Source organism: Antechinus flavipes, chromosome 4 (genome assembly GCF_016432865.1).
Source record: "Antechinus flavipes isolate AdamAnt ecotype Samford, QLD, Australia chromosome 4, AdamAnt_v2, whole genome shotgun sequence".
NCBI lineage: Eukaryota > Metazoa > Chordata > Mammalia > Dasyuromorphia > Dasyuridae > Antechinus > Antechinus flavipes.
In genome coordinates, this window is record NC_067401.1 from 428,390,999 (window position 1) to 428,451,946 (window position 60,948).

Consider the following 60,948-nt stretch of genomic DNA (forward strand, 5'->3'; position numbering starts at 1 on the left):
TCAAGAGAAATAATGAAAAGGAGGACCAAAAAAGGCCTTGTAGTACCAGATCTCCAATTATACTGTTTTCCAGTCATGTCCTATTTTTCATGACCCCATTTGGGGTTTTCTTGGTAGAGATACTGGAGTATTTATTATTTCCTTCTCTGACTCATTTTTTAGATGAGGAAACTGAGGCAAATAGAGTGAAGTGAGTTGCCAGGATCACATAGCTAGTAAGTGTTTGACAGTGAATTTGAACTCACAAATAGCAAACAGGGAAAAAAAAAACTATTTACCCAAATTAATAGCAAAATAGAAATCAGAAAAAGCATATGGTAATCTATCCCAGACAACATGCAGAGAAAGGTTTTTCTTTTGGGAGTGAGGTATTTCAGCTCAACCAATAGAGAGAGAGTCTAAATCCAGCCAAAGGGGAAATATCTCTAATGTCCCTAATATAGCAAGCTGATGATGGGGACATGATGAGATTGCTGACTCTTCTCATGTTAACTTCTTAACAATCTTTCTTCATAACCCTGAAGAGAGGTTAGAACCTCACAGCTTTTCTCTTGATACTAAGGCCAAAAGCCCCTGAAAAGATAAAAGAGATTGAATTTGTCTTCTTTCCCTCTCTGCCTCTCACACAGCTACATGGCATTGATCTCAACCAACAAGTAGACAGTTTCATATCAATGGACTTTGGGGCCTGAATTACACTTACAAGATTCCCATGGTCTAGTCAAGAGAAATGACCTCAAAAATACAACGTAATATAAATATGACAAAGGATCTTTAATGTTGCAGAATACTCTGGTTCCGAGTCCCTCATGGCTTTTCAGCGTGGGATGCAAATCTTGACCTCATCAGTGCAATATTCTCTATTTTTAGGTCATGCAAGAGTGATAAATTAAATGGTGAAGCCATTTAATTAGTGCATAAAAGCAAGATAAGTAACAAAGGAGAACCTAATAATAGTATCATTCTCTATTCCTATACAAGTGTACAATTTCCCATAATTTCTGAAGTAGATAGAAAAGGAACCTCCTAGAAAAAACTTAGGTAATATCCCTCACCACGGTAGCAAAAATAAGGAGGGGGGAGAAATTTTGGGCAAGGGTGGAGCTGTTGCTGATTCTGAGGAAATATCTTAGGTGAAGGACAGCATGGATGCCAGTGTCATTGGATCACAGGGGATATTGAAAGAATAAGGTGTTAGAAGATTAGAAATGTAAGAAGGAGCAGGATAAAAGATAGTTGATTGTTCCCTCACCCCTAATTCCTTCAATATTTCCTCAGTAGCCAGAATAAAGATCTTTTGAAGCTCCATGGTTCATGTTCTGGATTGCTAGCTCTCTTTATGTGGAATTGATTTCCTGAGTTCTTGTTTGCCAAGTAAATCTTTATGATTGAAATGTCCCATTCAGTAGATTGTAGCTCAAGATATCTATTGGACTTTCTGGTAATAGCTGCTTTAGTATCCCAAGACTCCCCTTTCCACGCGGATCTCCATTTCTTATTTCATTTCTTTCCCAAATGATTCTCCCTTCTTTTTCCTATTTTACCAAATCCATATCTCATCTTAACACAAGTATCATAGGAATCTGATGTCTAAGAATTTTCTGCAGTGGACAACAATTCCTTTGCCTTGTCCTTGTGGGCACTTGCAGACTGAATTTGAGAACTCAGTTATTGTCCATTATATTTTTTAAAGATCAATATCATTATCTCACAAATTTTGAGGAAATTGACCTAAGATATTTGGAATAAAAGATTGTAATATAAGCCTGCTTATATTTGCCCTTATCTTATCTTTATCTTAGATAAAGCCCAGACAAGAAATTCTTCATCTTTGATACAGAGTGACAACAGCCCACAAATATGTCTAAATAAAAAATTATTTTATTTCATCTGAAGTTAAATAAAACAAAGAAAATTACATATTTTATGCATTAGTTTGCTCATTATAAATTAATGTCAATGAATCACAAATTTAGGATGGTGCTCTTTTTTTGAGTAAAAACTTTTTATTTATTTATATTTTTGTAATGGGCTCGAGTTGATGCACTGAGGTCCCAAGCACGTGAGGCTAAATAGCAATTGGACAATACTCTATTAATATGTGCTTGGAAAAAGAATGGCCCCGGCCACTCTCTGCAAGTTTTGATGTGTTGTATAAGAAACTACGTAGAGACAATCTTGGTGGGTGGAGAGAGAGAGGCAGAAAGGCTGCTGGTCGGGTTTGTGTCACAACAGCACTCATTTCCTATCACCATCCCCCTTTACCTCTGCAAAGATTGAGGATTTTCCCTTAACCTGAATTCCTGACTCCAGCTGATTCTAAAATATGTGGTCATCACATATTTTTATAATAATTTTTTTTATTTTTCTAACTACATGCAAAGATAGTTTTCAAAATTCACCTTTACAAAACCTTGTATTTTTCTCCCTTTCTGCCCCCCTCCCTTGGGATGGCTCTTAATAAGGATAACAGTAAATGCAGAGTACAGGTTATTTATAAATTGATTTATTCTTTTGATTTGACTGCCAACTCTAACTTAAATGGTTCTAAAAGTATGGCAGGCCTATGAATGGAGATGTTAGATATTGCATAATATTCATTTATTCAACAAATGTTTATTATGCACTTGCCATATCCTAGGACAGCGCTTCTTAAACTTTTCCCACTCATAATCTCTTTTTTACCTGAGAATTTTTTATGTAACTCCAGGTATATAGGTGTATAAAATAGGCATACAAACCCCACATTTACTGAAAATAAATCATAATTTTGTCACACACACAGGTTTGTCTTAGGTGGTATGGTAAATAAAGAACTGGACCTGGAGTCTAGAACATCTGAGTTCAAATTTGACCTCAGACACTGTGTGACCTTGAACAAATCATTTAATTTCGAATTGCTTCATTTCCTCATCAGTAAAATGGGCATACACTAGAGAAGAAAATGGCAAATTACTCCAGAAAATTCCAAGGACAAAGTCAGACACAATTGAATGACTAAGCAATAACAACAATTTCCTAGATGTTGCTCTTTGTGCTTAGGATACACTTGTCCTCATAAAGCTTATATTCTATTGGAGAAAAAGTATATGAACATAAGTAAATGAAAATATATGGCAGGTAAATGTGGGGAAATTCACTCAAATAATACTCAAATAAGAGCAGAATTCCTGCTGATCCCATATTGACTTAAAAAAACACAAATTAATGTTGTTGAGTCACTGGACTCTTCATGACCTCACATGGGATTTTCTTGACAAAGATACTAAAATGGTTTGCCTTTTTTTTTTTTCCCTCTACCTCATTTTACATATGAGGGAAGTGAGTCAAATAGAGTTAAGTATCTTGTCCAGGGTCACATAACTAGCCTCAGACTAGATTTGAACCTGGGAAGACAAGGCTCTCTGATCTAAGGCACTCTATCCACTGCACCATCCAGCTACTACTAAGACTTTTAAATTTCAAGGCAGGTTCAAGTTTATATTAGTAGAGGAAATTCCTTACCATGGGCTTCCTGCTCCCATACTTTTTGATTAGGAAGGAGGGAAAGAAAGAAGGAGGGAAATTATTAGCAACTGAAGTCATCAAAATAGGTGTTGGGTAGGAGGCAATTAGGAATGGTGAGGCAGAAATGAGAAAGAGGTATATGCAAGACAGGGTGAACAACCCGTGTAAAGGCAAGCAATTGGGGGACAGGATGTTGTATAGGAGAAAAGCAGGGTAGTTTAGCTGAGAGGAAGGATATGTGAAAGATAGTCATGTGCAAAAAGGTTGGAAAGGTAGCTGTAGGTGTTTAGGAAAAGTTTTAAATACCAAAGGGAGGAGTTTGTATTTCATCTAAGAAACAATTGAGAATCACTGAAGTTTTATAAGCAGAGAAGAGACATGGTCAGACCTGCCCTTTTGGTATATTACTTTGGCAGCTTACATGGAGGATGGATTGGAGGGGGAGAATAATTAGACATGATTGTAATAGTACAGAAAAGAAGTGAACTAGATTGGCCACAACTAGGTGGTGCCATGGAAATAGTGCTGGGCCCAGAGTTAGAAAAACCTGACTTCAAATTTGACCTTAGATACTTACTAGCTATGTGATCCTGGATAAGTCACTTAACCATTATCTGCCTCAGATTTCTCATTTGTAAAATAAAGTTAATAATAGCATCTACTTCCCAGGGTAGGTGAGGACTAAATGAGATGTTTGTTTAACAAAAAAAAAAAAAGAAAAAAGAAAGAAAGAAAGAAAGAAGGAAGGAAGAAAAGAAGGAAGGAAGGAAGAAAAAAGAAGGAAAGAAAGAAAGAAGGAAGGAAGAACAAGGAAGGAAGGAAGGAAGGAAGGTAAGTAGGAAGAGAGAAAAAGAAAGAAAGAAACAAACAAAGAAAGAAACAAAGAAAGAAAAAAGAAAGGAAGAAAGGAAGGAAGGAAAAGAAAGGAAGAAAGGAAGGAAGGAAGAAAAAAGAAGAAAGGAAGGAAGGAAGAAAAGAAGGAAGAAAGAAAGAAGAAAAAAGAAAGAAACAAACAAACAAAGAAAAAAAGAAAAGAGGAAGGAAGGAAGGAAGAAAAAAGAAAGAAAGGAAAAAAGAAAGGAAGGAAAGAAGGAAGGAAGGAAGGAAGGAAGGAAGGAAGGAAGGAAGGAAGGAAGGAAGGAAGGAAGGAAGGAAGGAAGGAAGGAACCCAAGCATTTAGCAGTGTCTGGCCTTTAGTAGGTATTATTTTAATGCTTATTCCCTTCCCCTACTCCTCCTTTCCCTTTCCCCTCTGTGAAAATGTGAGAGATTTTATAAAGCCAACATTTACAGTAGTTGGAAACTGATTGGATATGGGGGCTGAGGAGATTAGAGAATGAAGAAGAAAGAAAAGAGAGGGTGGCCTGAGATGTTACCCTGAGAGGGTGACAATGGTGATGAGAAAGATAGTAATGACTTTAATAGCAATAAAGAAATTAGAAAAGGGAAGAATCTGAGGGGAAAGATAATGAATGTCTCAATGGACACATATAATTTTATGTTCCCACAAGAGATCTGATTAGAAATGTCCAGTAAGTAGTTGATGATGAAGGAATAAAGATCAAGAGAAAAAAAATTGAGCTAGATCAAAACTGATTAGATTTTGGAGAGAGAAAATAAAGAGAGAAGAGAAGAAAGCCCAAGATGGAAGTCTTGGGTACATCCATATGTTGGGAGTTGGACATGAAGATAATTTAGCAAATAACTGGAGTAAGAGGAAAACCAAGTGGGAACAATGCCACTAAAAATCCAAAGAAGGAAGAATATCCAGGAGGCAGGGATGGCCATCAGTGTCAACTGTGTAAAGGAGGATGAAAGCTGAGACAAGACCATTAGATCTGGCAATTAAACGATCACAGTTAAGAAATCATTGCTAACTTTGGATAGAGCAGATTCAGGTGAAACTGACTTCAGAAGTCAGACTTCAAGAGATTGAGAAATGCTGAGAAGAAAGTGGAGGCAAAGCTTTTTCTGAAAATTTGGTTGTAAAAGAGAGGAGATTTATAGGATGGTAGTGTCAAATGGAGTTTGTATAAAGGTGGGGAAGATCTGGGCACGTTTTAAGGCAACAGGGAAGGAGTTAGTAGATAGGAAAAGATTTAAAAAATTAGAGAAAAAGAGGAAACGATTGTGAGACAAGCTACTGAAAGTAATGGGGAGATCTAAGGCACAAATAGAAAGATTGGCCTTGGCAAGGAAAAGGGACATCTCTTCTTCCAAGACTCAAGGAAAGGAGAAGAGAGTGGAAGGTGATATTGAGGTGATTCAAAATGTACAATTTGAAACCATTTATTAAGTTAAAAAAGAGATTGCAATATGTCATGTGGAAGAAGTACTCAGATATGCAGAGTCAAATTACAGCTCCTTGAAGTATTCAAGTCAATGTCCCAAGGAACCCAATTAGTAGCTGGGGAGTAACTAATGAACCTAGAGAAGAAGCTTAATTTCAAAGGTTTTATCTATTTTACTAATGGCAATCGGTAAAATACAGCTATCTTCAAGGTTTGAAAAATATTTTCTTGTGAAGTAGGAAATAAAGAAGTTATCTTGGTTTTACAGAAAAGGAAACTGAGGCTCGGAGATATTAAGTGGTTTTCCATGGTCACAGAGCTTGTAGGTTTCATGACTTCAAGTCTAGAGTGCTTGGTATTCAAAGTATTCTAAAGAGGGGTCTCTGGTCTTTTGGGTTTGCTTATTTTTTATGAAGTTTGAAAAAATCTTGGGTTTAATTTTCACCATCCTCCTGTGTTAGTTCTTTCTTTGTAAGGCACTTTATATTTTGCTTTACGTTTTCCCCTAATTAAGACTGGTGTATGGAGAAAGATGGAAATGGGAGAGGAGGTGAAAATGATGAAGTGGAGAGAGGAACTGACTGGAGCGATGGAGGAGGTTGAAGAGACTGAAAGATTTTAGAGTAGTCCATAAAGCAGAAAAAATATATTTAACTTTTTAAAAAGACAGAAATAAGTAAGTGAAATATATCTAAGTGGCCAAAAAAGAGAACTGGAGATAGGGAGGCTCAGAAGAAACTGGAGGATGAAAGGAGAATGGGAAAGGGGGAGTGTGAAGAGGCAGATTCCGGAAATGAGGACTAGGGATGGGAAAAGGGAAAGTACAAAGCTGAAGACAGAAGGGTTTCGGGAAAAGGCAAGATTGGAACGAGAGAAGAAGCTAAAATATCGGACCCGGGGAGGCAAAGGGCAAAGGAGGCAAGTCAGTGACACAGGTAGGAGGGGTTGCAAAGATAGTCAAGAGCGCAGACCTGAGGAAAGGAAAACTGGGACCCCGGGATAGAAAAGGGGAGGGGGGCGTCAAAGAGCGCGGGGAGCATACCCAAGGGATTGGATGGGTACAAAAAATGGATAAAGGACAGATGGAGGAATGGACACTGAGAAGGACAAGAGCTGGAGGATGGGGTGGGAATGTAGGAGAGGAAGTGCAGAAAAGGTGAGTGGGGGCGCAGGGAGGCGGGAGGACGAGGCTGAGGAAGGCGGGCCTGGGGCCGCGTAGGCTAGGCGGGCGGGAGGAGGAGAGAGAGGCCCGGAGGAGGGGTGGGAGGTGCAGAGTAGAGCGCAGCGCAGCAGCTCGGCCCGCTCGGCGCTGCGCGGCGCGTTGTAACAGATCCCGGCGCGGCGCGGCGCGGCACAGCCTAGCAAAGTTTCTTGCCTGTTCGCGGCCCCTTCGGCCCTTGTTCGAGTGTTTGCTGTAGGAGCCGGCAGCGGCGGAGCGGACTCGGGAGGAGCTGGTGGGGGCTTCGGGGGGCTGCAACACGAAACCTCCCATCCCTGGAGCGGCGGCGGCCGAGAGGGCGGCGGGCAGGCAAGGCAGCTGCGGCCGTGGCGCTGCCGGTGGCCGCAGAGAGGGGAGGTGGAGGTGGAAGCGGAGGTGGAGGTGGGATGGCCCAGCCCTGAGCAGCAGTGGCGGCGGCGGCTCCTCGGCGGTGAGCTCCCAGCACCGGGCTGGACAGGAGGACGGGAAGGCTGTGGGGCGAGAGCTGCGGAGTCCCAGGCCCGGAGGGGAGGAGTTTGGGGGAGATGGAGCGGGTCTGAGCTTCATTGTGCAGAGGAGAGGGAGGAGGAGGTGGCGGCGGCGGCGCGAGGCCTTGGCGAAGGCGGGGGGAGCACGGTGGGCGGCGGCAACGATTTGGGACCCAACCCCTAAATCCCCTTCCACCTGGGCCCTCGGAGACCCTCTACCTAATCGCTCATACACTCGCACTCCATCAGCTGCCCCTTTCTCATTGTATTTCCTTCATTAAGCCCCTCTTTTATCGCTAGTCACCTCTCCCCTCAATCCCCTTCCCCGGTCCCCCCTTTTCTTGTGGACTTTAAGGAGAAGCCAATCCTCCATCTCCTCTTTCTCCTCGATTTTGGGCTTGGGGAATGGAAGCTATTTGTGACACCATGTTCTTGGAGAAGCCCCCCATCTCTGTACCCCAGAAAACAATAAAGATTTGGGGACAATCTCGAAAGGGCCGGTTCCTTTCTGTCTCCAATTCTCCCCTCCCTCTCTCCCCTCTAGGAGCCTCCTCCCCATTCTTAGGAAGGGTGGTCATGGATGCTGTTGAACTGGCTTCAAGGGGATTGATTTCTGCCCCCGAGCATCCTTCAGTCCCTTTCGTTTCTCTCGGCTTGGCTCAGTGCCACCCCGGGAGAGGGGTGTGGAAAGAAGAAGCCACAGATCCCATGGATCTCAGAACATCGAGGACAAGGTGAGCAGCATTGTCGCTGGGCATCTAGGTAAACACATGACATCTGCAACCTTTGGAGGATCCTAGACTCAGAGCTGAAAGAGACTTCCAGGAGCTACAATCACATCACCGTCAAGGAGAAAGCTGCATTATTCTCTGGCTTAGAGAAGAACCTTCCTGGGTGAGTTGCTCCTCTTGACCTTTCAGATACTGCTACTTAGACTACCCTTATTTAACCTTTTGGACAAGGCAATATGTGAAATGAGAGAAATTTGGATAACCTGAAGCTATTTCAAGGCATTCAGAGAATTCAGGCCAATCTTTCAAAAAATACCAGCCAAGGAATAGATTATTGCCACTGTGTATTAGGTCTTTAGTGGCATTTGATTTTTTTTTCTTTTTTCTAATAGCTATGAACATGCTATCTCATTTCCACATTGCCCAAGAGTACAATTCACTGTTCTATGGACCAACTAAACCCAAAGATTCTGCTTAGTGAATCATGGTGTTTACAGCTGGAAGGAAGTTTAGAGGCAATCTAGTTCAAATTTCCCTCTATACGCTAATTTTACAGATGGAAAAAAAAGATAACAGCCTAGAGAAAAGTAGCTTACCTAGTGATAAACAGAGAGGGTTTAAACCCAGGGTTTCCTGAGCTCATATCTCCTCTTCTTTCACTGCACCACCAAATATTCCTCTCTGATTGAAATAGCTTTCATTTGTAATTCATTTTGTTTTGAAGCATAATAGGAAGAGGTCAGTTTCTTTACCTACAGCCATATCAGACAGGACATTTCTGAAAGGAACTGTTGGATCACCCACAGAAGCTCATCTAGCGTTCATTCTCCAGTGAAGCTCTGGGCTTTGAGGGTCCTTGATTTCCAGGGACCTTTCCTATAACTTCCCTTTTTCCAACTCTTTTTTCATACTGTGTAACACTTGTACTTCAAGAGCTCAGTTATTTTTCCTTTCCCTCCAGATACAGCTACATGCACAGTTTCATCAACTTAGTTCCATTTGCTATCATTTGAGGGTTATCTCCTTCAGCTTTTGATTTTGTTGTTGTTATTTTTCCCCAGCCTAGCATCACTATAGTGATATCATAGGAAGACCACTTCTCTCTCTGGTCACTAGGATCCATTCTCGATAATGTTATGATCCCTCCTAAGGTATCTTATAGATCGGGCTGACTGATAAGAGTTTTTTTGTGGCATTTCAAAAATATTCTTTATATCTAGTTCTCTAATTTGATGATTTATCTAATGGGCTTTAATAGATTAAACCTCTTGTGTTATTCAGTCATTTTCAGTTTCTTATCTGGAAGATAGGGGTGCATTGGGGGGAAAAATGGCAAACCACTCTAGTGTCTTTGCCAAGAAAAGTCCGTGAACAAACCCACTGGGTCACATAGAGTTGGACATAACTGAAGAACTCAACAAAAACAAAGCAGAATTGGAGTGGAACCCAGGTCCCCTGCCTCCAAATTCAGTATTCTCTACATACTACAGTCAGTCAATCTGCCTAGTCACTTTCAGAGACTTCCACCTTCATTTTCCTCAATCACATGATTTTGGCTTTAGAAGGCAATCTGAATTTTTGAAGGAAGGGGCTAATGAATTAATCAAAGAATGGAGTTTCAGTTCCCACAGAATAGAAATCAGTTAAAGTTGAACTTGTTTTCTTTGAGTGTCCATCAAGTGACTGATAGTTTTAGTAAGTGAGATTTCATTCAGTCAACTAGCATTTGTTGTTGTTAATGTTGTTCATTTCTAGTGTGTCTGATTCATCATGATCTCATCTGGGGCCTTCTTGGCAAAGATACTAAAGTGGCTTGCCATTTTCTTCTCCAGCTCATTTTACAGTTGAGGAAACTGAGGCAAATAGGCTTAAGTGACTTGTCCATGGTCACATAACTAGTAAGTGTCTGAGGCCAGATTTGAACTCTGAAAGAGGAGTTTTTCTGACTTTGGGCCATGCACCCTCTCCACTGCACCACCTAGCTGCCCTCATAAATGCACCTGACATTTAATAACCACCTACTATATGCTAGGCACTGTGTTCAGCTGGGGATACACTAGTATTTTTGAAAGTTTCCAAATATTATCTCCTTTGATTCCCCACAACAAACCTGGGGAAGTAGTTGTTATTTTATCGCCATTTTTAAAGGGAGGAATTTGAGGCAGACAGAAATTAAGTAATTGCCCAGGGTTGCACAGCTATTAAGTTTCTTGGGCAAGATTTGTCTCCAGATCCAGTGCTTTATCTCCTGCACTGCCTAGTTGCCTACTATATAGAAAAGCAAAATATAGTCTCTTTTCTTAAGGAGCTCATAGTCCAAGGGAGAGAAGGGGGAAACACTTTTATTTTTTGCTGAGGCATTTGGGGTTAAGTGACTTACCTAGAGTCACATAGCTAGGAAGTATTAAGTGTCCGAGGCCGGATTTGAACTCAGATCTTCCTGACTCCAGAGCCAGTGCTCTGTCTACTCTGCCATCTAGATGCCCCAACACATTTATTTTTAAGATCATTTTCTTTTTTAATAATAGTTTTTTTATTTTCAAAATACATGCAAAGATAATTTTCAACATTCACCTTTTCTAAACCTTAGGTTTCAAAGTTTTTCTCCCTCCCTTCTCTCTCCCCTAGACAGCAAATAATCCAATACAAGTTAAACATGTGCAATTCTTCTATGCATATTTCCATATTTATCATGCTGCACAAGAAAAATCAGATTTAAGATCATTTTCCCTGAGGAGAAAACTTTTCTGAAGTTTCTGGGACCTGTCCTACCTCTCATGGGATATCAGACAGTGGTCTACCAAATGACTTTCCAGAGCTTTTGTCAGCTGTAGGAGCTGGAGTCGTTGCTCTCTTTTTGTATCCTCTGTAGAGCACAGAAAGCAAAGGAAGTGCCTTTAGTTTCCAATTTCAGTCTAAAGAAAAGTGCTGGGTTTTCATTTGATAGTGGGGATAAGAAACCTGGCTTGAGGCTTCTGATCTGATTGGACAAGGATTCAAAGAATTCTCTCTCCTCTAGCCTCATCAGTTGCCAGATCCTATCTTTTTCATCTCTGCAATATCATTTGCATCTATTTTCTCCTTTCCCACTCTTACTGCAACCATTCCTGTTTAGACTTTCATCTCTTCTCATCTAGACCTCCTACCTATTCTTCTTGCCAACAGTCTAGTCTTCCTCCAATCTGTGCTTTGCCTCGATGTCTGAGTAATCTTCCTAATGTGCTGCTTTGATTATGTTCTTCATAAACACAGAAACCTTTAGTGACTTCCACTACCACCAGAATGAAATGTCAGCTCCTCACCCATGTATTCAAGGGCTTTTGTGGCCTGGCTCTAATTAACTTTTCCCAACTGATTTCATACTCCTCTCACATATTCTGTGTCCAAGCCAACCCAACCTACTTTTTGTCTGTGTCTTTGAGTACTGTATGTGAAAGAAACTCATTTCCTGCTCTCATCTCCTTCAATTAAATACTCTCCTTCAAAGTTCCATACATATACTACCTTTCTTAATAGAACACCTTCTATGATTGACCCCAATTGCTTCCCCTCTTCCTCCTCCCTAAATGAAAGTACTACCTCAAATTTATTATAGCAATTGCTGGCAACTCATTCCTTTATAGCATCCTGTGACACAGCTAAAAAGTGTTAAGTCTCTGAGGTCAAATTTGAACTCAGGTCCTTCTGACAAAACAGTTGGTGTTCTATCCACTGCACCATCTAACTGCCTTTTACTTTTCTTTTTCTTATATTTGAATAAATGAAAATGATATTTACCAGGTGTTTACCATATGCAAAACACTGTACTAAAAACATTTATTATTCAGCTAAGTACTGAAGGCACAAATAGAAAAGTGACGATGGTTCCAGCTTTCAGGTAAATCACATTTTGGGGGGAAGAAGGGACTAATTGGGTTTAAGGGAGAATACTAGGCTAAGAGTTGACCTTTTTATTTGTTTGGTATAGAGAAGATCTGGAGTTTTTGAATAAGGGGGTGATGGCTATAGGCCTGTATATAAAAACAATAACTTTCCAAGTGAAATGAAGGTTGAATTGTAGCAGGGGAGAAATTGAAAGACTAAATGGAAAATAGTCTAGGTCTGGTTTTCAACCATTTTGAACTCAGGTCTTCTTTAGACTCTTAAAAATTATTGAGGACCTCAAAGAGTTTCTATTTATGTGGGTCATATTTATTAATATTGATCATGTTAGAAATTAGGATGCCTTAGTGTATTATAAAAATGGTTTTTAACCTTGCAGATCCCCCAAGAAAGTCTTGGGGAACTACAATGGAATCTGGACCATACTTTGAGAGTTGCTGGTCCAGGAAAGATAGCATTCACACCCCATTTTTTTTTAATCTTTTTTTTTCTTTTTAATCTTTTTTTTTCTTTTGTGAGATTATTAGGGTTAAGTGACTTGCCCAGAGTGATGCAGCTAAAAAGTGTTAAGTCTCTGAGGCCAGATTTAAACTGAGGTCCTTCTGACAACACGGCTGGTGTTCTATCCACTGCACCATCTAACTGCCTTTTACTTTTCTTTTTCTTATATTTGAATAAATGAAAAAGATATTTACCAGGTGTTTGCCATATGCAAAATCAACACTCCAGTCATTTAAGTCCTTGGAAAGCACTTGGAGCAAGGTTGATAATAGTGGCAGTGGAGGAGATGTGTGCTATAAGTATTTCAAAGGTAGAATTAACAGACTTTGGATAAATCACATAACCTGTCTGTTCCTTAGTTTACTTTTGTAAAATAAAAAGTTTGGATTTGGATTCAGTGGCCTCTAAGGTCTCTGAACATATTCCTGAACTGAACTTATTTGGATTCTTGATTGGGATAATGGGAATTTTGAGAGTGAGACTGCTTCTGATTTATTGTGGGGTGGTTTGCTCTGGACAGAGAAGAGTCGATTCCTAAGAATCCCTTAATGCACTGATAGACTTTCCTGCAGTCATTCCAGGGCCTTGTACCATTCATCAGTTGTCTCAGTTGTCAGCCAGTATGGCAATAAAGGTGGTCTTTACTCCCTTGATCTTGAACTTTAGTCCTTTCCAAGGACTTAAATGACTGGAGTGTTGATTTTGCAGACTATTGAAAAGACTTTTAGACTGTTAATGTGTTTGATAATTAGACTAGAAGAGTGAAGATGATGAGAGAAAGTGACACAAGTTGGGTGTGTTTATTTCACTGGACTATGGCCAGCAAAATTTTCCAGTTTCATCCTTCTTTCCCTCTGCCCTTTGGGTCTACTTTTCCACTGTTTGTTTCTGGTGAAAGGAAAAGGGATAGGAGGTAGGTGGAGAATGGAGTGAAATGATAGACTATAAAGAGGAAGTAAAAAGTTAAAGGGAAGAGAAAACTTCAAGAAATGACGTGGAATATTTTAGCTTGAAAATTGTCTGAAGGACCAAAGGAAAAAATGAATGGTGTTAGTGGGGAAGAATTTACTTTTTCATTTTTCAAACCAACTCCTAAAGCTCAGTCCTGCCATTACATTAGAATGTTTCATTTATGTATCTATATAAGGATATTATTGCAGTATGTCAAGGAAAAAGTAATTTGTTCATGAAGCAACATTAAAGTGTGCCATGGCATAGTAGAGCCATCCCTTTCACCATTAAACACAGAGCCTATCTTCTCCCCTTCTAACCCAATCTTTATATTTTCAGTGGGTTCCCTATTTGCCCAACTGAAAGGGACTTGGGTGCCATCATATGTATGGGTCATGATGTCATAAAGCAAAGGGATCAATATTGCTTCTTATTCTTAACCATAGCAAAGCTATACTTTCAGCAACCCTCCCCACCTTCCCTTCTGCACCCAGTAGGAAGCTGCCCATGGTGCAAAGCCTACCCAGCAGGGAAGGCTTTGCTAGCACCAGACAAGAAAATAGTTCATCCTTAGCTCCAGGGGCAGGCTGCTGATTAAATCATCACCCGTTCTTTCGGCTGGGAAAGGTAGACAGGATTCAGCCTCCTCTGGGCCCTGACCTGACCTGACCTGCTTTGCTTGTGGGGATATGGCAGTCACAGTCCAGAGGAACAAGGCTTTGGTTCAGACACTATGCTGGGTTGTAAGCAGCTGGAGATTTCTTTTTTTTTCCTCTCTTTATCCTGGAGGGGTCATGGGGAAAGAAAACACGACTAATAATGAAATTTCCAGATTCTCCCAGGAAAACAATGATGGAAGCCATTCTAGACACCTTTTCCTCACATCAATCTCCCCTCTGTGAGTTTTGTCTTTAATCTGTTACAAAGCTGGTTGTGTAATTTTTCTGGAAGAACTGAAACTAACACTGCTCCCATTGGTTTTGAGTTTAGAAAACATGGGAGGAAAGGAATTTTTTAGCCTATCTGTATTTTACCTACAATCTAGTATTCAGACTCCAACTTTGTCCAGTACCCAAAGGGTCCTAAAGTCCATTTTTTTTCCTATGGCAAAATTGTTTCTTAAGAAAATTTGTCCTTTCTTGAACAGCACCATTTTTAATAGGGAAGGACTTTTCCAACAACTTGATGAAGTAGGTCACATAAATATTCCTATGCTCATTTTATAAGTGAGGAAACTGAGGCGGAGAGAGGCTAAGTGAACATGACACTTTGGAGAGTTACAGAACACTGGGGAAGCATCATAACCGTTCAGCAGAAAAGCCTTAGAAAGAACTACTGCATATGAATGAGTTGAGGAAAAATTCATGTTGGGCAAATAGTGGGGACGGCTATAGAATCAGAGATGGAGAATTGAAAGGGACCTTTGGAGGCCAGCCTTCTTGATGTTTCTCATGATTACAGGATTAGGATTTTAAGACTATAGAGTTAGACTTTGGAGGCTGATTAAACCAGCCCCCTCCTTTTACAAGTGAGGACATCTATGTACACAGTTGTTGTAAGGGATTTGTTCAAGTCAGTCATACACATAGTAAATGGCTGACCTAGGATTCAGCCTAGATCTTTGGCTTCCAAATCCATTCGTCTTTCCATATTTCACCATTTCATTATTCTTCTGCGAGTTTCATCCATTTCATTATTCTGTCCTTTCTCTGGTAGAAGGAAGATAAATTTAAGACTAATATTTATGGTCCTGTAGTTTTAATTTCTCTCTTTGTTTCTATAGTTTTTAGCCTTGTAGAGACAGGAATCTTAATTTATGAATTTAGTTTTTAAAAAATATTTTGACAACTATTTCAATGTAAACCAATTATATTATAACTAGTTATATTTGCAGTTCTCTGGATTTTATTCATTTAAAAACATAATTCTGAGGAAGGGTATAGATTTCACGAATCTTCCTGCCAAATGGTCCTAGGACACATTTCAAAAAAAAAAAAAAAGTTAAGAATCCCTGTCTTAAAGTAACATTACATTAGAGAAATCCTGTAGATATGCTATCTCTAAATTTCAGCTAACACATGTGAGAAGGTGTCTGGTTATATCTTTTGGGATAAGATTTGAGAGATGGGGATTGGGTTCACAGAATCTTGGAGTTGAAAGAATCTCAGTGACCATCAAAGACCAACTGAACTGAGATTCCTCTCTAGGCTTTTGTGCATTTAGATAGAAACACTGTTTGAATGATTCAAAATGTGTTGATTAATGTATTGTTGTCAGCTGAGAGAAAGATCTCTGGCAGTTGCCTTAAACCCTGAGGCTTACTACCTTTCTATAATGTCTTAATTCAAGAAAAAGAAACCTTATCTTTTTCTTGAATTGACATAGAAAGGCAATTTGAATAAAGCTTAGAGAAGTCACTTCTATGCTAGAACAGAGGCAATGCTGTTCTGAGGAAGAAGTCCTTGATTTGGAATCAGAGTACTTGGGTTTAAATGTCAACTCTTATCTCTACAATCTGTCTTTTTACCTCTTTGGGCCTTGGTTTCCTTATCTGTAAAATAAAGAAGATGGACTTAATGGCTTCAAAAGGCTCTTCTCACTCTGAGTCTATGATTTGAATCTTCCAAATCCAAAAAATTTGTAGCAGGCTAGAATTGTGAGATTAATTGAACAAAATAATGGAATGTAGCTTCTAAAAAGGGAATGTCATATCCAAATATTCTGTGACCATAAGGGCACATCTAGGGTGATATATGCCATTTGGGGCATCTTATTTTAAGCGAGATGATGACCTATTGGAATGTGTTGAGAGGATGGTAATCGTACATTGAAAAGTCTCGAAATAATGTCATGTTAATACAATCTAAAAATATTTGCTGTGCTGCCTACTATATGCAGGGCATAATGAGAGCTACAGAGATTAATAATATGTTTGCCATCCTCAAAAGGTTAAGATTTGTAGGCAAGATAAGAGATGTACCCATATACCTAGGCAGTAGATGCAAAGTACTTTATTAATTTAGCAGAAAGAAATGTCACTTATGATTGGGGATGATGATCAAGAAAGGCTTTGTGGAGGAAATAGCATTTGCTTTTTCTTGAAAGATTGTCATAAGGGCAACTGAGAATGAGAAGACTTGGGGAAATTGGCAATACATACACTTTACATATCCGAAGGCTTATGTGGTGAAGTAAACAGTTTAATCTTTTCCTCTATGTCTCCAGAGGACAGAATCAGAGTGGAAATTTCAGAAGAGGAGATTTGGCTTAACTCTGCCTTTCTTTAAGTCCCAACTAAAATCCTACCTTCTGCAATAAACTTTTCACCAAACTTTCTTAATTCCAGTGCCTTCTCTTTGTTAATTATTGCAATTTTTTTCCTGTATCTAGCTTATTTGTAAATACTTGTTTGCTTGCTGTTTTCCCCATTAGATCATGAGCTTTTTGAGGGCAGGCACTATATTTTGTATCTTTTCATATCCCAGCAAGTAGTATAGTGCCTGGCACATAGTAGGTGTTTAATAACTATTTATTGATTGACTAACCAACTGAACTTAAAGTAGCTTTCTCGCAACTTGAGCTATCCAGAAAATGGAATGAATTCCCTTGTGGTGAGCTACCTGTTAGTAGTAATATTAAAACAGAAGCTTCATGATTAAATTTTCAGAGATGTTCTCCAGAGGATTCCTGCATTGGACAGATGGGAGGTGGAACTAAGTGACTTCTAAAATTGTTTCATTTCCATGATCCTGTGTTTTCCAAGCTCATTATCTATGTGGTGTATATGAGTTGTTAATAGTAATTTAGATGGGCTCCATTGATGACTTGCCTTCAGGGATGGAAGTAATGAGGAGCCAAAGTAGAAAGGGTAAAAGAAAAGAAAGTGATACAAGACAATACATCATATAGGGAGAATGCATTTTTAGAACTGTTTTTGCATCATTTATCTCATTTGTTCCTCACAAAAGTGGAGGATACTTTTTGTTTGATCCCCATTGGAAGCTAAGGAAACTGAGAGCCAGACTGGCTAAATTCTTAATTTCCAGTCATACAACTTTAATTAGCAGCAGAGTTAGGACTAGAGTCAATGTCGTGCTGATGCTCTCTGGGGAAAGAATGTACATGTCACACACTTTTAAGTTCAATCTGCATTATCACCATTTTCTTAAAGACTAGACACTCAACAAAACCATAAACCAAGCTCTGATTTGCAGCATTTGTCAATTTCCTAAGTGTAACAACTTAAACTGAAAATCAAACCCCCTACTTCTTTTTATCATTACAGTCAGATCAATGGTCCCCCTAGCCAAGGTTCTGAGAGTAGTATCTAAGAGCATTGGTGGAAGACATGATCTCCTTACCTATTTACCTCCTACTACTACAAATTTGGGAGAGAGAGGTAATTTATTAGAGGTTTTTCCTCTGATCTGAACCTCACTAGTATATATTATTAATCAGCCTGCATTTTTTAAACAATTCTTTCCTTTTCTCATATGGTGAAATAAAGACAATACTTTAAGCACTGCAGGGCTGAAAGTTTTTCCTTGCTCTCAGGAAGTATGGAAGAAAAAGGCTATTTCCAAGTCTAATTTAAATTAACTGGAAAAGATAGGTTAAGGTCTGTCAGGTTTTCTTAGTTAATGGATTAAAATGAGACTTAGCTGAATTAGTGAAATCAACGGAATATATTCATTGTTGATTCCCTCTTCCTCTTTTTAAATTGTTAGACTTTAAATTGATAGATTTGGGAAATATTGACTAGATATTGGCAAAGGGGTAATGACATATTAAGATGCTTAGATTTTGGCTTTACTTTCCTAGAAATTGTGTCCCTTCAAGCAAAGATTTCAAAAGAGTTATAATCCCTGTTAGCTTCAAAAAAACCCAAACAATTGAAAGATCTCTATATTTTCTCTCTGACTCTCTCTCTCCCATATAAGGAAAACTTAAAGGATTTTTTTTTCAAGAGAAAGAAAAAAGAGGCAGCTGCAAAGGGTAGAATACTGGTTGATTATCTTGCCCTCCATTTATTTCCTTTTGTTTTGTCTTCATGAAAAATAGAACCTCAAGTAGGCACCCCCTGTAGATGCAAAAGGTTTTGCTGAAATGATTATTGTTTGTAAATGTTGTTTTTACTATCTTAGAAAAAAATTTTTTTTTGGGGGGGGAACCACTTACAAATACCCTTTGTTGAATTAGCAGGCTCTAGGAGTAAGTAGTTAGGAGTTTTCTAGCTTTGTGTGAGGGGGTCCTTTTGTCTCCAGGTCCCCTATGCTTGGAGAGTAACCAAGCCCATGTTCATACCAGTCATTTCTTTGTGGGAACAGCTTGGAAGTGACTGCTGGGTAGGGAGCCTTGGCAACTGTTTTGAGTACTTGCTGAGAGCTAAGGATTCTGGGATCATGTGCTGGCTCTTTTCCTGACTTCTTGTGTGGCCTGAGGAAATGTTTTTCTCCCTCCATTTCTCCATTTGTGAAGCAGGCAGTAAGGGCTAAGGAGAAAGCTTCCTGAGCCAGGAGAAAGGAGGCTTGAGCTGTAGTCTCATCTCCGCCTCTTACTAGCTGGGGAGACCTGAGCTACAGACTTCAACCCCTTCAGCCTCATTTTTCTTATCTGTAAAATGAAGTCTTGACTCCAGAGGATTTCTCTCACTCTCTTTTTTTATCCTTTCTAGGTCCTAAATCCTATGAAGCTATCCTGCTTTCCCTGGGGGTGAGGGTGAGGGAGGGTTATTGCTTGAAGTTTTGAAAATGCTTTGAGCTGTTGGGATGAAAAGCCCAGAAAGCACTGCCAAATAGCATCACAATTGATGTATCAGACCCACCCTGTTTATTTGATGTGGTCTTAAGGTTGTCTCCTCTCTACTAGGGTTGTTTTTTTCCCCCTCTATTATTTTGTGTGCTGGTACCTGGAAATGCAAGTATGATTCTCTTTAAAAGATTCATCCCAAGTCCTAGCTCCCCAGAAATTATAGTTTAAAAGAGGCAAGAGGTAGTGGAGGTAGGGAAGGATCCTTTTGATATGCGAGGTTTGCCAGCTTTCCCTTCTTAAAAAAGATGCATATCATGATCTAGTGTGATGGACTTGACTCTTTTCAACAATGTGGTGTTCCAAGATAATGCCAATAGACTTGTGATAGAGAAATACAATCTGCATCCAGAGACAGTACTATGGATACTGAATATGGATCAAAGCCAGCTTTGTTGTTGTTTGTCTGTTTGTTTATTCTTTTTTTTTCTTGTTTTCTTTTTTCTTTTTGATCTCATTTTTCTTGTGCAGCATGACAAATATGGAAATATAGTTAGAATACACATATTTAACCTATGTTGGATTGCTTGTTGTCTTGAGGAGGGGAAAGGGAGGGAGAGAGGGAGAAAAATTTGGAACACAAGGTTTTGCAAAGGTAATTGTTGAAAACCATCTTTGCATGTATTTGAAAAAGTAAAATACTATTAAAAATAAAAAAAGAAAGATGCACATCTTGCTCTGATATAGATATTGAGGTGAGAAATGATCTGTTTTTCAACCTAATTTAATTTAATACGATTAATTTGGTACTTAATATAGCACATAGCACACAGCTGCTTAATAAATATTTATTGTCAGGGCAGCTACGTGGTGCAATGGATAGAGCACCAGCCCTGAAGTCAGGAAGACCTGAGTTCAAATCTGGTCTCAGATACTTCCTTGCTGTGTGACCCTGGGCAAGTCACTTAATCCCAATTGCCCCAACTATATATATTTATATAGTCTGTTGACTGAAAGGCAAAATTTTCTCTAGACAGATTTATCTTGACTCCTCTATGTGATGTCAAAAACCCTGGATCTAGAGTCAGAAAATGTGTTTTGTAATTCTGACTCTGTTATATGATACTTCTGTTGTGATGGACAAATTGTTTAACCTGTATGGGCTTTAAATTTCTCATCTATAAAATGATAGAGCTGGACTTCAATCAGATTCATCATCTTATCCTGCTCAAAGTCCTATGATTTTATGATCATATATTCAGAATTGTTTAATTTTTGAGAAGCCAAAAGAACTTTTATCTCTTGAGTTGGAAGGGACCATGTTGGCCACCTTGTGCAATCCCTTTATTTTATAGATGAAGATTCCAGGTCCACAAGAGATTATTAACCTTGGACCTCATCAACCACAGACCCAAGTAGTAAGGCTCTAGTGTTCAGCTTTTGGGGAATAAAACAGAAAGATGAAGATTAGGGCAAAGCCGTAGTTGACTAATTATCATGTGCCTCAGGAGCTTCTGGGTACTAAGGGGCCCAACTTGATGATAGGACTGTAGGGATGGAAGCAACAACTGTCTATCTCCTTTCTGGTTTTCATATTTCTCAAATAGGAATGAGAAATCAACAAGAAAGTAGATGGAATTTAGCTCTAAGAGGTTACTTAAGTTTTTAGCCTAAGATGAATCTAAAAAAAAACCAGTTAGAATCTAGAGGAAGAAGAAGAGAGCAAGAGGGCCAAGGAGGAAAAGGTGAGACAGGGAAGATACCATCAGGTTAGCTCCTGTGGAGTGAACCCAGACACTAAGCCGGCTAAGAGAACACAGTGGGGACAGGTGTTGAAGCCAGCCAGACTTAGGAGGTCTGGAGTTTGGGGGAAAAAAGCAGGACCTGATATTTCCCTACCTTCTCTCTTCCTATTCCTATTACACACACACACACACACACACACACACACACACACACACACACACACACACGCCTTGTCTAAAACTTGTATTCATACTTTTTGTTTTTATACCAGTCAATCTTCATGTACTCTTTCTCTCTCTCCTTCTCTTCTTTCCCCCTCCTTCCCTCCCTCCCTCTTTCCCCCCCCCTCTCTCACACATATGCACACACACACACACACACACACAACACACACACACACACACACACACACACACACACACGCCTTGTCTAAAACTTGTATTCATACTTTTTGTTTTTATACCAGTCAATCTTCATGTACTCTTTCTCTCTCTCCTTCCCTTCTTTCCCCCTCCTTCCCTCCCTCCCTCTTTCCCCCTCTCTCTCTCTCACACATATGCACACACACACACACACACGAAAAGAGTGCTTATCTAAAGTTTATATTCATGCTTTTTGTTTTTATACCAGTCACCTATCATACACAGTCACACAGTTTGTCTGTCTGTCTCTCTCTCTCTCTCTCTCTCTCTCACACACACACACACACACACACACGAGTTCTTGTCTAAAATTTGTATTCATGCCTTTTATTTTTATACAAGTTTCCCTTCATGTACAGTCTCACACACACAGACACACACACAGACACACACACACTGAATCCTCTTTATTAACAAAAAAACAAAACAGTTAGGCAAGGTCTTCAGCTCTAGTGAGCATGTCCACCAGCATATACAAAATTCTGTAGCTGTCATCCCCTACTCCTTTTTACTTTGGAGAGATATGTATCATCAGCCCGTGTCTGGGATTGAATTAAGGCAAGTTAGATTTTGTTTCACTTTTGTTTTTGTGGATACAATTGTAGTGATTCCATGAATTGTTTGCATAGTTCTGCTCACAGTTCCTACAAGCTTTCCTATGTGGCCCTGAAATTCCTCATATTGGATTTCTTATGATACAGTCACGTTCATTATGAAATGAGATCATATATACAGAGCATTTTGCCAATTTAAAAGCCTAATATAAACGTTCCACAATTTCTTCTGCTAATACCCTGATTATCATGTTTTCTGCCCTGTATTTATACCCAGACTCTCTACAAAAATACAGACATATTTGCATGCTCTCTACCAAAATGTAGATGTTTCCCAGGGGTTTGTTGATTCTTACCTCCAAGACCATGAGTCAGGTTTGATGAAGCATTTCCAAATGGAATGCCTGGTGCCTCCATAAAGTAATGAGATTTTTTTTTAAAAAAGAAACCTGCTGGAACTTAAACATGTTCAGGCACATGTATTTCTTCCAATATGTCCCCTTGGGAGGCTCTAAGTTTATTCCAAAGATGCTGCCCTTCCTCTAATCATTTTTGGATGAGACAATTTATGAACCACACAAGAAAACTAGCCTCATTACTTCATAATCGTTCCTTGTTTTTGACCCAAAACAGTATTGCTTGGCTTAATCACCCATCTCACTCATTAGACTTGGCTGAGTGACTTTTGGCTGTTCCCAGAAAATCATGGCCATCTTCAAAGGACTAAGATTTCCCACCATTGAGCAATTTGAAAAAAGGTGCTGTAGGGTTCAAAGGGAATAAGTGGGTAGCCTCTGAAGGTGATGACAATAAAGAGGGATAGTGTTCTTTCAATGGACCATTTTGGGGATGCTCAAATTTTTTGTCACATTTTTGATAATTATAGAATACATAAAATATTTGGGTATCAATCTACCAAGACACACTCTAATCTTAAAGAAATTCAGTTAGAAAACAGTTTATAAAGAAATGACTTAAATTTTTGAAAAAAAATCTGTCATTTTAGTGTAGAATGTTGATTTCAATAAGGGTGGTATGGAAGTGTGCGTGGGTGTCTTAGAAGACTCTGCTCCTTCCTTGAATCCAAATAGCTCAGTCAAATGATGTGACTCACAACTTGATTTTGCTTCCTTTCAAAAGACTCTGGCTTGGCAGCTTTGAGGGCATTGTTGGCAGAGTGCCAAGAGGCGGACACCTGATTAGAGCATTCCAAATCCCAACTTTCCTTGTTGCTACACCCTTGGGGGATTTGCTGGGGCTTGTGTATCCTTTGCTCTCCACTGGAGCTGCAAACACTTCGTGTTTCCCAGGTGACTGATTGCTTCCCCTGCCTTCTTGGCCAGATCCATCACTGCTATGGACGGAAATGAGGTCGGCAAGCCATAGTATGGTGGTTTGACTAACCTTGCCCAAGAACATGGTCTGTTTGGATCCACTCTGTGGTCTAAAGGCCAATCTCTTTTATTGTCAGTATTTATATTGTAAAATGACAGTGCATGGCACTGGCATATCATAAAATTTTTCTGACGTGTGTATACACAGATGTATATTATAGATGCATAATATATGCTAATTTAAAAACTTTGAATTCTGGCATGAATTGATCATTTCCTTTTGATATTTCACATAAATCCCAAGTTTCTTTACAAAGGCATAGATAGAGAAAGCATGTGATTATAACATTTGTAGATTGGGGAGGAATTGACAATATGCTACCAGATGACAGAGTCAAGATTGGGAAAGATTTCAACTGACTGGAAACATGAGCCAGATCTAAAAAGCTGAAAATTCACAGGAATAATCAGCCACCTCATTCATTAGACTTGGCCAAATGACTTTTAGCTTTTTCCAAAAAAATCAAATCCACCCCTAAAGGGCAATGATTTCCCACCATTGAAGCATTCCAAAGAATGTGGTGCAAATTCCAAGAGAGAGCCCAAATAAGGATGTAGCCTCCCAAGGTGACTGCTTTAAAGAAAACAATATTGATTTAACAACATTGATTTAACAATTCATTCATCAGAGTCCTGCAAATTAATTCAAAAAAGCAATTCTACAAGTTCAAGATTGTGAAGACTTGGCTTAGCTACAATTCATATGAAAAAGACCTGGTTGAACATGATATCAATATGAGCCAGTAATGTGACATTATAGCCAAAAAAGCTGGTGTTAATACATGGAAGTGGGATGGGGAACTCAGAATAGCAATGCCTACCAACCTGGGCTCAACAAGGCTGTAATTCAGAAAGTTCTACCAAGTTACCAAAAGTGTATAGTGCTACAGTGACTTACTTAGGGTTAGAGTCCGCTTGTAGTCTTCCTGACACCATTCACTATACCAAGCCACCTATATTGTCGTGGTAGCTTGCTTTAAGCTGAATTAAGGAGGAGATAGTCCCTTTATAATAGTCCCCCAAATTCCATGAGGAGTAAGTACCAACTTCAGTTCTGGGCACCAGATTTGTTTTTTTTTTAATATACTTTATTTTATTTTATAATAACTTTACATTGACAGAATCCATGCCAGGCTAATTTTTTTACAACATTATTCCTTGCACTCGCTTCTATTCCGATTTTTCCCCTCCCTCCCTCCACCCCCTCCCCTAGATGGCAAGCAGTCCTATATATGTTAGATATGTTGGGCACCAGATTTGTAAGAGGGACTTTGGCAATATAGAGTTTACTTCAGAGAAGTCAAACACAATGGTTAAGAATCTGATAACTGTGACAAGAATCAAGGCTTTTTTAGCTAAAAAAGAACCAATTAGGAGTGAGTGTGATAATAATAGCTAGCATTTATAAAGGTTTGCAAAGCATCCTACATTATTTATCTCATTTGATCCTTACAACTTTGTCAGGTAAACGCTATTATCTCATTTTGCAGATGAAGCAACTGAGGCACAATTAGATGAAGTAGATTCAGATATTTGAAAAGTTGTCATATGAAAGAAGAATTTGATATATACAGTATTCTACTGGAAAGTAGCTCAAGGACCAATGGGTAGAAATTAAGGGTTTTAATTCATTGCAGGAAGAACTTTCTAACAATCAGAACTATTCTTAAATGGAGTGAACCACTATGTTAGGTAGTGAGTTTCTTTATCGTTGTATGTATTTGAACAGAGACTGGATAGGCATCTGTTAGGGATGTTGTAAAAAAGATTTCCAGGGGGCAGTTAGACAAGATACCCTTTGTGACCCTTTTAACTCAAGATTCTTTTTGGGTTGTTTGGGTTGATTCACAAAAATGTTTTAATTCAATTTTTTTCTTGATGTTTATATGTGGTAGTGAGGAGGAGCATATGGTCCCTGTGTTCTTTTAGGTAGATGGTGTGGTCCACTGTGGTTTTGTTTTTATATTTTTACAAAATTTTCATGTTAAGAACTTTGAGATCTGACCAGAGTAGCTAGATTAACACAGTGTATACTGTGTTGGACTTGGAGATGGGAAGATCTAATTCAAATTCTTCCTTAGACATTTCTCATCTCTGTAACTGAACAAGTCCCCTAACCTCTTTCAGACTCAGATTACTCATCTGCAAAAATGGGGAGAATAATAGCACCTTAGAGAATTGTTATCAGGAGTAAATGAAAGAACTTGTGTACACTGTTTCACAAACCTTAAATTGCTTTAGAAATGCTATAATAACAACAATAGTAGTTATTATTGACTTTATTGTTTTAACAATAAAATTTCATTGATAACTTTATTTTTTTTAATCACTTACATTGTCCAATTATCCTCTTCCCCATAAAGCTATTTCTTACAACAAAGAAGAAGAAAAAATTTAGCAAAACTAAGCCATATGTCAAAAAAAAAAAAAAAAGTGACACTGAGTGACGTGTTCCATGCCCATATTCTGCCATCTTTGCAAAGAAATTAAGGCATCTTCTCATATCTCTTCTTTGGGACAAAGCCTGGTTATCATAATTTATTAGCATTCAGTTTGGATATGGTAGGGAATGTATCGTATGAGAAATAAGATCTCAGACCCCACACTCTCTGGTCAAGAAAGAGTCTGTCAGATTGTAAAACTCCAGAGACTCTCTCTTACTTCCAAGATCAAATATAAAATCCTCTGGTTTCAAAAGACCTTCCTACCCTTACAGTTTCCTTATATCTTACTCCCCTCCATGTATACTGCAATATGAGTACACTGATCTCTGCCTTTCCTCACAAAAGACAATCCATCTCCCGACTCTATAAACATTTTAACTGGCTCTCCCCTATGCCTGGAATTTTCTCCCTCCTCCCTCCTTCTGCCTCTGTCTTCCTTCAACACTCATGAAACTTTCCCAAGTTCTCCTTAACCTATGTCTACACTCTGATACTATCCCCAATCTCTCTCTCTCTCTCTCTCTCTCTCTCTCTCTCTCTCTCTCTCTCTCTCTCTCTTTCTCTCTTTCTTTTTCCTGTTTCTCTTCCTCTCTTCTCTCGCTCTCTCTCTCTTTTTCCTGTTTCTCTTTCTCTCTTTTCTCTCTCTCTCTTTCTCTTTCTCTCTCTCTCTCTCACACACACACACACATCTATGTATTTACATATACTTGTTTACTTGTCTTCCTCTTACTGTTACTCCTTGAGAGGAGAAACTTTTTTTGCTTCTTTTTTGTATTCTCAATGCTTAGCACAGAGCCTAGAACATAATAGGTGTTTAATATATGGTTGTTGGCTAACACTGATCTTATAATTTGATGATCCCACTTTCTCTAACAAATAGTCTATGGAAATTAGTTGATATTTATACTTATTGAATTTTCTTTCAAGAACCTGACACAGTTTCAGACTTCACTCCATTGGTACTTCTGTAGGTTTGTACAGAACAAGCGCTAGAGGTGTTGGACATCAGTGACACAACTGAGTGTAAACAATTAATCTCTGACTCTAAAGCTAGTGCCCTTTTCTACTGGGATTAGACATGTTTTGCTTCCCTTGCGGGAAAAACTCTAGGGAAACTGGAATATAGCTTTATTTAGGGGCAAAGAGCTACCTCTTTTGAGAAAGAGTAGGAAGTTAAAATAGATGATCTTTGGAGTATCCCAACTCTAAGAGTCCATTATGTGATATTTAATATTTTCTCTTTTTCTTTTTCTCCCTCTCCCTTTCACACTTTTTATTTACCCATCCCCTTTTTTCCTTCCCTTTCTCCCTACCCTCTTTTCTTCCCTCTTTCCTCTCTTCCTTTTCTTCTTCCCTGCCCTCTATCTTCTCTCCATTCCCTCTTTTCCTCCCTCTTTTCTCCTTCCCCTCATTCTTTTCCTCTTTCTCCTCTCCTGTTGCCCCTTTGGTGTTCCAGCCATCCAGCATGTTCTGCCTGCTCTACCACGTGGCATGCCGATCATGAGCATCAACTCCTCTCTCAATCAAGGGAAGGAACTGGCCAACCTCCCCGGCCCGGAGGGTGATGACGGGGCAGTCACCATCACCGAGTCTATTGCCATCATCATCATCGCCATCTTCGTCTGCCTGGGTAACTCGGTGATAGTGTTCACCCTGTACAAGAAGTCCTATCTCCTGACGCTTAGTAACAAATTTGTCTTCAGCCTGACCCTGTCAAACTTCTTGCTATCTGTGCTGGTGTTGCCCTTTGTGGCAACGAGCTCCATCCGGAGGGAATGGATATTTGGGGTGGTCTGGTGCAACTTCTCTGCACTCCTGTATCTGTTGATCAGCTCTGCCAGCATGCTTACCTTGGGTGTCATTGCTATTGACCGGTAAGTTCAGCTCTTAAGTGGAATCATAGGATTGTTTATAATTTGAGAACTAGAACATGAATTCTTCAAGAGCAGAGACTGTGTTTTTTGCTTCTCTTTATATCCCCAGTGCTTTAGCACAGTATCTGACAAATGGTAAACATTTACTGAGTAGATGTTATTTTACTAGAAGGGAAGTTGAAGTTGATCCAGTCCAACTCTCACTTAAGGTCCCATGACTAGTTAAGGACAATTCTAGGTGGCCCAGTTCCCAGACCCTGTTCTTTTCATCTTATCATGCTCCCTCCTGATGTCAGTATATTTTTAAAGAAATTAAAACAAAACTTTTAAAATTCTGTATATTTTATCTAACAACATTATTAAAAAATTTAAAAACATTATCTTGAGGAATCCATAGACTTTGCCAAAAATCTATGCCAAAGAGGTCCTGGACACGACAAAAGTGAAGGATCCCTAAGTGAAAGAGAAGACCCAAACTCCAAATTGGAAAGATTACTGGGCCACTTTGCCCTTCCAAAAGATAATAAAGATTGCTAAAGGAAATTAATAAAAATTGATTCCAAATACATTTATTAGGTAATTTTTGTCAGTAGAAGCCTATTAGGGAGACATTGAAGTCTTGACTTTAATGAGCTTTGATTATGTGGAATAGAGATGCTAGGGTTCAAGGACTGAAGGATAATATGCTGAAAGGGGAAGGAGGGCAAGGGATAATGGAGAAAAACTAATAATTGTTTTCTCTATTTAATATTTTAATTTCCCCAGTTACTTGTAAAACATTTTTTTCATTTGTTTTTAAAACTTTGAGTTCCAGATTCTATTCCTTTCTCCCCACCTCTATTGAGAAGGCACATATGAAGCATTTTTATAAAAATCATGAAAGAAAATATAGGCTTCCCCCAAAAAACCTTCTCAAGAAAATAAAAGTTTAAAAAAAGTATGCGTCAATCTATATTTAGACACAATCAATCAGTTTTTTTGGGGGGGTTATGGGAACCATTTACTAGTGGTTGCTGGGGATCTAATTCTGACCAGCAGAATAGATCCCTTCATGTGAGAGGATGATAACTGTGCAAGAAGACTAAGAGACAGTTGTGTTCTCTGAGCTTGCTCTTGCCTCTCATTTATTTCATTCCCAATCCACAAGCAATATCTGAGTCAGTAAAGGCTGGTTTGCAATTCCTTCAAGCGTGTTATGATTCACAGCTCTGGGGGCCCTCAGAGAACTGACGTGCCCCTTAATGGTGCAGTCCCCTTTAACCTTCACAGATTTTCTGGGTTTTGCACTCAGGTGTGCTCCTTAACAGGTAGCATTTTTCATCACAAGTCCTTCAGAGTAGATTTTAATAATTTTAAAATGGAGCTCTGAGTGATTCATTTATTTAATCTAATTTTTATTAAGTACCTACCTGTATTAGGGCAAAAGATGCCAAGATGAAAAATAAATAAATAAAACAGTGCAGTAGGTCACTGATAGCACAGTTAGTTGAAGCTTATGACTGCAAAGGTAAAGATGAGCTAAGATGGAATATGATAAAGGAAAATAAGAGATTTAAAGGACTTGAGTAAAATTTTTCAGAGAGAGACCATTCTCATCTGGGAGTCATTAAAAATTATCTTAGAGAAGGTGTCAACTGAGCTGTATCTTTTTTTAAAATAACTTTTTATTGATAAAACTCATGCCAGGGTAATTTTTTACAACATTATTCCTTGCATTCACTTCTGTTCCAATTTTTCCCCTCCCTCCCTCCACCCCCTCCCCCAGATGGCAAGCAATCCTTTACATGGTGTATAGGTTACAGTATATCCTAGATACAATATACGTGTGCAGAACCGAACAGTTTTCTTGTTGCACAGGGAGAATTGAATTCAGAAGGTATAAATAATCCGGGAAGAAAAACAAGAATGCAAGCAGTTTATATTCATCTCCCAGTGTTCTTTCTTTGGGTGTAGCTGCTTCTGACCATCTTTTATCAATTGAAACTGAATTAGCTCTCTTTATCGAAGAGATCCACTTCCATCAGAATACATCCTCAAACAGTATCATTATTGAGGTATATAATGATGAGCTGTATCTTAAAGAAAGAAGAATTAATTTCAACATATCTACTTGCAATTTAAGGAAACATTTATTCTAAGAAGCTTACTTAGAATTGGGCAAAAACATAAAAGCAGGCGAATATAAAAAAGATCAGTGAGGAAGAATTATCCAGTTTTGTTGGAATCTAACTAATGGAGACAGCTAGGTGGCTTAGTACATAGGAGAAGGAAAGGGAGAGAAGGAGGAAGAAGGGAAAAGAGAGAAAAAAGAAGAGGGAAAGACCATTAACACATTGGATAATGGAGTCTTAGAGCTGAGATACTCCAGAGATCATCTAATCTAACTTCCTACCCAATGCTCAAAAAAGGCATGGGACTTGGAAACACATGAGTTCAAATTCAGTCTTAGACACTTACTACTGTGTGATCTTCTGCAAATCACTTAGTCTATTTTTGTTTTAATCCACTGGAGAAGAAAATGTCAAGCCATTCCAGTATTAAGATGTGAAATATAGCTGTAAAGGTATGTTGGAGCTAGATTATGAAGAATCTTGAATGTTAAGTGAAGGATATAGTTTTCTTTTTACTTTTTAAAAGATTATTTCATAAAGTGCATTGGCCAGTTTATGATTGGCTTATGATTGAAATATTTGTACAAATACAATCACCTTGGCTATTTCAGTTATTCTAATGAAGGATTTTGGTTTATGGTAATTAGCCATCTACATGTCTAAAAAATTGAATGTGAACTCACTAATGACCTTAATGTAGAGAGACATTTAAACAAAAATTTCCCCATTTCCTACCCTCTGAAGTTTTAGGGAAATCAGTTTTTCTTATTCTTTTGGAAATTTAATTTCCTCCTGTACATTAAAAATGTAATATATTATTTGAGAGAGAAACACAGTCATAAACAGGTAGAGAAAGTGACAGTAGGAAAAATGAAGAGAAATGAATAGAAAAGGGAAGAAAAGCAAAATAGAGAAAAGGTTAGAAAGAGATGTTTTTGAGTTGTTTTTCAGTCAAATGGAACTCTTCATGAGCCCATTTGGAGTTTTCTTGACAAAAATACTATAGTGGCTTACCATTTCCTTCCCCAACTATTTTGCAGATGAAGAAACTGAGTTCAACATTAACTTGCTCAGGGTCACCCAGCTAGTTGATGTCTGAGGCTAGGTTTGAACTCAACAAGTCTTTCTGACTCTAAGCCTGGCACTCCATTCTGCCCCTTAGCTGCCCTACAAAGAGATAATTAGAGGATAAATCAAAAGAGGGGACAGCTGGAATGTTTACAAAATGCCAAAAGAATGGTCAGTTAGTTTAATGAATTTATCCAAATAAGCACTTCTGTGAAAGAAATTAGACCAGTTGATTTGACTGAATTGATGTGGTCACTACAGTCAAGCACAAACATATGGTGGATCCGTGTGAATATAACCAGGAGGAGAATGTAAAGAATGTATAAGCTGATGGGAGTGAAATTAGCTGTTTAAAAGAAATTAACCATTTAAATGTCAGTGTCTGAACCAACAAAAATAGAAGTAATTGTTCAGTTGCTAACAGGGAAAGATGAATTAAGCACTTGAAAAGTTTTACTGGAAATAAAATAACAGTCTTTAAGCTAAAACAGCTTAGAAATGAATGTTCTTGGAACCGGTGCCCATTGAAAATGTTTTTCAAAGTCTCATTCCACAGGTTGACAGATGACATTGTTACTAAAAATAGCATTAAACAAAACAACAAAATAAATTGGAATGACATATCTGGTTATGCAGAGAATGATGGTATTTTCCAAAGATTGTCCAATGCACCATACAGTGTTTATCTTGAGGTTGCCAGAGCTCAGTTATATCTCATTGTTTTTGTTATTGGGATAGTAATAACAGAGAGGCTCTTGTCAGGGTGATTGCTAGTGTGTAACTATAGTTAAGCTTCTGAAGACTTCAAAACTCACAAATTCTCTTTTTTTCACATATGATACATTTTTAAGATCTATCCATAATATTACTTAACCAGCAAATATTTGTTAAATACCTACTGTGTGATAGGCATTTTCTGGGGACTGGATAGACAAAAACAAAGACTAAAACAATTCTGACCTGTAAGAAGTGTATATTCTAATGGAAGAAACAAGTATATATAAAAATATGTATGTATACATATGTATATGTGTTTGTACACGTATGTATGTATATGTATATGTGTGTATATGCACAAAACACACATACACACATAAATACATATCCCTGTGACTGCAAGAAACTGTAGCATATGCAGCAGCCACACCATGTTAAAACCATAAATGGGCTAAACCAGATCGAGGATGACTGGCGAGCCTCCAACTCATTGATGAGTTAGAGGGATATCTACCCCAAGCACATGAAGACTTCCTCAGTGAAATGAGCGAATAAGAACAGTTTGTTCCAATGGCCACGAAGGCAACTAAATTAGGCACTGTGGAGTGTTTAGAGTCTGGTCAGATGTTTAAGATGTCATGGCCATCTACTGCATCCTAGGCCATGGCCAGTCATTCTGACTTTTGTCTTGCTACTGGACTTTGATGAATCTGGAAGACAGAATGAGGCTGACGGCTGTACAACTCTGCCTGACTTAAATTCAATTCATGTACAAGTCAAGTTATCACCCATCTATGATGTCATTAATCCTCTTTAAAAATGAAGGATGAACAATGATATAAATTTACATAAGAGAAAGTGAATAAAAATATATACAAAGTAGTTGAATACAAGGGTGCTTTGGAGGGAAAGGCTGGCTACTGGGGAGATCAGAATATTATTATTATTAATTTTAGTGAACATTTCTAAGTCTTTTTAAGGTTTAAAAAAGCATTTTCTTTTTTTAAAAAAAGCATAGAAATTATTAAAATTTATGGTTAATCATTCATTTAATTAATAATTATTTTAAAAGTATTATTTTTGGGGCAGCTATGTGGCGCAGTGGATAGAGCACCAGCTCTGCAGTCAGGAGGACCTGAGTTCAAATCTGACCTTAGACATTTAACACGTCCTGGCTTTGTGACCCTGGGCAAGTCACTTAACCCTAATTGTCTCAGCAAAAATTTTTTTTAAAAAAGTATTATTTTTATTGTCTTACAATTGTTTCACTTATTGCATACAAGTATAGCTTTCTGTCGGTGGATAACCATAAACCATATATTTTTACTTTGCCTGACATCAGTCTCAGCAGGTGTTGTTTGCGGTTTGGATTCATCTCATCATATGGATGCTCTAACTCTCCATAGAATATACGCAGTGCCATTTGCCATATTTTCCCTTCATTTCTGTCCTTTTCTCCCCACATCTCTTTCCAGCTACTACGCCGTCCTTTATCCCATGGTGTACCCCATGAAGATCACTGGGAATCGGGCTGTGCTTGCCCTTGTCTACATCTGGCTCCATTCCCTCATCGGCTGCCTCCCTCCCTTGTTTGGCTGGTCATCTGTGGAATTTGATGAGTTCAAATGGATGTGTGTAGCTGCCTGGCACCGGGAGATTGGGTACACGGCCTTCTGGCAAATCTGGTGTGCCCTGTTGCCCTTTGTGGTCATGGTGGTTTGCTACGGCTTCATTTTCCGTGTCGCGAGGGTGAAGGCCCGAAAGGTCCACTGTGGTACGGTGGTCATTGTGGAGGAGGACGCTCAAAGAAATGGGAGGAAAAACTCTAACACTTCCACGTCTTCCTCGGGCAGTAGGAGGAACACTTTCCAAGGTGTGGTCTACTCTGCCAACCAGTGCAAAGCGCTTATCACCATCCTGGTAGTGATTGGGGCATTTGTCGTCACATGGGGCCCCTACATGGTCGTCATCACTTCGGAGGCTCTCTGGGGAAAGAACAGTGTCTCTCCTGCCTTGGAGACCTTAGCCACTTGGCTGTCCTTTACCAGCGCCATCTGCCACCCCCTCATCTACGGACTCTGGAACAAAACAGTCCGCAAAGAACTATTAGGCATGTGCTTTGGAGACCGCTATTACCGAGAGCCATTTGTCCAGCGACCAAGAACTTCCAGGCTGTTCAGTATCTCCAACAGGATTACAGGTAATCAATACTTTGAATATATATATATATATATATATATATAAATGTCTATCACAGAACCATAAGGTACTCTTTGATTCTTTCACTGACATTACTCATCCAAAGTCCCAGATCATATGTTTTAGAAAATGGGAATATAGAGATAATATAAGTGGGTAACTGTTCTTAATTAATTGTGACCACAGATAATAAGGGGTAGCTAGGTGTTACAGTGGATAGAAATCTGAGCCTGGAATCAGGAAGATTATCTTCCCATGCTCAAATCTGGCCTCAGAAATTTACTAGCTGTATGACCCTGAGCAAGTCACTTAACCATTTGCCTCAGTTCCCTCATCTGTAAAATGAGCCAGAGAAGTAAATGGCAAACCAGATCAATGTTTTTACCAAAAAAGTCATAAAAAGTCAGACAGGATTGAGTAAGTGTGAGTTTGGGTTTTTTGAGCATTAGTTCACGTGGCTATTTTAGTGGTTACTATTCCATGTTGACAACTGCAACTAAGTAACAGTAAAACTATATTCCAAATGATATGGAAGGACTAGAATGGAAACATTCAGAATACATTAGGGAGTGATCTGGCCAGTATGATATGGTTTAGGGGAAAGAATAGCAATCTAAGATTGTTCTTGTTGAATTGCCCTTCCTGTTCTTTTTTTTTTTTTTTAATTATAGTTTTTTATAGTTTTTCAGAACATATGCATGGGTAATTTTTGCAACATTGTTGCTTACACTCACTTCTGTTCCAACTTTTTCCTTCCCTAGAGGGCAGGTAGTCTCATACATGTTAAACATGTTAAAGTATATCCTAGATACAATATATGTCTGCAGACCCCAATAGTACTCTTGTTGCATAAGAAAAATTGGATTCAGAAGGTAAAAATAATCTGGGAAGAAAAACAAAAATGCAAGTAGTCCACATTCATTTCCCAGTGTTCCTTCTCTGGGTGTAGCTGGTTCTGTCCATCACTGATCAATTGGAACTGAATTGAATCTTCTCTTTGTCAAAGATATTGCCCTTCCTTTTCAAAGAGGACGAAGACATGCAAGTAAATTAGATTTAAGTGAGGGAGAGCTATACAAAGACCCAAGTTCAAATCCTAATTCTAAGATTTTCTTATGTGACCCTGGAAAAGTCACTTAGAATTCTTTGATCTTTTTCTGTAAAATCAATATAATAATATAATTTTGCTCACAAAAGTGAGCAAAATGTGTAAGCTTGAAAATTGCTACACAGATTGGAGTAGTATTTATTTGATCCATTGAACATGCATCTTTGTTCATCATCTTCAGTGTTTGTCTATAATAATAGAATTGCAAGATTAGAGGAGATGTAAAAAATTAATCAGTCAGCATTTATTAAGTACTTACCATATTCTAGGTATTTATTCCAATCCATTTCATAACAAGAGAAAGCTTCCTACAACTTCCTGGGTGAGTGGTCATCCAGTTCTTTCCTCAAGGCATTCAGATAGGGAGTTCAGTGTCTCTCATTGAACTGCATCCCATTTTTTGAGAAGTTCTAATTATTGGGAGATATGTCTTCTGTTGAACTAAAATCTGTTTCCATGTATCTATCCACTGGCCTAACTATTCCCACTAAAGCACAGTAGAATAATTCTAATTTCTCTTCCATATGCTAACTTTTCATATATTTGAGGGTGGCTTAATACTTGTTCCCCAGAATAATTGGTTATTCATACTAAAATCTCTATTTCTGTAAATCTGGATATCATGACATGATATCAAGTCTCTTCACCATTCTCATTGCCTTCCTATGGCCTAGATCAGGCTTGTTAGTATTCTTTTTTAAATCTGGTAAATGGAGCTGAAATATGGACTGACTTGGGCCCAGTACAGCAGTACTATTGTCTGCCTCATTCTGGACACACTTTTCCATGATCAATGAATGGATTAATACAGATTTTGGGGCCACCATATCACATTACTGACGTATTAAGCTTTCAGTCTACTAAACCTAAAGGTGTTTTTTTTTTAAATTTGTTTTATTTTTCACTTGATTTGCTTCTACCTTGTAGGTGGAGAAGTTTTGTGTTGTTGTTGTTGTTGTTTTTTTAATCAAATGAGTTTTGTACTTAATCATCATTAAATTTCATTTTTGTGGACTTGGTGGAGAATTGTGGAGAATAATTGAAAAGAGTAGCAATTATTTTACATCTCCAAGATTTGGTGGTTTATGTCCTCATGCCAAAAGTAACTTTTAAGTAAGATGCTCTTTCATTGGCCACAGTTTTGGAGAAAGAAAAAGATTCATTTTCTTGGATGATGGAGAATTGCCTATTATGTTCTTCATCTTCCTGAGCTTCTTCTCCTACCCTGAAATTCCTAGGGGTCTATACTGTTGTTTGAGATGCCCAAAACTACAGAAACGGGTATGTCAATGATTTTTTCTATGCCCTGATCAACATGACTGTCCTGTACTCAGCCATAATTCAGAAGGTATAGTTGCCTTCCTCCTCCTATAACAAGGAAGAATTTATCAATCTTCCTTTCTTTGTCCTAGAAAATGACTAAATGACAATGTTATATATTTCTTTGAAAAGGCTACTAACTCTGGACTCAACAATTGCTAAAAATAAATAAATAAATAATAATTAGCAAAAGCTGAATGACCATTTATCAGAGATATTGTAGAGAAGATTTATGTTTTGGACAGGTAGTTGGACTAGATTATATTTCTTTCTTTTCTTTTCTTTTTCTTTCTTTCTTTCTTTCTTTTTTTTTTTTTTTTTTTTGCTGAGGCAATTGGGGTCAAGTGACTTGCACAGATCACACAGCTAGAAAGTGTTACATGTCTGAAGCCAGATTTGAACTTCAGGGCTGGTTCTCTATCTATCCCAACTAGATTATATTTCAAAAGACCCCTTTAACTCAGAGAATCTATGCTACTATGAAATTAGGAGAAGAAATTTAATTTCAATCCCCCAGGACTGACTCTTAGATTTCAGGGAATCCATGAATTGGGTAGGGAAAAATTACATCCTTATTTTCACTGGACTAATTGAAATTGAAAAACATTTCCTCTAATGACAAATTTAGGCATTAAATCATGAATTTGACAAAGGGGTCTCTAGGCTTCAGCAGACTTCGAAAGAGGCTGCCAAAAAAGGAATACCACCCTGTTTAGTATTTAGGTTTGTCCTAAATCTCCTCATCTTAGCTTTAGTACTTTTACATTGTAGGGGTGGGATCCTTTTAACAGCCTTATGAGGAAGGAACCCAATCTATTTTAGAGATGAGAAACTAATGATCAAAGAGACTTTCCCATTGTTACACACATACACACACAAGTATCATGTATGAAATTGATCACTGTCTTCATTCTTCCTAAGACAATGAAAAGTTAATCTACATAGATTTTAAAATTTAACCATTTCCTAGTCTTTTTGCCTTATTCCCTACCATTCTTTTCTCCCCACCTCCCTTTCCTGCCCCATATGGCATTTAAAATAGAAAGTTGCCATATTCTTTTGGAATATAGTAGAATCTGATTAAACAAGTACACTAGGGAGGGGATACACTGCTGGGTCACATTAGGAAAGTATAGCTTTTAATATGTAGCAGAATGAGCTCTAGCTTTGAAGTCAGAGGATGTGAATTCAAATTCTGCCTCTCACATATATCTACCTGTATGATCTTGGGAAAATGGATTCACCACCTTGTTCTCTAGGTCCTCAGCTATAAAAAGGAAGTCAGACTAAACAACCTTCTGAGTCTCTTCCAGCTTTAAATGTATATTCTCTAATTTCCTCTGAGGTCCCTTCAAACTGAGATTTTGCAGTTTGGGGTGTTCTCTTCACCAGTGCAGACTGTACTTTAGCAAGTTACTGTAGTTTAAAAAAGGAAATACTTGGTGGCCAGCTTTTTGCTTGACAAGCCTCTAAATACTCAGCTAAACTGGCCTCAGATAAAAAACAGAGAGTGAGAAAGAGACAGAAAGGGAGATGATGAAGAGGGAGAGACAAATGGAGTCAGTTTGACAGATGACATTCAGTCCATTGCTTTTGACTCACATTCCACACTTGTTTGGCTTGGTAAGACCCTCCTGTCTTCTCCTGGGATAACTTTCAAGAATCTAGAGTCTCTTTTATGCAGAACAGAACAATAGACTAAGAAATTAAATGTATTTCTCAAGTCAAATAATGCATTTCTGTGTAAGATAGAAGTGGTATTTTGAGATTCTCTATTGTTGTGGATGGAGTGTGCTACTCTCCCATCCTATATCTTCTATTAGTACAAATAACTGGGAGGTGACTACACTAAATTTTTATTGGAAATGTTTCTTCTGGAAAGTTTCAGTCTACGAAATTAAAAAACAAAACAGAATTGTGCACCATTCTAAAATTGCTTTGTGAGCCCAAGCAGAAATTGAATTTCCCAATTACCTGGAGCTGTCTGGCTACTTTCAGGATGCCAAGGGTTATATAAACATGTTGAGGATGGTATTTAATTGTTAAATAGCAATGGCTTTCAGTTAGACTTGCAGATGACTCTACCTGATCTTTTGACTCATATACAAAGAATCATATCCCTAAATGAAGAAAAGTTTTTCCCAAAGGTGCGAGGCAAACAACAGGGATATTTTAAGTTGCTAGCTCAGTTGATTTACAATTTTGCCACTAGTCAGTCAGCCCCACTTAAATTTTTTTTCCCCAAATACTCTCAACTTCATTTTTTTTATTACATCAGCAGGTCTCATTTTTATCCAAAGCTTGTTACTGAGTTTTTCAGGAAATTTCTAATTGGCACTAATCCTTTCTCTACACAGCATGTTCTTCCACATACCACAAGCCTTTTTGGCCCTTAGTTGCATGAATTCTGAGTGCATGTGTTGTCCTTCCTGTGAGAAGGGCACCAAGCTTATTGCTCCCGAGTAGATGAGGGTAAAATGTTTGAATTCAGGAGGATGTGCCAGATGAACATGAAATGCAACAGCTCCAGAAATATGAACTGGCTGAAACAGTTTCCCAGCTTGTGGTTATGCTGATATATTGGTGGAAGAATAGGGCTTGTTCTTAGTTTTCACCACAACCCCTTAGCAAATGTTCCAGAACTAACTGTGGTTCTAGTCATCTTACTTGGTGGGATGGTGATCCAGCCATCTTCCTCCTTCTGCTCTGGACTGCACCCTTGAAATCTAGTTATCTCCCAGGTGCTAAATGCCTGGATAAGGATGAGCAAGAGGAGGATGCTTGGCTGTGTCTCTGGCCTTTTTATATGAATGCCTTATTTAGAAGCACAAGGGGACTGCAAAACTCATTTGGAATATAAACTTCAGAAAAAATCTTCTTTGTTGCTGAGATGCTGATCTAGAGTACCCTCCTCCCACCACCCCAACTCACCCATAAACAATAATGATCTCTTTTGCTTACAGCAAGAGAGGAAAAGATGCATTATATCAAAGTTTCTTAAACTGTGGGTCAAAATTTTATATGCATGTGGGGATCACAAAATTATACTCTATTATCAATAAATGTTTGATTTGCATACCTATTTTATATACTTGCAAACCTGGATTTGCACTAAAAATTTCTTAATAAAAAAGGGTTATGAGTGAATAAAGTTTAAGAAGCCCTGCATTATATCACCACACACACATACAGTCTTATCTATCTCTCTATATATAGTTGATCACTGACATCTCTTAAGAGCTAGAGTTCTTTCTTACACCCAGATCACACTGGCTCTCATTGATTGGCCAACAAGAGGTCCCAGACCAAGCCCTACTTGGTCATGGTTTGAGTTCTCATTGGCTCAAAGTGATATCTTTTGATTCGTGCATAAATTGGATTTAAATAAAGCAGAGTTACAGGACGTCTTCTACCTCATTCTCTCTTCCAGAGTCATCACTGTCTAGTGGCAGGACAGAGTCAAAATAACTTGAGATGCAGTGGATGATCTTGGGAGATTCTGTGTTTATGCAAGCTCTAAGCGCTTCATTTGCCTTCATGGCCACTGGATTTAATTGTTCTCATCTGCCCATCCCAACAGGGGAAGTCTTTGCATTCTTGAAATACTCACCTCCTAACTCATTGTTGCCAAAAAGACTATTTTATGGAGAACTCACACAGGGCAAGCACTCACAAAGTGGTCAGAAAAAGAGATACAAGGACACTCTTGAGGTCTCTCTTAAGAACCTCAGAATTGATTGTGTAATATGGAAGACGCCCAGCATGGTGTACCCTCATCTGAGAAGATAAGTTCTATGAGAAAATTTAGAGTTGCATTAGCTCAGAAGAAATGCAAGATGCACAGAGTTAGAGAATCCACCCCAGACGTTGATAGGGACTATTTGTGTCTGACCTGTGGCAGAGCATTCCGAGCTCATATTGGTCTGATCATTCACAGTTGGACACACTAACCTGACTCTAATATAGGGAAGTCATTTTGGTCCTCTTTGAGACAAGAAGGAAGGACAACCATCAGCCAACCATTGGCTCAAAGTAACTATAAATAGCAATTGTTTCTGTTTGGGCCAGAAACCCTGAGAGTCTTTCCCCTCCTACATTGGATTCTTTTTACTTTTGACCAGATAAAAGAGGCCATTCTTTGCCTCAATTCTATCCTAATCTTAATCACTGAAACTAAAGCATTGTCTCAGTCAAAATGAACTTAAAAAGTCCAAGGTTTCTCTCTGCATCCAGAGCCCATCTCCAGTCATTCTAATCTATACCTTGCTACTGGACCCAGATGGCTCTGGAGGAGAAAGTGAGTCTTATGATTTTGCACAGTTAAATCCATTTGTATTTATATATGTTAAACATGGTAAAATATATATTAAATCCAACATATGCATGCATGTTTACACAGTTATCTTGCTGCACAAGAAAAATCCAATACAAAAGGGAAAAAATGAGAAAGAAAATAAAATGCAAGCAAATAATAACAAAAAGAGGGATAATGCTAAGTTTCCACAGTACTCTCTTGTGGGTACAGATGGCTTTCTTCATCACAAGATTATTGGAACTGGTCTGAATCATCTCATTGTTGAAAAGAGCCATGTCCATCAGAATTGCTCCTCATAATAATCTTGTTGCTGTGTATAATGATCTCCTGGTTCTGCTCACTTCACTCAGCATCAGTTAATGTAAGTCTCTCCAGGCCTCTCTGAAGTCATCCTGCTGATTTTTTCTTCTGGAACAATAATATTCCATAACATTCATATATCACAATTTATTTAGCCATTCTCCAGTTGATGGGCATCCACTCAGTTTCCAGTTCCTTGCCACTATGAAAAGAACTGCCACAAATATTTTTGCACATACAGGTCCCTTTCCCTCCTTTAAAATCTCTTTGGGGTATAAGCCCAGTAGTAACATTGCTGGATCAAAGGGTATGCACAATTTGATAACTTTTTGAGCATAGTTCCAAATTTCTCTCCATAATGGCTGGAGAATTCACAATTCCCTCAACAATGTACCAGTGTCCAGTTTTCCCACATCCCCTCCAACATTCGTCATTGTCTTTTCCTGTTATCTTAGCCAATCTCAGAGGTGTGTAGGGGTACCTCAGAGCTGTCTTAATTTGCATTTCTCTGATCAATAGTGATTTAGAGCACCTTCTCATATGTTCACCTTCTCATATGTTATGGTCCTCTTTAAGAATGAAGGAGAAACAACAGCAGATACTATCAGATAAGAAACATGGAAACATTAGTATAGAACCTTCTTCCTTAGGATTGATCATAGAAAAGTGGTCCAGAAGTTGAAACATGAGTAACTGAAAATTCCTGGTTCCAGAGACTAGTTAATAGAACCACTTTCCTCCTAAGGCAAAAACGGGGAATTATGAGAGCAGAATGTGAGTCACTGTGTCCATAGGGACTGTGTGTGTTTAACTGATGTGTCTTCCTTATAAGGCAGAGTTCAGTCTGGAGCTGGGAGTGGGAAGGTATTTTCAGAAGTAATTATGACAGTGAAAAGAATTAGAGATCAATAATACTTTTTTTAAAGAAACAGTATAGGGGACAGCTAGGTGATGCAATTGATAGAGACCAGCCCTGAAATAAGGAGGTCCAGAGTACAAATCTGGCCTGAAACACTCAAAACACTGAGTGATCTAAGTCACTTAATCCTGATTGCCTTCCCCTCCACAAAAGGTAGACTAGATTATTGCCTAAGAGTATGAAGGCTGTTCTTAAATTTTGCTTCTCCATATGCCTATTGATTCCTGGGGTCTATTTTTTTTTTAATAAACAAACCAACTTTAATAGATTGTTTTGTATTTATAATGAACTGTTTTTCAAGGAGCTCAAATGTTTTACAGACATTATATCTAATTAATCCCCACAACAACTCTGTGAGGTAGATAAACAGGGATAGGTATTGCTCCTATTTTATAGATAGGGAGACTGAAGCATAAAGCAATTAAGTGACTTGTCTAAGGTGACACAACTAATTTACTGAAGAGCAGGATGATTCAGAATCCATTTCCCAGCTCCCAGCTCAATATTCAATTGAAATTGCCACATGAAGTTTTTCACCAAAGGTGACATTTAACAAAATATCAATGAAAATGTGGTCTTTGTACTGCTGCCATCAAAGACATAAAAAATAAATTGATAGCCAGAGGCAATGAGGCCCATATACATATAGCTCCCACATCCCTAGGGTCTATTATGTTGGTGGAAAAAGCTCAATTAGATAGCCTAACATCCATTACAGCTGGATTTAGAATCAGCTAGAAGTCCTAAGTTTGAATCCTGCCCAAGATATATACTTTCCCCATGTCCCTGAGCAAGTAATTTAATCTCTTTGAATTCTGGTTTTCTCATCTGTAAAATGGGGAGAATTATAAAAGTACCCTCATTTGGATCAAATGAGAATGTGTAGGAAGCAGCTAGGTGGTGCAGTGGATAGAGCACCAGCCCTGAAGTCAGGAAGATCTGAGTTTAAATCTGGTCTCAGACACTTAACAATTCCTAGCTGTATGACCCTGGGCAAATAACCCCAATTGTCTCAGCAAAACAAACAAATAAATAAATAAAATGAGAGTATGTATGTACACATACACATGTGGGTATTCCCAAAGGTGGAAATTAACTCTTGTGGTGTTCTCTTCTTTTATGTAATATAATCATTCTCTGGGAGCAGGTTTCTTGGGGAGGTTTTCTGGAGGCAGCCTTAGTTTCAGTTCAGTGTAATAATCCCTTCAAATACAGCCAGCTGATAAAATCCAAACATTTATTTTCTCCTTCCTTGGGTCCGGGTAGCTTTCTTAGAGGTCTCTTTCATTTTTCCAACTGACGCTCCCCTCTCAATCTTTTCAACTGAACTAATTCCCTGAAGCTCTAAGAGCTTCTTTATATGTGATCTCCCAAAGGTTGCCTCCTCCTCTGAGAGAGTGGGATTGTGGGATCTGAGAGTGGGATTATGATTTTCTGACTTGTAAATCTCATACTGAATACTAACTTGTGAATCTCCCAAAAGTGTGAATTCCAATGAGTACTTAAATACATTAGTGAGCTAGAGGATTTGCTAAGTACCATGCTAAATTAGGCAACTGACTTACTTATCACTTTGTAAGGATTCTAACAAACTCTAGTTAACAATTAATGAGAGAATGATAGGATTTAGAACTCAAAAGTTAAATATTTAAAAGTTGTTTTAATATGTAATTGGGGAAATTAAAATATTATATTAAAAATTTTAAGAGAGAATAAATATAATGAGAGGTGGGAGCTATTTTAAATGAGGAGTTGGATAAATATGACTTTGATTATATCATTCATCCTTTTCTCTATCCACACCTTCCCTCCTTAGGGATCTACCTCCACCCACACCTGTCTGAGTAGAACATATACATGTAGAAAACATGCTTTGAGAACTCTGAAATACTCTGTAAATGTTATCTATCATCATCATCATAACCATCATCATCACAACTACTACCATTAATTTCCTGAAAGTTTTTTTATTCCTTTGGGAAATATATTTTGTTCCTTAAAAATGCAAAAGCCAAGAGTAGAAATAATGAGTCATCATACTAATTTAGTTAATTATGAATAATTCTATCCAATCTTTTTCTAGGTGCTAAGAATATATTTTCATGCAGGGGCAGATGGGCAAGGTGAAGGAGGAAAAATGAGGACTTATGAATGGGCAGAGAGCCTTAGAATGTTCTGTCTCATCTAACCTTGAACTCTTCCCACTTACAAATGCTGCCTTTTGTCTTACAGACCTAGGACTGTCACCACATCTCACCGCCCTCATGGCAGGAGGACAGCCGCTGGGTCACAGTAGTAGCACTGGGGACACTGGCTTCAGCTGCTCTCAGGATTCAGGTAACCTATTCACAAACATCCTCAGCATGGTTGTAAAAGCCCATGAAGTTTACTTGGGAGTTTTGGGGGGGAAGTTGTATAAAGGAGCATGTGTGCCTCTTAGCACTAGAAAGGCAGATGTGCTTTCTAAACCAAACCCTGGCTAATTTGCTATATAATCTCAGGCAAATTACAAGATTTTTCTCTATTTCACTTTTTACAAATGATAATATGTCCTATTTCCACTGCCTTGAAGTGTTGTTTAACCTTTAGATTAAAAGGAGATGAGAGCATGCTCATAAAGCTGCTCTTTGATGGGAAGATAGTAACAGGATTGTTGGTAGAATCAGTCTTAATCTGTGACTTTGTGTAGTATCAGTCCATGCTTCATATTTAGGAACTGTTTGCCTGGCACTGAGGATGCAGCCAAAAGGGAAACAGCCCCTGACCTCAAGAGACTTCCATACTGATGAGGGAAACAACATAAACACATGTAGACGTAGATGTAACATACTATGCTCCTGAAGTGCAGGGAATGAACCAGCAACTGGGAAGACCAGGAAAGGTTGAAGGCCAAAGATGGGACTCAGACTCATTCTTGAAGGAAATCAGTGATTCCAAGAGGCAGAGGGGAGGCAGGAGCACATCCCTGCAAAGTCATGGAGGCAGGAGTATCATGTAGGACTAGAAGGCTACAATGGCTGAACCGGAAAATGTCTGCAAAGGGTACATAAGGAGGCTAGGAAGGTAAATTGGGATCCATTTAAAAAAAGCATTAAATCCCAAATTGGAGGGTAGAGGGAGGTTTAACCAAAAAAAAAAAAAAAAAAGCTCAAGACATTATTTTTGGGTAATTAATGGACAGTTGCTTTTTTATTAATTATGGCTAGCAGATAATTTATGAAATGATGGTCATTTGACTTTCTCTCATAAAACAAAAACAAATCATGGAGGCCAACTCATATATTCTCAGAAGAGTGGGTATTCCCAAAGGTGGAAATTAACTCTGTTTAACAATTAATGAGAGAATATGGGATTTGGAACTCAAAACTTAAAGAAATATTTAAAAGTTGCTTTAATTTATAATTGGGGAAAATAAAATATATTAAAAAGTTTTAAGAGAGAATAAATATTATAATGAGAGGTGGGAGCTATTTTAATAAGGAGTTGAGACACTGATTATGTCACTCATTCTCATCTCTACCCAGTCTATCTCCACCCACATCTGCCTAAGTAGAACACAATGGGCAGAAATTCACTTAGATGTGATACTCTTTATAAGATTTTTTGATTGGTTGAGGTCCCACCCAAGATGGAAAATCTGTATCCTTAGGCTTTGGGCAATCTCATCTGTCAACAATGTCCTTCACTGACTGGCTGAATAATCTACAGGGGTCTGTTTCCGATGAGAAAAATAAGGGAAATGGTCATTAATATAAAAGTAAAGCAATTGTTTCTGTCAGGGACTTTTATTGGATGTTAGGAGTTATAAGAACCAATGGAATTTATTGTCTTAGCATTGAATCCTGTAAGCAAGTCTCTGAGCCTTGGTTGTTTCAAAAGAAGCTTTTAAAAACAAGCTCCTTCCCTTGTGGCTTGCTCCCTGATGGCAGAGTCTTTTTCTGGGAGTTGACTGAAGCTGAGGAATCTTCCTCCCTTTCTCTGTGTCCTGGCTAATGGCCCTAGAACATTGCAAAGCCAGGCAGTGGTAGGCACAGCACATCTTGATCAGTAGAATATCTAGATTACAATTTGCTGACCAACAAGAAGAAAGTTCAGCAGCATCTGTTACTCCTCCTGATTTCTTGTATTGGACTGAATGTGTTGGGGGATCGAGGAGGTAAGGGAAGGAACGTATGATATTTGCACAAAGCAGGAACTTATCAGATGGATTCTGATTTGTACTTTATCCCCGAACCCGATTTTCCACTCAGTTTTCTCAATCAGGCATTGCTGAAAACGGCCACCAAACATGTTTTTTCCAAAGCCATTTTGGGGTCCAGCGGGTTGTCCTTTTGCCAATGATAGAGAAGGACTAGTTACAACAGCCAAGATTTGCTCTGGTCTACTACTAGGAACTCCAATTTGGAAAACTCAACAATGGCCACCAGATTGGAAAAGATCAGTTTACATCCCAGTCCTAAAGAAGGGAATTGCCTATCTGGGCTTAATAAAGCAATCAAATTACCAAATAATTGTTCTTATTTCACATACTGGTAAAGTTACTCCTAAGATTCTGCAACCTAGCCTTCAGCAGTATGTGAACTGGGAATTTCAAAGAAACAGAGGAACTAACAAACAAATTGTCAACATTCACTGGATTATGGAGAAAGCAAAACAGAAAAACATCTGCTTCATTGACTGCACTAAAGTCTTTGACTATGTGGATCACAACAAATGTGACAAATCCTCAAAGAAATGGAGGTATCAGATAGCTTCACTTGTCTCCTAAGGAACCTGTATGTGGGCCAAGAATCAACAGTTAGAATCGAACATGGGATAACTGATTGATTTAAGACTGGGAGAGGATTATGATAAGACTGTTTATTGTCACCTTATTTATTTAATTTCTATGCAGAGTATATCATAAGAAGTGCTAAGATGGATGAATCAGAAGTCAGAATTAAGGTTGGGAGAAATATCAACAATTTCAAATATGCAGGTGGCACCCCTCTGATGGCAGAAAATGAAGAACTAAAAAAACTTTTGTTGAGGGTGAAAGAGGAGATTATAAAAGCAGATTTGAAGCTTAACATACAAAGAAAAAAAAATAAGATCATGGCACTTGATCCCATTACTCCCTGGCAAATAAGAGGGAGAAAACATGGATGTAGTGTCAGATTTTATATTCTTGGGCTCAGAGATCACTGCAGACAGCTACAGTAGCCATTCAATAAAGAGATGCTTGCTCCATCGAAGAAAAGCCATGACATATCTGGACAGCTTACTAAAAAGCAGAAACATCAATCACCTTGCTGACATAGGTCCATATAATCAAAGTCATGTTTTTTTTTTTTTTTCAGTAGCTGTGAAAGTTGGACTATGAATGATGAGGGTCAGTGTAGCAATTCCTTGTTCAAAATACAAGGCACAAGGTACATGTAAAATTCATAGGGGCATTTTTCTTTCCCAAAAGGTACTTTTATTTAAGAGGTTATAGACAAAATGAAGAGGTAAAATAGACACTAGGAATGGTAAATATGAAGTAGATTTAGGAAAGCAATAGAGGGTTTGGAAGAAGTCATTAAAGTAATATGCCATGAGGTCTGACTATGCTATTGACCGGTAGGCTAAATCCATTGAAGATTTTAATAGACTAATTAACCAGAGTTAACTATGTTATGTAAGGAAAAAGAGGCCATTAAAAGGAAGATGCTATGAGGAGGAAGAGAGTATTTCATAGTGGACTTAGTCCTAAAAAGGACTTAGAAAAGATCTTCATAAACACATATTTTGTAGGAAAATATGACCTTTGGGGTTTCTCAGAGGACAAGGGAAATACCATAGATGAGTTGGGAAGATAAACGATATATATAGATATTGAGATATTGATCTAGATATCCTGGGAGAACTTGGTGTTCATCTGGGCTTAATAAAACAGTCTGGGAAGTTCCCATCATGGGTATCTTTAAGATGCGAACCAAGGCAGTCTGAATATATCATGGTAGCCTTAACTATAGCAATAAGACAGTCTGGGAAACTAAGCTTCTAGGATGAACATTTTAGCATTTTCTGAAAAGGGGAGAGAATAAGCTTATTTCAGGATTCACATAATAAGGAAAGTTGTACACTTCAGAATTAAGGCTTTCAAATTGTGGTGCTGGAGAAGACTTTTGAGAGTTCATTGGACAGCAAGATCAAATCAGTTATTACTTGTAGAAATTAATTCAGACAGTTTGCTCGAAGGTCAAATATGGAAGCTTTGAAACTTAAGTACTTTGGCCCCAGAATGAGAAGATGGGACTCGTTAGAAAGGACTTTGATGTTGGGAAAGATTAAAGGCAAAAGGGAAAGAGAACAGTAGAGGATAAAATGGATAGAGAGTGACTTGGAAACAATGAACATGAACCTGGGTAGACTTTGAGAGGTAGTAGAGATTAGAAGGGCCTGGTATGCTATGGTCCATGGGCTCATGAAGAGTTAGCAATGACCGAATGATTAAAAACTACCACTACCAGGAACTCCAAGGAGAAAGAAGAGGCAATATGGTATAGAAAAAACAACTCTGGATTGAAAGTCAAAAAATGAGTCAAAAAATTCAGCCTGTTTCTTAATATCAGACCTTGATATTTTCATATATATTGGATTAAGAGATTGGCCCTTAAAAAGAATACCTCCAACCCTCATCTATCCTTTTTTTTTTTTAAACAAATTCTATTCCATTAAACACACACTAATACAGTTAAAATTCTAACAAATCAACCACTTACCCACTCCCCCATATCAGTCCAGATTACATCAGGAAAAGGGGCAGTGGTTCTCAAAAGCTGCTTCCTGCTGAAGATGGGCAGAGATGCTCAGTTCAGGGAGAGGGATGGGTGTATGTAGTGTGGCATGCTGACAATCAAAGCTTGATCTAGGTCCTAGCTTGATGCGTCCCGAATGGCGAGGGCTTCTCTGGCAATTTCACACAGGAAAGGGTGGGGTAGCTCATCTAAGCTCCCAAATTTTGCTGGGAGAGCAAGACCTGAAGGAGAGACCACTTACCCCGGTCCAGGAAGTAGCAGCCGTGGGTAGAGACATTCTCTAAATTCACTCCAATTCAGTGAGTTTTCTCCTCGTGGCTACAGCCTGACCATTAGAGACTCTATTGCATTTAACAGTAGAGTGGGAGAAGGGCCCAAACACAGCTCCTCTTAAGTTTCTCTGGTTATCTCCCCAGAACAGATTAAAGAGAGTGCTAGCCTGGGACCCCCAAGAGGGATGGAGTCTCCAGAATGGTCATGTGTCTCCCTGATCTGGGGGTGGTGTTAAAGAGACATTTCCTTTCGTGTCTCTGAGTTCCTGCCTGAGAGCAGGGCTTTCTGGTGAGATGCAAAGGAAGGGCCTTTGTCTCTGGAAGGATTTGGACAGAGGGAGTTTCCTCACGCCAAGCATCAGCTCGAGAAAAGATTTTAGAGGCAGGGGAGTGTCTAGATTGTGGACAGGTAAAAGCTTTTAGTTTTTCAAATTCTTGCAGCCTCTCTTGTATCTGTAGAGACAGAGTGAGACAAAAGAAGGCCTTTTGTCAAAGCACAGCAATTCATAAAGAATTGTGCACAAGCTTAGAGCTCTAACATCAACCCAAACCCAACCTGAGTGGCTTGGGCATCCACTGCAGGATAGGGAAAGAAAAAAAGTCCTGCTGATTTCCTGGTCCTGCTCTCTGTAAAAATAGAGGCCTTTTCACCTGAAATACAAGTAGGGTGATACAGAATGCAGATATTCTTCCCATTACCTTTAGAGATAGAGTGAGATGAAAGAAGGAACACAGCTATTCTTCTCAGAAGAATACTGCATGAACAGCTCAAAACCCAGATTGGTTTTGAGTGCCCTGAAAAGGTTGCGGTTCAGTTTGATCACCTAGATGTGAAATTAGGGTTTAATTGAGGTCTAGTGGCAGGTTCAGGGTACAGGGAGTCAAATGGAGCTCCTCTGCAACCCCTTTGGATTTGGCGCAAGGATATGGAGTTAAATGAAGTCTAGAAGTGGCACAAGAATTCCCTATAAAAGCATTTATCAGCCTGAAAAGCTAGATTGATAAGAGATTTATTATGGGGTTTGGAAGTAAGGTTAAAGTATAGTTAAGGAAATAGGTGAAGGTAGAGATAAGAAGGGCACCAGACACAGGGTTCCAGTGGACAGAGGGTCCTGACATGGCTAGTATGTTTGGGACCTCTGCCCATCTATCCTTTCTATAATTGAAGGCAGGATTTTTTTTTTAACTTCTTTTCCCAGGCTCTGAGGACAGATTTCATTTCATTCATGAAAATTTCCCTGAAGAGGCCAAGCCAGTGGCATCTCTTGTGTTCTGTAACTGATTGCCTAAGAGTTGTCTGGGGCATGGAGGAGTTAAGAGATCTGCCCTTAGTTGTATAGTGTGTGTCAGAGCTGAAATTTAAACTCAGATATCCCTGACTTTGAGGCTGTTTTCTCCATCTACTATGCCATACTGACCATCAAGACTTTAAAAAAAAAGAAGAAAGAAGAAAAGAAAAAAGGAAGCAGAGATAAGTAAAAATATTTGAAGAGACAGAAAAGAATTTTGATCTGAGTTTGATGATAAAAGATTTTCACACAAAGAAAAAAATAGTTTAGCATCGTATCTGGCATGTGGTAGGTGTTTAATACATGTTTATTGGTTGTTTGAAAGAGAATAAGGACCTTAATTCGTGACACTAAAAAGACAAATTTGAGGTTCTTTTTGAAGGATGACTTGTTTTGAGGATGAAACATATGTTTATTTTGTAAAGAATGATAAGGTGACTCTACTGGCACTAACAGATGAGAGACTTTAGGTAAAATCAGAAAAGGAAGAGACAAATTGGGATTGTTCCTGGATGCCCTGAAATAACTTGAGCACAAGAAGATAATTGAACACAGAACTATTGATAACAGAAAGAAAGAATCAGACATCCCATGGGCAGCTAATATCCAGAAGAATAGGAGGACATGATCCCAGAGATGAGATTTCATGTTGAATTGGGGGTGAGAGGCACTGATTATGGAAGTTAAGGGGGTGACAATGAGCCGCTCAATCAAGAATACAGGGAGATTTCTACAAGATTCTACAATACAATTCTATCCTCTCTGTCTCCTGCTGGAATTGGTACTTCTAAGAGTGAGGGACAAGTGAAATAAGGAAGGAGCAAGCAAAATCTATAATGTAATAACAGGATCTGTTTAGAAGAGAGAACTCAAAAAAAGTATCCAGGAAGTTTTATTTTTGTGAGAATACAGAGACTGAAGAATAAACATGTATAAGGATCATGAATTAAAGAATAAAAGTCTAAAATAAACAGAAGGATAAGAGAATAAGCGGAAGGATTCTTTTTTTTTTTTTTTTTAAGGCATAGCATTCATGGCTAGAATGCTCTTCCTTTCCATTAGCCACCTCCTCCAGAAAGCCTATTACAATTCCCATCATCCCCATTTCCCCCAAATTATTTCTTCTTCCAGTCTTCCTAGAGCACTTGTCAGGCCCTTCTTTATTCTTGTTGCATTCTACCTTATGTAGAATTATTTTTGTTCATGTATTATAAGCATTCTGAAGGCAGGAACTATGCACAATATTTTGCATGTAAGAGATATTTAATTTTAATTAAATTAAATTAGAGGTAGCATAACAAGACCAATCAGGAAAAGCAAGGTTCAAATCCTGTCCATCATAATCTAACTGTCAGTTAACCTCTCAATGTGCTAGTAAATTCTAAGCCTGGTAATAACAGATGGGTTGCTAATCTCTATCAGTGGAGAGAGTTTTCATACCCGGAGTATCCTTATGATGAAATCACAGGTCTGAAGCCTCCCTCCCCCTAAAATAAATTCAAATGAATGAAATGGAGATAGGACAGAATGGGGAATGCCAAAGAGGAATGAATGGTATTAATATTTTCTGTTATTTTGAGAAATCTGACCTGTATTTTAGGGACTGATGTGATGCTACTTGAAGATTACAGTTCTGATGACAATCCTCCTTCACGCTGCACTTGTCCTCCCAAGAGACGGAGTTCAGTGACGTTCGAAGATGAAGTGGAACAAATGAGAGGTTTGTTCCTGTGACAACATTACTGCTATAATGGGACTATTATACAAACCTCCTGTGCCAGGCTAGCCTATGGAAAGAGCCCACTTTAAGTTCTTTTTTTCCTTCCTATCACTTCCTTCCGATCCCCAAAATGAGGCATTCCTACTCTCAGAGGAAGTTGTATTAGAACAAAGCTTCTTTTTTTGTTTCTGTTTTTGTTTTTCACTTTTATTTGTTTATTTTAAACACGCATTGTTTTATGCATCATAATACAAAGCTTCTTAAGCTGTGGCCGTGATCCCATATGGGATCTCATACCTGAATGTGGGAGTCACAAAGCTATGATTTATTATCAGAAAATTTTTGAACTGTATACTTCTTTTATATACCTAGAAACCAGGGTCACATGAGAATTTCTCCAACAAAAGGGGGTCCCTCCTTCGATTTGATCAGTTCAACCCAAAAAATAGCATCTGCTTTGTGCAAAGCACTCTGAGAGGCCCTGGCGACTAACCAAGGAAACAGTCTGTGTCCTCAGGGAGCTCATCCTTTATTGGGGATAGAAATACACGCATACATATGGGTACATATATACACACATGCATGTGTATATACATATATGTGCCCTTGTATATGTATATACACATACATAGGCACACATCTACATGTTGAAATAATGAAATAATCAACATTCATTCAGTGCTTTAAAATTTCTAAAGTATTTTATGCACATGATTTCATATAAACAGAAGGTAATTTGAGAAGAGCGAAAGCATTAACAATGCTCAGGAAAGATTTAGGAGCTTAGGAGGTGGTACCCGAGTCTCGCCTGGAAGGGGATTCAAAAAGTGAGGGTTGTATATTTCCGGTACAGGGAAGGACTTGTATAAAGGTGTAGAGATGGGAGTTTGAGAAAAAATAGATTAGCTGTTTGTATTTCATGCATGCTTTCCACATGGCATGTGGTCAGTATCGTCCCTTTCCACATTGGGTTTGAGGGGCTTAGAAGCCCGGCAGTGATTTCAGGAACAGCTGTGGGAGCTCGCAGGCCTGATGAGCTCCTTACCTGGGATCAGCTCTACATCCTCAATCCAGAGTTTTCTGGGCCAGTGAGTCAACAGGGGGAGCATGTGAGGACTAGGAACTGGCTCCAGGTATTAGTTTAACCTTCTTCTCTCCCTGTCTTGCTGTAGAAGCTGCCAAAACTTCTATTCTCCACGTGAAGGCTGAAGTACACAAGTCCCTGGACAGCTACGCAGCCAGCTTGGCCAGAGCCATCGAAGCGGATGCCAAGATTAGCTTGTTTGGGGAGGAGGCTCTGCCTGGAGTGCTGCTGGCCACTCGGACCATGCCGGGGGGCAGCTTTGGGGGCCGCCGAGGCAGTAGGACTCATGCTAGCCAGAGGCTGCAACTGCAGAGCATTGAGGAGGGGAACATTTAGCTTTGGGGCCATCGATAAGGGACCAGAGACACCATGCAGGGGCCAGAGATAGAGAGCCAAGAAAGCAAGACCTTTCTCCAAGGAAGCTGTGGCTCCAAGTGGCCCAGTGGTGGTGGGGCTACATGGGGGGTAGGGGGTGATCGCCTGATACATAAGCACCCAAAAAGACCAATGGAGACAAAACTGCTACAGTTGGCAACTAGTTTCGGCTCATTGTTACATTATAGCCACTCTTCTAGGTTCTAGTAACTTTTTATCCCTAAGGGGATCCAAGGCACATAGAGAAACAAATGTAGCATGGTTTTGTTTTATTTGGAGAGACACTGTTACCAGGTCCTCCCAGTTGGGGCAGATAAGTTTGAATATAGCAGGGGTAGACTAGGAATCAGAGAGCGGGGAATGCACTTTCTAGGGAGGGCATCTTTCCTTCCATGTCATCCCCAGGGCCATCGAACTGGTGTCTTGTTCTTTGGGTTGGCACCCTTGGGTGCTGTGTGCGGTAATTCCAATTTTTGTGCTAAGGGAAAAAAAAGCAAACTTAAGTGCTTGTTTAGCAGACGGTCCAGCCCATAAAGAATTAGAGTTCTAAGAGCTGGTGTCTGAGCTTTCCACCTATTTGGCTTCTGGGTGCTTCTTGCTGAAGCTATAGGTGGGTCAGGTTCAGAGGGAAGTGAAATTGTCCTTGCCAGAAAGCAGATCATTTGTTGAGGATCAGGCTGTTTGACTTTCTTACCCAAGGGTGTTTATATTTCACAAGGGGGAAACCACTATTCATAGGAAAGAGGAAGAGTATTCATAGATACCTTGTGTTTCAGACTGAAAACTTTCAGAATAGGTATTAATTCAGTGAATGGTGCTCAGCACAACTGTACAGTGTAGCTCCTATTTTTATTTAGGGATGAAACTATCCTTACAAGTAAAAGCTTCATTGAGTGCCCTTCTATTTGTGGTATTACAAGTGATCTTAGGACAGAGTCTTTTTGGGAACCAGGGTTAGAAAAGAATTAATGGTCCAAAAAGCCAATCACTGCTTCTCAAGATGTACTGAGAACTTTGTGGTCATTTTTCTTTCACATTGGAGGAAAAAAATTGGATACAATGAAGCCAGAAAACAGTATTTGCATCTTTAAAAAATTATGGTATATATAAGGAAGGGAATACTTGGGCATTTTTTCCAGTCTACTTTTCCAGTTATTGCACAGTCCCCAGTGGAAGACCAGCCAACAGGAAATCTTGGAGGAAAAGGCTTGAATTGTAAAGAGTTCTTCAAAAGTACAAAGAACAGTCAGACATGAACTTCCTAAGGGCAGATTTTTCTTAGCTTTACCTTGAAGGTTTAGGCTAAAGATGGCCATAGGATCCCAAGTGAACTCAAGATTCCAGAAGAATATCTTCCTTCCCTGTCATTGTCCCCTGACATGGGATGGTTTTATTCTAAGTTGAATAAAATCCATTTGTGATTTGGGGGGGTTTGGTTGAATATGACTGAGTGAGGGGCAGTGTGGTATAAGTGAATAGAGAGCTGACCCAGAAACCAAGAAGACTTGTATTCTAGTCTTGCTTCTGACACATACTGGCTGTGTGATCCTGAACAAGTCACTTAGCCTCTCAGTGCTCCAAACGGCCCTGTAAGACTGTGAGTTTTAGAGAAAATACCATTCTGCATCAGTAGAAGGAATTTTCCATTCCAGGAGTTCCCTGTGTTTAGGAAATCACAGATTTAGACGCTATATCTTTAACGAGGTAAGGCTTAAAAGTGATCCAGGAATACCTGTTTTCAAGGAGCCCAAGTTTCTCTATCCTCTTGACCTTTCCATTTGGGATATGGCTAAGTTTGGAGGGTAGACTTTATAGCATTTACTCTTTAAAGCAATAATGTAAATAGAAAGCATCTTTAATTGCATTTTCTAAGAGATTTTGTGGCATTGGCCCATAGTATAATCTTGACATTCTCCCATTTCAAGAATGAGGCCCTTATTAACATTTACCAAACCCTATGTCAGATAAAGACAAGAGTGTTGTGTTTGACAAATGGCAAGAGAGCATCCCAACTGGAGAGCAGAGTTGGGATCTTAAAAGATGTTGGGACCAGCCAAAACCACAGGCTGATACTAACAGAATAAAATTGGAAATTAGTGTGATGTTCTAGTCTTGGGTTTAAAAGAAAGAAAGAAATCCAGTGCATTATGAGGGACTAGACAAGAGATTAGATGAAGAGTCAGGATTTAGTGGATGACAAGTCCAATGTGCCATGTCTCATGGCAGCCACAACAGCTCTTCCATTCATAATCAACATTCAATGAAATATTACATCCAAGATGGAGTTTATGGAATCAGAAACCTAGAATTAGAAAGGACTATGGAAGCTATTTTGTCCAATCCCTTTATTTTACAGATGAGGAAATGGAAGGGGAAAGAGCTTAAAAAACTCGAGTAGTAATGGAGGTGGAAGTGAACCCCAGAAACTCTGCCCCAGTGCCACTCATAGGTCTGCTGGCCAAGCCACATGTAGAATCCCGAGTTCCGTTCCCAATTATGACATATTACAACAAGTCAAGAGCAGAGGAGAGTAGCAGAGGGAGAGACCATACAGTTACTGATTCAAGACCCTGGAGGAGAGGAGACTTTTAGGGAGGATCTTCAGATAGCAGGATATCATGTTAGAAGAAGAATTATATTTGTGATCAGCTCCAGAAGACAGAATGACAAGCAAAGAGTAGCCATTGCAAAAAGATATAATGAGGTTCAATGGAAGGAAAAAAAAAAACATTTTGGACAATTAGAACATTTCCAAAAATGGAATGGGCTCTGTTAGGAAATAGCGAGTTTCTTGTTATTAAAGGTCCCCAAGAAGAGATTGAATGACAACTTGTTAAAGATGCCCTAGAGGAGATCCCTATTCAAATGGCCTCTGAAATCCCAACTTTGAGGGCCTGAGATTCATTTCTCAGTGCAGGGACAGGGTATGTATATGTGTGGCTAAAAGAAATTGATTCTTTTCCTTCTTCCCCACCCCCGAAGAAGAAAGGAACTCAATTGCCAGACTCTTTCATGACATTTAAAGGCTTATCCTTGACTCTCCCACTCCACTTGTCGATCAGTGATTCCTGGTATCAGGAAAAGGTTGCTTTCTGAAACTTTCCTGCTCTCGTTTTCCCCTAGAATTCACTTAAGACAGTATTATAAGGGCTATATTCCTGGTTAGCCATTGGGGACAAAAGGGATGGGACTGGGGCATATGACAAAGATTGAAATAGTCCATGACATTTCACCACTGTCCCCCATGTTGAACCCAGTGGCTGGAGGAAGGAAGGGGTCCAGGACTTAACAGGACAAATCATCTATTGGGGTTACCTTGCCTTTTTTCAGTGTATTGAGAAATTTTAGACTGGGTGCTTTTGACAGGATGCCTTTTCCCTAAGTGGCTCCAGGGGAAAATGTTCTGGGAACTTAGCTGATCCCTGTAAGCTGTACTGGGCAGTATTAAGATTCATCTTGTGAACCACCCTGACTCCAGTGTAGATTTCTATAAACTGCCAGCACTTTGTATTGGTTTGTAAGTTGCCTTATCCATATTAATTGAGTTAATGAGGGAAATCCTAACATTCCCCTTTGTGTCTAGAGGGATCTGAGCTAAGAGAATTTCATATAAAACAGCTGCCCAACTAATTGCTAAAAAACAACCATCACAATCTCCAAAAAGAGCAGTAATAACAACAACCCATTCCAGTTGTTGAGATTCCTGGGCACATTAACTCCATCCAAACCAGAAGTGCTAGAATGAGAAAACCTTTCTTGACAAGATGGAAAACTGTTAACTTTCCAGTTCTCTGACCCAGGTCCTGCATGTTCTGACCTCAATTCTGATCCCAAGGTTGCTGACTTCTTGTGGTAGTGCAGGGCAGTTCAAGAGCTAGTAACTCACCCCCTTGGGCTCCTTTCTTCCTGTTCTACTGAAGCTCCAGCACTATCATGTATTTAGATCCAAAAGATCATCCAGTGTTACTGTATCTAAGAACATTGGCATCATATACTGGGGGTTGTTGGAGTCTTTGGGACAAGCAGTTGATAACGGAAGAAGTTGCTTTCAATCTCTCCATCTTAAACAATAGATGTTGAAAGTAATTGCTATGAAAATTATCAGTTATCTTTATTGAATACCTGGGCTTAGGAAGAGGGATTAGGATAATGGATGCCATTTTGAGGAACTGTGTGCCCTTTCTACCAAAAAAAAAAAAAAAGTATAAATCATGAAGAGAAGTACAAAAAGGTTGCCCTTTGCAGGTTTCTTAGCCTCTTTTCAGAAGAATATTTTTAAATGTATAAAATAGAGGACAACAAAAGAAATCAATATATTGAAAGTTACCAATATTTTTAGAAAATAAGATTACAGACCCTAAATTAAGAACTGATGTAGTCTAACCCCTTCATCTTTTAGGTAAGGAAATTGTTCCAAGATCATATAAATATTAAATGGCAGAGCTAGGATTTGAAGTACAGCAATGATTCAAGATGGATATCTTTCCAATACTTTAGGGAGGGAAGGAGCCCTCTGTGAAGCTTAAAAAAGCTTTGATGCCAGAAGACCAAGCAGACTGACTTTTATACAGAGGGACATTCTTTAAACTTTGGCAAACTGAAGAACACGGGCTCTATGGGGAATATTTGTGTAACCTTAAGAAATCATAGACTCATGGGAGATGATTGGAATTGGCTCACAGCACAAATTACAAAAAGCACAACTTTGGCCAGTGTTATGTTTGTGGATGTGTATCACAAAGTCACAGTGTTCATTTTCTTCAAATCTTTTCCCTGAATAGTGTTAGCTAGTAGCGAATTTTAATCCCCTTCTTTTTAACTGTTGACATGGGCGTTCTTGCCCAAGTGTTAGAAAAAAATCACAAATCATGGAGAAAGTCAACTCTATCTGAATTTAGGGCAACATGAGGTAAAATTATATAACACTGCTGCCATGTAAGAATAATTGTATAGGATTGAAGTTGCCTCCCTGGGAGGCATGACATGTCATTCCATGTTGCAGATGCATGATATGTGTTGGGTGCTGACAATGCAACTCTCAATCATGGAAAGTACCCATCCAAGAACTGGTATTTGGATTAAAGTTTGGAGATTAAAAAAAAAACAGATAAGCAAAGGAAGATTTAGGATTGTAAATCAGCATTTGTAAGCAAATGGAAATGTATTTAGAACAGTTTTATTTTTTTAAATACTTATTTGGGTGCTTGTATAAATGTATAAAATGAGTGTTTGACATTCATAGACATGGGGATCTAAGGTGAGTTTCTCATAGGTAAGCCTAATTTCCAACCTGGATACAAAGAGGAGGGAGAAATAGAGAGGGGCATAGCATATGCAGAGTGTTCTCCAGTTCTTCCGAGACCTAAGAATTTATAATAATGTCATACTTGGTATGCTGATCTCTAGATTTTTTACAAGGGTTCCAACTGTGTTATTTCATTTGCTCCTCAAAATATCCCTGTGAGGAGATGGGGTCAGGGGAAGGCAGATATTTCTTTCCATTTTTATTAGGTGAGGGCTCTGAAGCCCAAAGAGATGGACTAACTTGCCCATGTGACATCTTAGCTAGTTGGTGACATCTCTAGCACAGGGAGTTGGGGCTCTGGCACTTTTCACTAAGTCTTAGCACCTCTCCATCAATCAGATCCATAATTATCTTTTTCAACTACTTACCTTTACAACCAACCATGTTGTTGATTGGTTATCACAGCAGTGATTATTTATGAGCCCTTGTCTATGAGATGTAGTCTTGCCGACTCCACCTTCCCAATAGCTTACTTAGCTATCCCTTTCTATCTATTCCTGTGATCACTACCCTAATTCAGACTGCCATCACCTCTTCCTGCTTCCATTTTTCTCCAACCAGCTGCTAACCAGACATTCCAAAGGCATGGGTCTGAACATATAATTTCCCTGCTCTAGCAGTTTATGTAGCTCCCTATGCCTCCAGGATAACATAAAACCCCCTCATATTGGCCTTTTATAATCTGACTCCAGCTTCTATTTCCAAATGGATCTCATGTTTTTACCTCCCACACCCTACATTCTAGACAAACTGGGCTCCTTTGGTATTCCCCACACGTATTAAATATTCGTGCTTGTTCTTCCCTCCACACAAAAGCTATTCCACCTGCATGGTAATGCTTTGCCTCATCTTTGCATTTTGAAGCTCCTAGCTTCCTTCAGTCTCTGCCCACTTGCCACCTCCTCCAAGTGGGCTTTGTTGTTCTGCCCCATTGTTAATGCTACCCCACCTCAAAATGATATTGTATCTACTTTGTATATATTTTGTACTTATCTGTGTACATTTTCCTCCAGTAGAATGTAAGCTCCTTGAGGGCAGGGACCGCTTTGTTTTTGTCTCTCCGGTGCCTAGATGATATCTTGCACATAGTAGGCACTTAATAAATGTTTATTGAAATTGAAACTACAAGACTCCATATATTTCACTGTGTCCTTTTATTCCTTATAGAACTGGCAGAATCTGTTTCTTCTCTAACAGAATGATTAACTGTTTTGTTGGGTAGATGCTGACTGTCATCTTTTAGTTGTTTTAATACTTGGCCTCTAAATTACAGCATCCATCTATCTTTTTAAAAACTTAAACAGGCACACATATGAACATATGTGTATAAACATGTATACACGTATGTATATATACACATATGCATTACTGCGCGTGTGTATATATATATAGAAATATATATGTTTGTACAACAAGTAAATGTTATTTTCTCTCTCTCCCACCCTCACCCCCTGCCCACAGTGGGGGGAGAGGAGGGACCAACTCTTGTAAAAATGTGCAAAATCAAGCTAAATAAAATTCCCATATTTGACATGACCAAAAAAAGGTCTCATTCTGCACCCTGAGTCGATCACTTTTGGAGAGATAAGTAGTACATTTCATCAGCCATCCCCTGGCTTGTAGTTAACTCATTACATTGATAAGAATTTTTAAATAGTTCAGATTTTCTTTCTTTACAATGTTGTTATTGTACAAATCATTCTGGTTCTGTTCACTCTGCATTAGTTCATACACGTTTTCCCAAATTTCCTTAAAGTTCCCTTTGACATCCATCTATCTTCCTGCACAATTTGAGCCTGCTATTTTATTACCACAGGCTGGCATCTCCCTGCATTTTGCAAACATTGTAACACTAAGTCTATCAACCAGTAGATCCCTCTCACCCCCAGTAGATTTGATTTAGGAGACCCAGGAGAGGTAAGCTCATTTGAAATAGCCTTTAGGTAATACAGCTATATCAGAGGGAAATGCAGATTCTCTCTTCTGGGCTTTCGTGATGCTGCTCTTTCCCGAGTTTTACCCATCTAACTAGCCCTCCTCAGTTTCCCCATAGATTCAAGGCCTTAGTGTTGTCCACTAAATGTAAATGTCCACTAAGGCTTTTTTTTTCCTGGGCACACTTTTTTTTTTTTTTTAATTTCACCTATTTCCTCTTTTTTGGTGGCAATCTGAGTTAAGTGACTTGCCTGGATTACACAGGTAGCAAATGTCTGAGAACTTATTTGAATTCAAATCTTTCTGACACCAGAGCCAGTGTTCCATCCACTGTGCCACCTACCAATCCCAATCTTATCTCTCTCTCCAACACTAGATATGACCTCTAGGCAAATGAC

The 60,948-nt window shown here is 38.9% G+C and overlaps 1 protein-coding gene across 1 annotated transcript; it reads left to right on the forward strand.

Annotated features, from left to right (window-relative positions):
- Nucleotides 1-7,360: 7,360 nt before the first annotated feature.
- Nucleotides 7,361-59,737, forward strand: GPR161 (G protein-coupled receptor 161). The gene is made up of 7 exons (XM_051999012.1): nt 7,361-7,447; nt 8,029-8,378; nt 27,314-27,731; nt 33,103-33,827; nt 44,021-44,125; nt 51,732-51,851; nt 53,024-59,737. The coding sequence occupies exons 3-7, from the start codon at nt 27,349-27,351 to the stop codon at nt 53,269-53,271; spliced, it is 1,581 nt and encodes a 526-aa protein (XP_051854972.1). The 5' UTR covers nt 7,361-7,447; nt 8,029-8,378; nt 27,314-27,348; the 3' UTR covers nt 53,272-59,737.
- Nucleotides 59,738-60,948: the final 1,211 nt, after the last annotated feature.

Excerpts from the sequence above, each read along its gene's own strand:
- GPR161 (XM_051999012.1), top strand. The coding sequence starts at position 27,349 with ATGCCGATCATGAGCATCAACTCCTCTCTCAATCAAGGGAAGGAACTG. Across the intron at positions 27,732-33,102 it reads GGTGTCATTGCTATTGACCG|CTACTACGCCGTCCTTTATC; the intron begins GTAAGTTCAGCT and ends ATCTCTTTCCAG. Across the intron at positions 51,852-53,023 it reads TGAAGTGGAACAAATGAGAG|AAGCTGCCAAAACTTCTATT; the intron begins GTTTGTTCCTGT and ends GTCTTGCTGTAG.